We start from the raw sequence: 72,089 nt of genomic DNA, 5'->3' as shown, positions 1-72,089 counted from the left end.
TGCTTGATTTAACGAGCGTACATTGAAGAGGGAGAGGATCTACCACGATGGAGCTCAGTTAGTAAGCAAATCAGATGGGATATTCTATTATCTGGACCGAATTTGGATCCCTAAGCGGACCAATTTGCGAAAGATTATCATGAATGAAGCCCACCAGTCCCCATATTCTATTCATCCCGGTACCGATAAAATGTACCAGGATCTTCGTTACAAGTACTGGTGGCCGGGTATGAAACGTGATATCGCTCTTTACGTTGGAAGTTGCTTAAATTGCGCAAGAGTCAAGGCTGAACATCAAAGACCTTCTGGCTTACTCGAACAACCGCCGATACCTATATGGAAGTGGGAGAGTATAGCTATGGATTTCATAACGAAACTCCCGCCCACGCCATCAGGTCACGATAGTATTTGGGTTATAGTTGATCGTCTAACCAAATCAGCCCACTTTTTGCCAATACGAGAAGACTACAAGGTGGAACGACTAGCCCAAATCTACACCGACGAGATCATTTGTAATCATGGTACGCCTCGTGACATCATCTCTGACCGTGATGCTCGGTTTACTTCTCGGTTGTGGGAAACGTTTCAGGCGGCTCTTGGTACATCACTTAATCTGAGTACTGCATTCCATCCACAAACTGACGGACAGACTGAAAGAACGATCCGTACTCTTGAAGACATGCTCCGGGCGTGTGTCATAGATTTTGGTGGTAGTTGGAACAAACACCTGCCACTAGTCGAATTCTCGTACAATAACAGCTATCATGCCAGCATTCAAATGGCACCATTCGAGGCCTTATATGGTAGGAGATGTCGATCGCCTATTGTGTGGCACGAGATCGGTCATTCGCAACTAACCGGTCCCGAGGTTCTACAAGAAACGACTGACAAAATCCACCAGATTCGAGACAACTTGATAAAAGCTCGAAGTAGACAGAAAAGTTACGCCGATAGAAGACGCAAGCCCCTTGAATTTGACGTGGGCGACTACGTACTCCTAAAGGTATCCCCTTGGAAGGGTGTAGTCAGATTCGGCAAGAAAGGGAAACTAGCGCCTCGATATGTTGGACCTTTTAAGATTCTGGAAAGGATCGGAAAAGTCGCCTAAAGACTCAAACTACCGGAGGAACTCAGTAACGTCCACCCGACTTTCCATGTGTCTAACCTCCGAAAATGCCTTGCTGATCATGATCTAATCGTACCACTCGATGATCTTCAGGTCAACGAAACCTTACACTTCGTGGAAAAGCCTGTCGAAATTATGGATCGCCAAACCAAGCAACTCAGGTGCTCACGCATCCCTATCGTGAAAGTCCGATGGGAAGGCAAGCGAGGCGCGGAGTTCACTTGGGAACTCGAAAGCGACATGAAGGCCAAGTACCCGCAGTTGTTTAAATAGATCTGAAGCATCAAATTGGTAAAATGACTCACGGTGATGTGCAGCTTCGAGCCTAATTTCGGGACGAAATTCCCTAAACAAGGGGAGGCTGTAACACCCTGTGTTTTCGAATGTCAAAGTCAAAGTCCAAGTCAACTTTGACTTCTTTGACTGTTAATGTTTCTTTTTGCTTTTGTATTATGTGGAGTAAGTGTTGTCTAAAGAAAATGATCGAATGTTTAATCAATGCGACCGATTTACGACTGTGAATAATAGGAAGTAACAATGCGATAAAGTTAATCAATCAATAATCAAGTTAATCAAATCAATCAATCGAACTCGAGACTCGAACTATGCGAAACTGGTGTGGTAATACTTACGTGTGTGTGTGTGCCTTATGTGTTACTTGTGCATGTTTACTTTATGTTTTGTGTGGTATTCAATCGAATCAATCGAAACTCGGACCGAAACTCGTAAGGCAATCAAACTCAATCGAAACCGACATCGAAACGTGACTTATAGATGATTGTATGTTAGATATAGTAGTTGGGACTGAAAGTAATTTGACTAGGAACTCTATCGTATTCGTATCATCGTCTATCGAAATCGAAATATCGAAAACCGTCGCGAAACATTCGAAAAGGGTTGCTGATCGAACAGGAAGCATCCTGATCGAACAGGCCAGCCGATCGGCTAGCACTTTCCTGGCCGATCGAGCAGGCCATTCGATCGGAGATCCTGGCCGATCATTTGACACTTTCCTCTTTAGGAGGCCTATAATAAGCCCTGTCATTATCACCCTTTCTATTTTTGGAAAGCTCTGACCGAACCAGCCTTGTTCTTCACCTTTTCTCAAATTTCTCTCAACTCCGGTAAGTTTTCACTCTAATTCTTGTACGTTTTTGATCATTACATGATTCTACACCTTTTTATCTTTCAAAACTTGATTTCTAACCGTGAAATCACCAAGATCTAAGTGTTCTTGGGTGATGTCATCATGGTGTTCTTGAAGAACATCATACTTTGGCCTCATTCAACCATGAATAGCTTAGATCTGACCGATTTCCACATAAACAAACTAGGATTTGTAAGAATCTTAACATTTTCATGGAAGGATTTCCAACTTTTCTTCAACATTTTACACTCAAAACCTTAAAAACCGATAGAAACAGAGCTCGAACCAACTAACTAATCATTCTAACGGTTAAAAAGTTCAAGATTCGGATACTATCTACAAGGTTCACCGGCCGGACTTGGGTGATTCCTGTCCGAACCGGTGAAGCAAGTAAGAACCCACGTTCTATGGTTTAACTCGCTGTCAGAATACCTTAAAATCATGACAAATAATCAAATGGCCAAGTGTTAGACGAAAGGCCGACCAGGTCAGAATTGCTGGCCGAACGGCTAGGCTGTTCGAACGAACAGCCCAGCCGATCGAATATACCAGCCGATCGGCCGGGCCAGCCGATCGGCTAGCACATGGTTCCACACTTTTCGAATTTCATGAAGTATGCTATTGACGAAGTGATGTTCGATCGAATATGCTACTCAATTGGTAAACATTACTCTTCGGATCATGAGATACTATGATTCAACACTTAATCGATTTTGCAAATCGTTCGTAGTAAGGAGTGCCAGCCGATCGAACAGGCTGTTCGATCGAGTGACATCCAGCTGAGAACTACTTCTGAAGTTCCTAACCGATTGGCTAAGCCGGCCGATCGAACAGACCGTTCGATCGATCGACCTGAAAGGTAAGAACACTTCAGTGTTCTCAAATACTACAACGAAAACTTCAAAAGTTCAAACCATCATACACAAACACATCAGAGGAAGAAACAATCCACTCGAATGGTCCAGCCGATCGAGCCTATCGGCCGATCGAACAGGATTATTCAAACGGACTTTCAAGCCAAACGAATAGCCTGTTTAATCGAATCTGCTGTTCGATCGACCAGACTACTCGATCCATTTACACTTGTTTGCATTTCCGCGTTACTCATTGTGGTGCTATCGAACTATTCAGGCTAACCCTACTCTCAGCGCTCCCTTCAATCCATAACCAACCACTGTGAGTATACTCAAACCCTTTTTGCTTTAGCACTTTTGGGTGTTACATACGTTACTTATCAAAATCACAATCGAACACACTATTCAAACTATTTGAACGCTAACCGACTGCATGTATTACGTGACTAAATGTATGCTTGTTGTTATGTTTACACGTGGAATGCTGTCTACCTGCTTTAGCAACGTAGTACTATAGTTTGGACTCAGCACTCGTTCACACGGGGGTTGTTAAGGACAATTACTTGCATGGATTACGGTGGTAATCATGTATTGCGAACTGTCTCGGTCAGTCAACCCGCAGTCGTTGGTGTCGATAGGTCCATGTCGATAATTAACATGCATCATTTCCCTCTGTGTACGTGTTGGTTATGCGTAAACTATTCGAACTCTATATGCTATTATTAAACTTGTATGCTCACCTTTACATTTTATGTATTGACTTTATTTTAACGTATGTGACAGGTGTTTAAGGTATTTGCTTACTAGGGAAGTGAAGCTAGAATAAAGCCTTAGAGGCCCCCAACAAATAGTTGTCTGTCAGGAACAAGTAACTAGGGCATAGTTGTCTGTAGATTTTGTCAGGCTGGGTCTTTAGGAGCATTTGAACAATATTCATGTTTTGTATTAATTTAAATCTGAGTTGTCGGAACAGAATTACTTGACTAGTTGTTATCTGTAATAATTTATTATATTATTTGGGACACGGTATGGGACGTGTCATTTTAAACTGGATAGTAATGATAGTTGTTATGGAAACTACTGGACAATCTGTTTCGCTCAGTGCCGCGCCCCGATGATTCCGCCATCGGTTGGGGTGTGACAACCCACGCTTGAACCCACCATCCATATTCAAGCGTTCAAAGATCCCCAATGGTGCAATGCCATGGACTAAGAATTTAAGGCTCTTATACAAACCACACTTGGGATTAAGGATGAGCATTTGGTACCGGGTACCCGTACTGAACCGTACCGGGTATATTCGGTACCGGTACCCACTTTCCCCGTTTTTTGGTACCGGTACCGGTATTTACAGGTAAAACACTGGTAAATACTGGTACCGTACCGGTACCAAACCAGTGTATTCGGTACCGGTACCCATTTTCCCTCTTTTTCGGTGACGGTACCAGTTCGGTACCGAACGGGTACCGTGCTCATCCTTACTTGGGATCTTGTACCCGTCAACTCGCACACCCCAATTGATGGCAAGTGAGTGTTTCCCATCGCAATCCTAAACGTTCAATCTCCAAATACAAAGCTCATATCGTGGCAAAAGGCTTTCTTCAACAATATGGAAAAGACTACTTTGACATGTTTAGCCTGATTACAAAACCCCTCAGCATGCGAATAATTCACACCATTCTCTTGGTTGCTCTTTTCAACAATTGGTTGTTACGACAACTTGATGTTAACAATGCCTTTCTTCATGGTACACTTCAAGAAGATGTTTTCATGACTCAACCGTCGGGTTACGGCAATCCTCAATTCCCAAATCACTTATGCAAGCTCAAAATCTCACTCTATAGCCTAAAACAAGCCCTAGAGCTTGGTATATTGTACTAACAAACTTCTATTAATTGTTCGCGTTTCGAAAATCCCGAGCCTATGCCTCTCTCTTAAACTACGAATAACAAAAATGTTAGTGCATATTTTGTATGTCCGCCACTGTGCGAAAGTTAGATAGAGCGTGTATTGAATATTGTATAGATTAGTTTGAAAACGGACATGGTTTTGTAATGTAAATGTCACATTCGTGCGGATGGCCGATTCGCACGAATTGACCTTCAATTTGATGTTTATTTAAAGTTTAACGTCAAAACCTTCTAAAAATCCAAAATTCATGAGCGTAGGTGATTCAATCAACTATTAGATCGATTGAATTGGTACCGTAGCTCTGATACCAATTGAGATTCCAAGATCCGGCGGGTTTGACGGAGTTTTGGCGCCCCGAGATAACTAGTTCGGTAGAATATTATTGAGAAGAAAGGAGTAGAAGCACCGAACAGGTTAATGTAAACTGGTTTCTATTCAATGTTTGAAGTTATAGAACCACGAAACTAATTGGACAGAGTTTCCCCTCTAGGAACCAAAACTTGTCCAAATGAGAAAACCTCATCCCTATTTATAGGCATAGCCCATCCATGAATACATGTAAGGACGGATGGACATTAAATGCGGATAATCTATACAATATTCAACACACGCTCTATGTAGCATATTCGCACAGTGGCGGATATACAAAATATGCACCAACAAAAATGTTACATGCTACTTCATGGTTTATGTCGATGACATTGTGCTCACAAGCAACAACTCACAATTCCTTGATCATTTCATCGCAACCTTAAGCAAGAACTTTTCTGTTAAGGATCTTGGTATACTTCACCACTTCCTAGGTGTTGAAATAATTCATACACCTACTGGTCGTTTCTTGTCTCAACACCGACACATTGAGGACATTCTTACCCAATTACACATGGATGACACTAAAAATGTTACTACACCTCTCAATGCCACCGACCCATTATCCCCTAGCGATCCATCTCCCTCGGTTGATGCTACTCATTACCGTAAACTAGTTGGATCTCTCCAATACCTAGCCTTTACCTGTCCCAATATTTCCTTTTCCATCAACAAACTCTCCCATTTCATGCATTCCCCTCGCTAAGCTCATTGGCAAGCCCTTAAAAGGGTTCTTTGCTACCTAAAAGGAATTATCCATCATGGCTTCTTTCTTCACCGTAACTATCCTCTCACGCTCACTGCCCTTTCCGATTCTGATTGGGGTGGATCTAATGATGTTGGTCGGTCTACCATACGTACATCCTTTACCTTGGCAACATTGTCTCTTAGAAGTCTACACGACAAAAGTCGGTTTCATGCTCCTCTACTGAAGCCGAGTACAAGGCCTTAGCCAATGCATTTGCAGAACTCGTGTTGCGCAAGAATTCACTTAGAGAACCGGGTGTTACTTCTAATCATACGCCTACCTTATTTTGTGACAACACAGATGCCACATATCTTTGCACCAATCCAGTCTGCCATTCACGCATGAAGCACATTGCTCTTGACTACCACTTTGTTAGGGAACAAGTCTCAACGGGTCACTTAGGTGTCCTTCACATCAGCTTGCAAGATTAACCCGTCGATATGCTCACTAAACCATTATCACGGGCACCATATCTCCACAACCACTCCAAGATTGGAGCATCCAACGGATCCTCCATCTTGTGGGGTGTATTAGAGCCACCGACCAGTCAAGTCAAGAAATGGACAAGTCAACATAATCCTCACAAAAAGGAATGGATACATACTGTTAATATATTCAACCATAAAATTAGCTTACCATTTTAGAATCATTCATTACATCTGTAATCATTCATTTTCCTTTGTTGCATTTGCCATTAAAAAGGCACCATAAGGCCTGACAAATCGTGTTTAACAGATCTTTGACCACGCGAATAACAAAAGTATTAAATATAAATACAACTTGTTTAACTACTTTATATCCGATGTCTATAACACAGTTGTATGTTTTATGTACGAAAAAGAAGAAATGATGGATCCTAGCCTTCTAATTTTATTTTATTTAAAAAAAATAAAAAATTACGTAGTGTATTTTTCAGTAAACATGTCTAGTCGGGGCTTATACAGGTGACCGATTGCGAGTGACCATCTCCTTTATGTAATTATTCAAGTTTTTTAATGATTACAATACCTCTTATGGTAGTCTCGTAGTCTTTATATCATCCCTGAAAGCCTAAAATTATAGATCTTCTAGCTTGGTATATGATAGGGTTAAAACCTTGGGAAGAAAGAAAACTAAGAGATAGAGAGATATTTGACTCAAATTATGCTTGATTCCATTCCATACGTAACATCCAAATAAATAGATAAGAAACTTACATAAGACACCCCCAAACTAAACCCAAAATAACATCCTAATCCCTTGACTTAACAATAGTAATAAAACTAAAATAAATAAGATACGTAACAATACTCCCCCCTTAACCTACTTTTTGCCCTCAAAAAGTAAGCTCTTCAATTCAATCCTTAACCCTTGTCGTCTTGTTCAGTTTCCTCATCGCCTTCCACGTTAATCACAAAAAGTTGTTTCTTTTTGCACTTGTGTCCTGGAACGAACTTTTCAGTGCACCAAAAGCATTCTCCTTTTGACTTTTTTAACTCTAGTTCCTCACCTGACAAGCGCTTCGCGTTAATAGTTGCTGGTTTATAAGCTGGTGGCCCAGGGACTCCTGTTGGATCTGGAAGCAACGGAAGTTTTGAAGCGTTAACCGAAGGTGTTATTTTGACATCTTCGAGTTGCAGCCCATCCTCCACATCTTCACCTGAAAACCGAGGAAACTCAACCTTCCCGACCCGCATAGGCCGAGTACCCGTCCGTGATTCATCGCTAAACAGGCCCTTATCAGGGCCGCCTCCGCCGCCGCTGAAGCCGCCTCCGCCGTCGCTAAAATTGCCACTGCTTGAATGCTCCTTGAGTGCTCGTAAGATCTCTTCTTGTTGTTTCATCGACTGTTCTTGTTGTTTCAACATGGCGGCTAGGGTTTCTTGGAGATTTGAGATTGCCTTGCCATGTTCTTTGAGAGTGCTGTCAATTTCTTGATTGCGAGTGTTAGTCATGGTAATCGAAAGTAATTCCGACCGGAGATCGGAACGGCTCTGATACCCTTGATAGGGTTAAAACCTTGGGAAGAAAGAAAACTAAGAGATAGAGAGATATTTGACTCAAATTATGATTGATTCCATTCCATACGTAACATCCAAATAAATAGATAAAAAACTTACATAAGACACCCCCAAACTAAACCCAAAATAACATCCTAATCCCTTGACTTAACAATAGTAATAAAACTAAAATAAATAAGATACGTAACAGTATATGTTGGCGAACTGACTTTAAGTCCATGAGATTGTGTAAGACTTGCCATGTTGATAAAAAGAAATTGTTGGATTGACCATATTGCTCCCAATTTGACATAAACATAACACCTGCATCTTTCTTTTGTTTAATGATTAATCATTTCTAAATTATTATATCAGAAAAAATATTCAAATATCCCTTGTAACTGGTAACATAATAACAATTATAGTCTAGAACTTCTTATCATTTATCTTGAGTTGTATTATAAATATTTTTGTGTCATTTCTTCTTAATGTGTTTTATTTCTTCTCTTAATATCCTTAAACCTATTATAAAGCATTGAAGGATAAGAAGCTATATATATCCGAATGGAACTTAGGCCTTCATGAATTTTTAAAGTGGAACAAATCTTATACAGGATCCATAAAATTAAATTTTAATCTACAGACAGCTAAAACTTATAAGGCTATAAATTTACCAAGAAAAAGAATATTAAAAAGGCTTATTGGATTTTAATAATCCTAAGTTTCATCAGTTGGCCGATAATAATCCCAACTTTAAAAATTCCCTCTAATAATCACAACTTGTAAAAGTTTGGACGCCATTGATCCTTTTCAAACATAGGTGCACTTAAATCAATTAAGGAGTCTCTAGGTGTAATTGAATCTATTGAGGAGACAAAATTCTTATATGTTTGAAAATGATCAATTGCGGCCAAACTTTTACAAGTTGGGATTATTGAAAGAAATTTTTAAAGTTGAGATTATTATTGGCCAACTGGTGAAACTTAGTATTATTAAAATCCAATAACCCTATTAAAAAAAATACCTTTTTCATATTGCATGTCTAATAATTACGGTTATTCAAAATGATTGGCCTCAGGCCTCTATATCAAGGTGATATTATCAATGGGATTCGAAAGACTATGCCTTGCAATAATTCAATACATAACAGATATGTACAAAACAGATATAGTTCATTATTTGAAGTTTTATGCATAGTCTGTTAATCTTAATTCTATAATATTGGGTTATTTTGAATGGCTGTGTCCATGTAAATATTTATTATTTACTAATATTACACATCTGAATTTTAGTAATTTTGTACACTTAGATTAGGGTAAGATTATTCATGTAAAAAGATTGTTAATATGTTTTCGTTTTTATCTTGGTAATTTTTTATTTTATAGAAAAACAGTCAACAATTTTACTATTAATATGGAGCCGTTTATTGTACAAATTGCCTTAACATATGCGTGTGAGATGCAATATCAACATACAATTTTTTTTTGAATATGCGATTTCGGTTTTTTCTTCAGCAACATGCGATTTTTTTAACATGCGAATTTTTTTAACATGCGATCTTTAGTTTTTTACATACAAAATTTCCTTTCTGGGGTTATAACATGCGAACTTACCATAACGTACGTTAAGACATATTGTACGATACACTTTTTCTTATTAATATTGTATCCAAATTAGTTTTTAACGAAAAACAAATACATATGGTGCACCGAAGTCAATTCCGATTAGATTTAAATGCAGTATTTTTTGTGTTTCATGTTTAACAACCATAGAATGAACACTTTTATACATGGGGAGGTTAATTATGATTACAATTTGGCTTTTACCAATTGCATGTTAAACATTAGCTTCATATACAAAAATTGTTGCGGCAATAGTTCTGTCTTTCTAACGGTGGAAAAGGGCAGCTGCCCTCCGTTTTTTTTTTTTTTCATTTTTCAAGATAGTATAATTATAATTAAGCAGAGTGTTCATTAAAAGTGAATGTGATAAAGTACTTTTTAATGTTCTTTCTGGTATTTCCTTATTTTTCCAACCAATTTACGATTTTATCCCTGTTTTTAAATTACGATTTTGTCATCAGTATAAAATTATTTTTTTGCCACCAGTTCAAAATAAAATTATGCTTTTGCCTAAGCTAAAAATTACAATTTTGCCCTTAGTTCAAAATTACGCTTTTGCCCTCGATTCAAAATTACACTTCTGCACCGTTTAATTTTACAGTTTTACCATCAGTTTTTTTTTTCTCCGAGACAATGGTTGGCACTTCCCCATTGGTCTAATCAAATAACGATTTTGCCCCGCTTAAATTTACAGTTTTGCCATAGGTTTTATTCTTTTTTCTTCTCCCAACCAAATTACGATTCTGTCCTCAGCTCAAATTTATAGTTTTGTCATTTTTTCCCTGTCAAATTACGATTTTGCCCGCAGTTTAAAATTCGTTTTAGTGTTTTTTTCTGACAAAACTATGGTATGTTTTTTTTAATTGGTTGGCTCGATGTACTTTTTATTCGTGCTAACCGGTAGCTTCTCCATCGTTTTAGTTTTTTTTTAGCAAAAGTATGGTAGTGTTTTGTTTTAATTTGTTGACTCAATAAATTTTCTTTTTAGATCGTGTTATGAGTAGTATGTACAAGTAAGTGAAATACATACGTACATGTTATAAGAGAGAAATATTTGGCTTATTGTCCCGCAATGCGAACATCGCAGAACCTAGTTTGGTTACAAATTACAACTTGTATTAAACTATTTACGAAATGTCAATCACATATGGATGTATAATCTTATACAGTGGTTACATAGTGACAAGTTTGTTCCTTGTGGACTTAGAACTCCAATGGTCTCTCAACAACACAACAAAGATTGGAGGCTCTCATTGGACCATATATGTTCTACTTTAAAATATGGGTATGGCCATTACTACAGTGGATATAAATAACAAAAAAAATGTTTAAGATATACAAAGCTCATGTCATTGGCTAAAATAAGATACATATTTAATTGTTGTAGTCTTTTTCAGTCTTTTGTATATATATTGCATCTTTAATATTATATATATAGGTAGAGGATCCTGTAAAAAGTACTCAAAGTGTGAGAAGTGTATTATAACACTATATATAATACTATATAACACTATATAAATACTGTATAACAATATGTAACACCATATAATACCATATAACACTATGTAACACTATATATCATTATATAACAAATATAACACTATAGGTTGTCTGATAGCATGTCTATGATAGATGTATAGTGTTATATTGTTATATAATGATATATAGTGTTACATAGTGTTACATGGTATTATATGGTGTTACATATTGTTATACGGTGTTTATATGGTGTTATATAGTATTATATATAGTGTTATAATACACTTCTCACACTTTGAGAACTTTTTACATTATCCTTACCCTATATATATATATATATATATATATATATATATATATATATATATATATATATATATATATATATATATATATATATATATATATATATATATATAGGGGACCGCTAAATTGAGAATCACCTCCAGTTGTAAGAACCGTGAGAACTACAACGTACGGGGCAAGTTGGACCAATTTTTTTTTCATAAACGTAGATGCGTGTATTATAAACACATTTGTAAAAAAAGATTCAAAAAAAAATGTCGTGTGTGTAGTTTTGAGCACCACAAGTTTGTGTTTACGGGTACCGTAAATCTAACCGGAAAATTTACGGATACCGTAAACACAAACTTGTGGTGCTCAAAACTCCACACACGACATTTTTTTTGAATTTTTTTTTTACAAATGTGTTTATAATACATGCATCTACGTTTATGAAAAAAAAAATTTGGTCCACCTCGCCCCGGATCAAAAAGTTCTCACAGTTCTTACAACTCGAGGTGGTTCTTATTTTAGCGCAATTCTATATATATATATATATATATATATACATATATACATATATATATATAGGGAGCCGCTAAAATAAGAACCACTCTCAGTTGTAAGAACCACGAGAACCACTTTCAACCATTCAGAATATGCCAACAGAAAGGGTATATTGGTCATTTACACAAAACATCAAATCCCCCTCTCTCTCTTCCATTAATGATACCAGACATTTTAAATCTCTCCATAGTCTCTCTCTTCAAAACTTTATTATATCTCCTTATAAAACTCCATTAATGATACCAGACATTTTTAAATCTCTCCATATTCTCTCTCTTCAAATCCACCATCTCAATGAGAGAAAGATCAGAGAAGGAGATCGCAGAGCTCCGATCCGGTCAGCGACGTCAACAAAACATCTCATCTCTTTAAAATTCAACTACATCTCATATTTTTCATCTATCTCATCGGTGCCCCCTGTTTTCCGGCGACAACCACCAGCCAAACACCCCCCCCCCTCCGTCTATACAGTAATCGCCGGAGCTGTACGGTGGTGGGTACAAACCCCACGTGCAACTCCGGCCCCCCACAGACCCCACCTGCAACGGAAGACGGCGGTGGGTACAAACCCCACCTGCAACTTCGACGGCGACTGTGGCAATGGTGGAGAGAAAGGGGACGGCGACGGTGGTGGTGTGGAGGATTAACGGAGACGGTGGTGGTGGTGGTGGTGAGGATTGACGGATAAGCTAGTGGTAAGGTGTCTGCTTGTTTTTTGCTGGATTTGTTGATGTCTTTTGGGCTGATTTTGAAATTTTGTGGCTGATTTTGAAATTTTGTGGGTGTTCTTTTGGTGGGTGTTCTTGAATTTTTTGGGCTAATTTTGAAATTTTGTGGCAGTTGATAGGGTTTGATCTGTTAAAAAATGGCTTGCTGGTGCTTTTTTGAATCTTTAATGATAGGGTTTTGATTTTTTGGCAATTGATATGTGTTTCTCTCTCTATGAAAAATGGTGGGTGTTTGATCTGTGTTCTTGATTCTATGGTGATTTTGAACAGTAAACTATGTGGGTTTGATGTGTTGAATCTGATGGTTTTTTGATATGATCGATGGGGTGGCGATGATGCAAAAAAAAAAAAAAAAAAAAACTGTAGATTTTGATGACGATGGTGCGGCAAGGACGGCGGAGGGTAGGTTTTTGAACCTGCAACCCCACTTTGCAGCCTTTTTGATAATCGGAAAATCTGAGCCAAACCGCGTTTTTTTTTTCGAGAAACACTTTGTTTTGATGTTGTTGGTTTTTTTATATTTTTTTCCCTAGTCGATAACGATAACAATCTATCTGAGACATCTACCGAGTTTGCGTTTTCTGGGTGTGTTCGTGTTGCGTCAAAAAGTTTTTGTAAAAAAAATGTTAAATCGTAAACTTTTTAACGTAAAACGTAAACTTTTTTAACGTAAAACGTAAAAAGTTTAACGTAAAACGTAAAAACGTAAACTTTTTTAACGTAAAATACATGCATCTACGTTTTTGAAAAAAATATTGGTCCACCTCGCCCCGGATCAAGTAGTTCTCGCGGTTCTTACAACTCGAGGTGGTTCTGATTCTAGCGGCTCCCTATATATATATATATATATATATATATATATATATATATATATATATATAGTGTGATGTTTATTGGGGAATACTAAAAAAGTGGTGAACCGGGGAACACTCTTAACAATTTAACTTAACATGTTAAAATCAATTTTTTTTTTAATTTTTTTTCGATGCTTTTCTTTATATATAATATACTTTTAGAAGCATTTTTAATAAAAGAAAATCAAAAACTAAAAATACAAAAAACACAGTTAAAAAAGGCTTAAATTTTTTTAAACACTGAAAAAAATTTAAAAAAAATGATGTTAGACATGTTATGTTAATTTTATAAGATATATTTTTTAAATTATTTTTTAAACATTTTTTTATATTTTTTAGTTTTTATTTTTTTATTAAAAATGTTCTACATGTATTTTAAGTTTAATTTTTAAAAGTGTTCTCCGGTTTTCTACTTTTTTAGTGTTCCCTCAATGAACTCTCCTATATATATATATATATATATATATATATATATATATATATATATATATATATTATATATATATATATATATATATATATATATATATATATATATATAGGGTAATGCTAGATAAAAAACCCTAAAATTCTTAGAAAACTCTGGAAACCCAAATAGGAAGCCATTTTTACCCAACCTCCCGACATTTTTTTTTTTTGAAAAAAATTACACATGTAATATACATGTTTTAGAGTGTTTTGGGCCAAAAAAAAACAAAAAAGCGCCGAAGGGATTTTTTTAAAAAAAATAAACAAATTTCAGCTCCTAACACGTGTTAAGCAAAAAAGACATAATTTTCCTGAAATTCGCTGAAACTTTTTTTTTTTTTTAAAATATCCCTTCGGCACTTTTTTGATTTTTTTGGCCCAAAAGTCTTAAAAACATGTATATTACATGTGTTATTTTTTTCAAAAAAAAATGTCGGGAGCTTGGGTTTTCTAGGGTTTTTTATATATATAGGGTTTTCTATATAGCCCAACCCTATATATATATATATATATATATATATATATATATATATATATATATATATATATATATATATATATATATATATATATATATATATATATAGGGGAAGGTTCATTTGAGAAGAAAATTTAATTGAGAAGAAAAAGAACTAAGGGTAATTTTGTAAAACATTAAATAGTTTTTCACTTATCTCATTTATTATCATTTTTTACTAATTAATTAGTCATAAAGGCTATTATTGTCCACACTAACTTTTTTTGCCTACACACATCAAAAAGTTGTCCTACGTATTTTGAAATTCATCTTACACGTTGAAATTTATCTTAAACAACTCGTAATTTATCTTACACAACTTCTAATTTATCCTACACTTTAAATTATTTTATTTTATTTTTTGGAAAAAATATATATCTTGTAGATAAGTTACAAAAAATTTAATGTATTAGCTATTAAAGAGGAAGACTACAAATTAATGACCTATGTAGATTTACCAATGTACCCTTATAGTAACATTAAATACTTATATTAAATGAAGTAAAATAAAGCATTCTTATTGGTTGAAATTTGTTCTTTTTTCTTCTTACAAAAAATTTCTTCTCATTTGAACTCTCCACTATATATATATATACGCGTGTATTAGGAGTTAGCTATAATGTCTAAAACTTATAAAAAAGGAGTTAAATGCCATTTTAGTCTCTGTAGTTTGGGCCATTTTGCCACTTTAGTCGAAAGGTTTGAAACGTTGTCACTTTAGTCCAAATAGTTTTAAACGTTGTCATTTTAGTCCACTGGGTTAACTTCATCCCTTTATTCTGTTAACTAGAAGGGCATCTCGGTCATTGTATATGTAATTCTGTTAACTAGAAGGACAATTTGACCATGTAAAATGATCGAATTACCCTTCTAGCTAACATAAAAAATGGATGGAGTTAACTCAGTGGACTAAAATGGCAACGCCTGAAAATATTTGGACTAAAATGACAACATTTCAAACCTTTGGACTAAACTTGCAAAAGGGCTTGCACTAGAACAGGGAAATCGCTACTAAAGCACTTTCTCTCATGAATTGAAAGGGCACACCTAAACCACAGGGACTAAAATGACATTTAACTCTAAAAAAGTGTGTAAAGTCTATATAAACATTATGTTTTAAATTTTAGAGATTACGTTTTAGATTCTTTTGGCATGGTGTGAGTGAGTGTATATATATATTGGGTGAGTATCTATTGGGTGGGTATCTAGAGTGAACACTAGTGTATTTGTGAACTGATTGAACAAAACCTGCCCATTGATTTACATCATCAAATCGTGAAATATACTAGTGTATTTTCATCATCAAATCCTGATTAAATCCTGGTCATTGATTTACACTTGTGTATTGATAATCAACGGATAAGATTAGTTCACACAGTTCACTATCAAGGGTGGTTGTTCACAAATGAACCTAACGATATATATATATATATATATATATATATATATATATATATATAGGGAGCCGCTAAAATGAGAACCACCTCGAGTTGTAAGAACCGCGAGAACTACACCCCACGGAGCGTCGTTCGCCATGATATTTTTTACAAGTAGATGTGTGTATTATAAACACAGCCGTAAAAAATCATGGCGAACGGCGCTCCGTGGGGTGTAGTTTTTTACACCACAAGTTTGGTGAAAAAAAAAGAAAAAAAATTAAAAAACACCAAACTTGTGGTGTAAAAAACTACACCCCACGGAGCGCCGTTCGCCATGATTTTTTACGGCTGTGTTTATAATACACACATCAACTTGTAAAAAAAAATCATGGCGAACGGCGCTCCGTGGGGTGTAGTTCTCGCGGTTCTTACAACTCGGGGTGGTTCTCATTCTAGCAGCCCTATATATATATATATATATATATATATATATATATATATATATATATATATATATATATATATATATATATATATATATATATATATATATATATATATATATATATATAAGGGTGGGCTCTATAAGAAACCCCATCTTTTTTAAGAAACCTTGGAAACCCTAGATTCACCCTTGATTTGGTTTCACTTTAATAGATCAATGGCTCTCCTTTTTTGGTGTATATATTACATTTAAATTAATGCATAAAGGGCATTTTTGGTAGTAAAAAAGACTTTTTGAGCATTGGAAATCAAAAACCCATCTACCATGTTGTACTATCAAATCAAATAAGAGATTTCAAAATCATATCCCTCTTTCTCTCTCCCACTCTCTACTCACAATTATCACATTTCTTTCCTCCCCCACCCCACAAACGTGAAGAATAACAAGAAGAAGATGGCCTCATTTCAGAATTAAAATATCTACCTTCAAGATTTCATGAAATACTAATTCCAGATTCAGTTGCAGAAGACGATGGTGGTTGCAGATTAAAGCATGATTCAGTTGCAGAAGACGATGGTGGTTGCAGATCTGGTGGTTGGTGGAAGGTGGTGACTGGTTCATTCTGGGGTGTTGGTGATTGATAGCGGCGACAGTGGGTGGTTGTAGAAGGTAGTGGAGGGTGGGTGATTGGTGGCGCCGGAGTTCGGAACGTCGTCGGAGTCAAGATCTAGTAATGGTTAATGTTCTCTCTCTCTCTCCCTCTCTCTCTCTCTCTCTCTCTCTCTCTCCTCTCCTCTGTCTTCAATCAAGATCTAGTAATGGTTAATGTTCATGTATTTTAAATAAATCGAAAACTTTAGGATGAGATTTTGAACGGGATTTTTTGTTGGTTTGGTTGCTTGTTTGGGGATTTTGATCTTAACAATAATTGTTTTTTTTTTGTTGGTTTCCTTGCTGGTTTGGGCTTTTGATCTGAACAGTAAGTCTTTTTTTTTTGTTGGGTTGTTTGATTTACAGAAACAGACCCATAACATGTGTTAAGCACCTGTTAGAATGATATATAACGTGTGTTGATTTACAGAAACAAATCCATAAAGATATTCAATTGACAAGCTGGATGGATGTAGGCGACGTTAATACGGGGACATTGAATAAGTTAACTCTTTTGGGAAAGAAGTTTTTGTTCGTTTATAACATGTGTTAGTGGTTCATGTTGTAACAGATCCATAAAGAAGTTTTCATGCTGTAACAAGTTTTCGTTTGTTTCTAACATGTTTTGCACATTTTGGAATGTATAACATGTGTTAAGCCTCTGTTATAATCTTTTTATAACCTGACATGTATTCATGTATAAGCTAGTGGTTTACAAAACACCATGATGTGTATATACTGATCTAACATGTGTTACAATGTGTCTGTTCGGAACATGTAATTGATTAACATGTGACAAGGGTGAAAATAGTCGACGGGGGCGATGAGTTTAATGGTGAGCTTAGTTAATATCGTAATCTTGTTGTAACCCCACTTGTATACATATGATAACATGTAAGCATCCATTATAACCCAACTTGTATTCATGTATATCAAAAGTGGTAACCCGACTTGTATTCATGTGTTAGTGGTGAGCTTAGTTAATATCGTAGTATTGTTGTAACCCCACTTGTATACATATGATAACATGTGTTAAGCATCCATTATAATCTTGTTGTAACCCAACTTGTATTCATGTATATGAAAGTGGTTTGCAAAACACTATGATGTGCATATACTGACCGTAACACGTGTACAAGTTAATATGGAGCATACAAGTTAATACGGAACATACAAGTTAATATCGTAAAACCATTACCTGAGATAAAATGTGTTAAGACTCTGTTATAATCTTGGTTTAACTTAACATGGTGTCATGTATAAGCTAGTGGTTTCCAAAACACATGATGTGTATATACACACTGTAACATGTATTAAGCGACTGAAATATATAACGTGTGTTAAGCATCTATTATAACATGTGTTAAGACTTCCATAATGGATGCATAAACTCCAATGGTAACTTAATAACAACAGAGTAAACCTGATATAACGTGTGTTAAGCCTCTATTATAACATGTGTTAAGACTTCCAGAATGGATGCATAGACTTCAATAGTAACTGTAACAGCAGAGGTACAAATACGGGCGCCTCCAACAGAAAATGTGTTAAGTCTAGACCGTTTTAACATCGTGTACTAGAGAAAACAATAAGAGTCTCACATTACATATTACTAGTAAACGAAAATACATAGCACCATTGTTGTAAAAATCCCGACTAGTCTCCGAATAGTCCCCGATTAATCACTAATCGGTGGTTCACCGATTAACGACCGATTAATTGCTAGGCGGTCAATGACGATCCTATTCTGGCCAAATTTTGGCATACGTCGGCTATTTTTTGACCAAACCTTATAAATTTATGCCAATTACTTATAAACAATTGGTTAATAAGGTGTTAAAGCATGTCTACTTTAAAAACCACGTATAAAAATGGGTGTGCATATATATAATTAAAAATTACATGTAAATATCTCAATCCGACTAATCCCGATTAATCGCTAGTCGGTACTCCACCGCCCGACTAGCGCCTACTTCAATAGTAACTGTAACAGCAGAGGTACAAATACGGGTGCCTCCAACAGAAAATGTGCTAAGTCTAGACCGTTTTAACATCGTGTACTAGAGAAAACAATAAGAGTCTCACATTACATATTACTAGTAAACGAAAATACATAGCACTAAGAATGGATGCATAAACTCCAATGATTTGTATGCACACCCATTTTGTATATACATACTGTAACATGTGTTACGCGCCTGACATGTATAACGTGTGTTAAGACTTCCATAATGGATGCATAAACTCCAATAGTAACTTAATAACAACATAGTATACCTGATATAACGTGTGTTAAGCCTCTTTTATAACGTGTTTTAAGACTTCCAGAATGTGTTAAGTCCATACCGTTTTAACATCATGTACTAGATAAAACAATAAGAGTCTCACATTACATATTACTAGTAAACGAAAATACATAGCACTAAGAAAATGGTGGAGCTTCCTTAGACAGTCTGCCTTAGCTTTTCAGCGGCTACCCTTGCTTTATTGTTTGGGTCGGTCTTGAAACGGTTTGTAAAAATGTGGGTGTGCGTATGCTAGGAAGTTAAAAAAATGTGTTTTCATGTCACACGTAACAGGTGTTACGTTGTACATGGGTTTCATGTCACATGTAACACATGCATGTCCGAGAAGTTCAAACTATAACACGTGTGTAACATAAACATGGTCATGATCCTTGAGCATCTGATCCACGTTTAACGAAACCAACGGTCCCGAGAATTGGATCTTATTTCCCTTGTATCCATCACCGTCTAATAACAAAAAGATAAGATAACCGTTAAGTCGTTAACCAGACATAAATATTAACACATTCATAGCCCCAAACAACATCACAAAAACAGTTACTATCAGATCAAAAGCCCCAAACAAAGCAACCAAACCAACAAAAAACAATTACTATTCAGATCAAAAGCTCAAACAAGCAACCAAACCAAGCATAACTTTTTAACACAAAAATAAAAACCTGCAAATTGCATAAACATCCACCCCTTTTAAGAACCATTTTAACAAAAAAAAAATCATGTTTCATCTCTAAAACAACCATTACACAAAAACCTATTAACAACCAGGTTTTATGAATATTTTTTAATATTTTAAGTGTAAAAAATGGAGCCAGACGTTGAATATCATCTTATAAAGTCCATACCTATATCATTTTTAAATTCAATATTTTATTGGTTCAAATATTTAAGTGTAAAATAATAGAACCGTAAATTATAATCATCTTTCAAAAGTTCATACCTACATGCTCAAGTTATCAACTAACATGAACTCCACAAAATCAGAAAAATCCATACGAAATACCCAGAATCAAACATATATGAAAACATATGTTGCATAAAACTAAAAGAGTGTAAAAACTCACAAATATCAAGATCTGAAACAACATATACAAATCATATTTTATATAAACTAAAAAAGTGTAAAAAACTCACAAATATCCAGATCTGTAACAACATTATGAAACATGTGGACAAACGAAATCTAAACGGGAATGGAACAAGATCTGGAAGGGGTCTTCACGTGGATCTGACTTCATATATTAACATTTTCATCACAAAACCACGTTCTTCATCAGGGATTGATCGATCTGATTTTGTTCTTCATTTCGGTCTAAATTTGATTGGTAAAATGTTGGATTTCTTCATCAAGAAAAATGATACAAAAAACATGGATAAGAAAGTGAAATAAGAAAGAGAGAGTTTGATCTTTTTGATGCTTTACAAATGACAAATAGAGAGTTAGTGATCTGACAAGAGGAGACAAGTGAAAATATAAAAAGACCAATGTGTCCTCAAAAGCAAAAAAGAAATGAAGATGGCAGGGACACGTGGATAAATGTGGACCATGCATTGGGTTTGCAAAGTTTTCTAAAATTAAAGGGTTTTTCATATAACATTATCCTATATATATATATATATATGGTAAGGTTCATGCGAGAACCACCTTTATTGCGAGAACCAATGTGAACACAACAAAAAATAGCTAAAAAAACCTTACCCCCCCCCCCCCCCCCGCCACGCTAAATGCTAAAAACTACCCCCCCCCCCCAAAAAAAAAAAAACTAACCCCCCCCAAGCTAAAATGCTAAAAACTAAACCCCCAAAAACCTAAAAAATTAAAAAAAAAAAAATCAAAAGAACACACAAAAAAAATTTAATATTTTTTACATTAAAATCGCTACTTTTAGTAGCAAAATTTTTTATTTTAATTTGCTACTAAAAGTAGCGATTTTTGATAAAAAAATATTCAAAATTTTTTTTTTTTTGTGTTTTTTAGCTATTTTTAGGTATTTTTTGTTGTGATCACATTGGTTCTCGCGGTTCTCGCAATAAAGGGTGGTTCCTAACAGATCCTTCTCATATATATATATATATATATATATATATATATATATATATAGAGAGAGAGAGAGTGGGGATCCTACGGAAAGTGTGTTTTTCCTAAAAAGTGTAAAAAGTCATAAAACACAATAATTTCAAGCATAAAACACACCTAAAACTCACAAATAATAGAATGAATATTACTAAAACACCATATTCAAACTCTAATAGTCCATAAAAACTTCAAACACACCATCGTAGAACTATGAATATAAAACACACAATGCTAAACAACATAAAACACAATAATATTTGTCATTCCACAATCAGAGCCTTAACATCTAAAACACAACACAAAACCCACATATATGATGTTTTAGTAATCTTCATCATATTATTTGTGGGTTTTTGGTGTGTTTTATGGTTGACATTATGGTGTTTTATGACTTTTTACACTTTTTAGGAAATTTGGACTTTCTGGCCAACTCCTATCCTATATATATATATATATATATATATATATATATATATATATAAGTGGGTTGAGGAGAAAACGATTTAAAGTGTGAAAACGGTGAGAATTATTAGATCTTTGTGATTTGTGGCTAAGATGATGCGATGACATTTTTGTAAATAATAGGAACCTTAGAACTACCAGGAAGGGTAAAATTGGAAGATCCAAACAAGGATGCACATGCTAATCACATGCCATTTTTCCCCATCATATTTAAACGCCAATAACTTTTTATACGTGATTATTTTTCTAAAAAAATTGCACCATAAAACTCTGCGTTTTTTTTTATCTTTCTAACGAGTATACTATTGATATACATTTCGAAAAAAATGAACTGGGTTTTTTATGGCGTTTTTAACTTTGTATTTTTATTGCGTTTTCACCTAGTTTTATGGTGTTTTTCTGAACTAGTTGTTTTATGCGTTTTTCTGAATTGGGTGTTTCTATAGTGTTTTCAACTAGGTTTTTTATGGCGTTTTTCTAAACTTGGTGTTTTTATGGCGTTTTCAACTAATTTTTTCATAGTGTTTTTCAGAACTGGGTGTTTTTATTGCGTTTTCAACTGAATTTTTCATGGTGTTTTTCTAAACACGGTGTTTTATGGCGTTTTCAATTGGGTATTTTTCATGGCGTTTTTCTGAACTTGGTGTTTTATGGCGTTTTCACTGGTTATTTTTCATGGCGTTCTTCTGAACTTGTTGTTTTTATGGCGTTTTTATTGAACACCCAGTTCATGTCACTTTTTTTAGTTTAAGAGTATAGCAATAGTATACTCGTTGGAAAGATAATAAAACACTCGATTTTATGGTGTAATTAAAAAAAATAATCACGTATAGAAAAGTTACGAGAGTTTAAAAAAGATGGTGGAATATGCATGTGACTTGCATATGCATGGTCTTTGGCATATGAGTGGGATGTGGATAAGCTTTTGGACAATATTACCCTTAGCGTAAGTTAGCATCAACCCCATATGTCAACACCAAAATCATTCTCAGCGTTTTCACACTTCTAGTCGTTTTCTCTAGATCTTGCCCCTATATAATTTATCATGTCCGAGTACTCCATGCCTAGGACAATAGTGTGAGTTTCACTGGGAAACACTAAAAAAGTGAAGAACCGGAGAACACTCTTAACAATTTAACTTAACATGTTAAAAATGAATTTTTAAAATTTTTTTCAACGCTTTTCTTTATATATACTTTTAGAATCATTTTTTAATAAAAAATATAAAACAAAAAATATAAAAAAAACAGTTAAAAAAAGGTTTAATTTTTTTTACAAAAATGATTTTTTATTGGAATAGTTTCTACCCATTTTTATAAGGAAAAACACTGAAAAAAATTTTAAAAAAATGTTTTTTAACATATTAAGTTGATTTTATAAGATATAATTTTTTAAACTGTTTTTTAAATATATTTTTGTATATTTTTAGTTTATTAATTAAAAATGTTTCTACATGTATTTATAAGGAAAAACACTGAATTTTTTTTTTAAAAAAAAGTTGATTTTTAACATGTTAAGTTGAATTTTTAAAAGTGTTCTCATGTTCCCCACTTTTTAAGTGTTCCCTAATGAACTCTCCCCTGTATGTATATATTGTTAGGTTTATTTCATAACACCTAAAAGTTTAAGGACTGTTAGAACTCCTAACAACTAATCAATTTATTTAATTATATTATATTATATATTTAATACTATTTAAGGATAATTTTATCATATTATATTTATATATGTAATTTTTATATTACATATGTGTATTTTTTTATTACACATTCTAAACTTATACTTACATATATGTAATCATAAAATTACATATTTAATGATAATACTGATCTTAAGTATTATTAAATATATAAAATAATTAATTAAATTGATTAATAATATAACTTAGGATACTAAAATAAACGAGTTATTTAAATAAAGTATCGAACTATGTTTATAATATTATATTATAGACATTTTGGTGTACTATACGAGTAATTTTAAAGAAATGGCCTTTTGTTATTAAGTATATAGTTTTATATTTACTCAAGCCATATATACATGAGATTATAATGTAATTTTTATCCAATTAAGGACAGTCTAAACTAATTATTATGTGTCACTTGAACTTATTTTTAGGTTTCCTCTTTTTAGAGGGAAACGATTGTAGGTAATTAGATTTGCTAAATGTTGTTTAAAAACGTTGACTTAGTAAACTTCAAGTATATTTTAGATTCCTATGTTTATTTAATTTATTGTGACATAAATTTTGTTTGTACTTTTAATATAGAGATACACACTTAAAGTTCTATTCATTTAAATTTTGGAGTAAATTACAATCGGTGTCTTTTACGTTTGTATTAAATTACAATTAGTGTCTTTTAACTAAAGAAATTACAGATTTTGTCCTTTATATTGCCAGTTTTTATCATGTTATGTCTTTTAGCCCTAACCTAGTTAAGTTTTTTGATCAAGTCTTACCATATGCCTCTCACATGAGGGCAACATGGTTTTTTCATCTCAATTTAACATAAATTATATTTTTGTTTGGATTAATTGAAAATTTTAAATATTTTACTTTGATTTTATAATTTAAATTCCACACCATGCATTATATTTTTTTGTTTGGATTAACTAAAAAAAGGAACGCTTGTCACACCCCCAAAATCCATCTGCGGATAACACCCGCTTCGAGGGCGTGACTGACCAGGATCCAGCCACTAATTATACTGACTAATTAAATTGATAACAAAAGTGATGCTTACTAACCATAAGATTAGCAAATATCAAGTTCAGAGTTTAAGGTTTCAAGTTTAAACAGTAATAAGTAGCGGAAGCATAAGTAAGGTAGTTTAAACAAGGTTCATAAGGTAAGCATGATAAATGCCCAACACACGGGCAGACGACCACTACACATCCCAAGCAGCTGCTCCAGTCACTGGCCACCTGCAAAGCATGCAGTAAGGGGGTCAACAATAATGCTGAGTGAGTTCACTAGTTGTCCTGTTTTAATTACCAAAAAACTCGTTTCATCAGTTAATTTATCCGTTTATACATGCCATGGGGAGCTACCCCAAAAGTTAGCGACTAAACTGTTTTTCCAATACCGAACACTAGGTAACCGTTTGCGTTTCCGCAGGATGCCCCGATGTCAATGTTCTATCATCATTGACGGATGCCTGAGTACATTAGTTCACGACCGATCCCATACCATGGCACGGTGTGAGGCTGGTAAGACCTAAATAGCGCTATCAACTAATAACCCGTTCGCCTGGCACCGGCGACTAATCGGTATTATGTAGTAGGGACTTGAGTGATAGAGTTGCGTTTAGTGCCGTTGGTTGCATTCCGTATAAACAGTAATTAACTAAAAGGTTTCCCCAATGCAAGGGAAGATAAAGTAAGTTTGTTCCCAATAACTAGGGAAGGAATGTAGACGGTATCCCCTTTACAAGGGGATAGGGTTGTTTTAGTCTCGTGTCCCAAACCACCGGGACGCATGCTTTTAAGTTGTGAACTCACCTTGGGTTGCTCGGTATGATACGTTACTTGGTTAAGTATGTTGGTCACCACGTCCTAACATGGTTACCAAGTATGGGTCAAGTCGGGTACAAGTAAACACATAGCGAACACGTTTGGCAATATAGCAAACACGTATAACATGCGAATACACAAACAGTCGGGGTATTGGGCCTAAACAGTAACAGTTACACAAGCAGTCCAGTTAACAGATAATCCAACAAGTTCTTTGGCCCAATAACAGCCCAGTCGAGACAAAGGTGACTCGCAACCAAGGTTGCGACTCGCAACCGAGGTCTCGGTTCGTCACGTTTTGATTACGAGTCGCAATCAGAGATTACGACTCGCAACCAGCAGTTCCGACTCGCAACCGGACTTGATACGCGTTGATTACGACTCGCAACCGGGAGGTCTCGACAAATCCTGCTGTGGTCTCGAGTCGCAACCAAAGGTTCCGACTCGCAACCGTGATTACGTGCACATGAAGACCTTCTAGAACCTGTCACCTTGTACGAACCAATAGAAATGCATTTTCATGAAACAAATATGTACTATCCACTAATATTGCATAAACATGTTTGTTTGTCTAATTCTCATTTCAAACGGATCAAACATAGCATATTCAAACATTCATGCCATGTTCATCATATATTCATACGGTTCATACAATCCTTGATTCAAAACATAACTACAACCTATAACATGAGAATTATGAACAAGATTCTTATGACACCATCATTAAACACAATATTGCCCCATTTTATGATCATAAATCGGATGGTAACTATTATTATTATCAACATCCATCATTCAAATAACTAACACCTTCACAACATGAATCATCATTATTCAAACAACATTCAAATAACACTCATCATCATACAAACCCAAAAACTATGCATAAAATCCTCTAACCAAACCCTTATATTTTTCGGACAACATCAATGCACACTAACAAGTTATCAAGACAACATTTTATCATGAAAATCCTAAAATGACACATTATTCATGAATATACAAACCAACAACATTCTTTATCATTCAAACCAAAAAGAATACTAACCGGCTAGGCTTAAGGTGTGAGGATGAGCTTCTAAACGGGTGGGTGTGTGCGTTGATCCGAGATGGAAGGCCGAGTTCCTTGTTGCCGGTTGATCCGAGAGGGAGAAGGAGATGAGAGGAGGTGATCTTGGTTGCTAGAATTCTTAGGGTTTAGTGAAGGAGAAGGAGTGAGTGAGGGAGAGTGTTTGCAAGATGGTAAAAGGTGTGAAAGGTGGTCATCCATTCGGGTTATATAGGGTTTCGAGTGGGCTAGTGTGGGTTCCGGATTGGGTTTTCTCGATCACGAGGCCCAACCGGCCCAACAAATACTGTTCACTCGAGACTAAGCGGTCTCGAGTCTGGTCTCGGGTGTATTCAAGGTTCCGGCTCCTCTCACTTATATATACATACCCGCCTACATATATCTATATATATGTACGTACACATAACACGATATAACAAATAATTCATCGTTTTCATTTAATAAAATACGTACACGAAACGTTACATCAAGAAAGTTTCCCGGGAAAATCCGAAGTGTCACATTATCCCCAAGTTTTAGGAACTTTCGTCCCGAAAGTTAAGGCAGCCACTGTCAAGCTAGTGTAAGTGAAAGCGTTTCAACGGGGTGTCACAACGCTCGACTGAAAAAATAAAGGGGATAAAAAAGATTTATTTATTTCGAATTTTTAATACAAAATTGAGATGAAAAGACCATGTTGCCCTCATGTGAGAGGCACATAGTAAGACTTAACTAAAAAAACTTAACTATGTTAGGTCTAAAGGACATAACGTGTTAAAAACCGGTAACATAAAGGACAGAGCCTGTAATTTTTTTAGTTAAAGGACACCGGTTGTAATTTGATGCAAACGTAAAGGACACCGGTTGTAATTTACTCTAAATTTTGGCACTGAAAAAATTACTTTTTTTAAAGATTGTAATATTTTAAAAGGTAAATTACATTTTTCGTCCTTTATGTTTGTAGCGAGTTGCAATGGATGACCTTTAACTTTAATAATTACAGTCACAGTCCTTTATTTGCAAAACCTATTACACCTTAGGTCCTTTAATCCTAACCTTGTTAAAACTTTCAGTTAAGTAGGGTCATTACAATGGAAAAATAGTCATTTAATTATGTTACTCAACTTTTAAAAGAATAAATCAAAACTTCTCCCTTTCCGATGATGCTTCAGTTAGATCAATTCACTTAGATAAAAACCCACAATTGGGCCAATAAACCCTAACAATCTACACACCTAACAACCATGGCTCATCTCTAGCTGCTCGACCTTTATCCTCCAATTCATCATTATAATCTCCACAACCACTGCCTCCGATCTCGATCAACGAAGGTGGCGTAAACCTTCAAACCCTAACGAGATGAAGAAACAGAAATCAAAGATGAATTGTTATTGAAACCGAGATGAAGAAGCTGCAGGTGGATCTCAAACGTAGAATCCACGACCAGAAACTTGCTCGTGGGATTTTGCAGATGCCGGAGGATGATTGGCGAGAAGTCGGTGACAATTTCGAGCGGCCGTACGGCGAGGGTTATTCTTCGTCGAAGAGCGAAGATGATTTAGAAACATTTAGGGTTTATTTTAAGGGTTTGTTCAGTGAGGAGAGGGTTTGAATAAGGCTCAAAATTAAAAACCCTAACTCTGGTGATACCTCGTCTCCTGTGTGATAACTGCCCTATGTTTTAACAGTAAGCCCCTCTTCTTCTATCTCTGCTGATTCACTTCCTTCTTTTATCTGAATTATTATTTACCTTTCAATTTGATAACTTAAATCTTGATTTCTTCTTCTGAATGAACAAACGTCAATCTTGAATTGGGCAAGAGAAGCAGTGATTTTTTACTTTTGTACCTCAACAATTTCGTTTAATAATAGTTCAAAATGGAAAGGATGTGCAGATTCTAGAAAACTTAGAGATTAAGTGTTTCAGGTGATAAAAGGGAAGGGAGTGGTGGTGATTGACGGCCGATGGTGGTGGTAGATGGTGGGGCAGTGGTGATGGTTGTTTTACAGATGATGGTGGCTGACACGGGGGGGGGGGGGGGGGGTAGTGGTGGTTGTTTTAATTTAGAGACATTTTAAATAAAAGCATGAAATTACCAAAAATACCCTTAGCTGAATAGACTTAACTTAAATTTTTATCCTAGTTAGTGCTAAAGGACGAAATATGTAATGACTTTTCCAAATAAAGGATTGTGACTGTAATTATTGAAGTTAAAGGCTATCAATTGCAACCCGCTACAAACATAAAGGACGAAAAGTGTAATTTTTCCTATTTTAAATTTATGATTTGATTTGTAACTCTAAATATTATTTACATCAATTACTAGTTTATAAATCTTAAATTCTTATATAATGTAGTTATTATAACTTATTAAAGTATTATATATGTATAAGTATTTTAACAATGTAAATTTTTGAAATTCTATTCTATTCCTATATATATTGAATTTTCTTTATAAAATATTTCTAAAAAACGTGTATGCTATGTGAATTTTTATATAATGTAGTTATTATAACTTATTAAACTATTAAATATGTATATGTGTTTAAATAATATAAAATTTTTAAATTTTGTTCCTATATTCATTGAATTTTCTTTATTGTAATATTTCTAAAAAACCACTTATAATATGTGTAATTAATTAATATACGAGTTCTAACCAGTGGCGAAGCTCGGAAAAAAGTTCGGGGGGTCGGAAGGTAACGGACCTAAAAAAAATTTTCTATCGCGTAGTTTTAGGTGTATGTTCGGGTCGGACATCGGTGATTCTATTCGGGTCGAGTCAAACATTAATATCAAATAAAAAAGGTTCTCAAACATTAAAAAAGAAGTTATCATTTTATTCTTCCCCATAGCATAATAATAACAAAACAAGTTAACAAACCACCCTTAATTTCAAACTCTAATTTCTATCTAAATCAAATCACAATAAGATTAAATAAAATAAAATTAGACATAGTTACAGAAAGATTCAACAAGTTTAGGGCAAAAATCCGGACCAATTTCACCGCAAATTTCAACCTAAATCATATAAATTGCAGCTGTAAATTAAACCTAAAGATAAAAAAAACACATACATTTAACCTTATGAAGATTGAAGAAGTCGAACAAGAGTACAAGACCACAACAACGAGCAGCGTTTTGGCTTCTGTTCTCGAACAAGAAGCTGAAGTCGAACAATTCCGGAACCTGCGTCCCCCCCCCCACCTTCTACAGTTCTGACTTGTGGCTTCTGTTCTTCTGGTCGATGTCTCAAAGTAAACGAATTTGGTTTTTTTTTTTTGTAGGGTGGGTTTTTAAGTTGGTCTATATAATGATTTGATTTGGGTTATATAATATAGATTATAGTATTCTACCAAATATAATGATTTGGGCTAATTAAATATTTTATTTGGCTATATAATTGAAAAAAATATTAAAACCAGGGGTTCGAAACGTATATACCTAAAAAAATTTATAAAACGGGGGGTCAAAAACGTATATACCTACAAAATCCTATACGAAACGTACATATATAATACTACTGACCGAAAAGTTCGAAGGGTCGGACGCCCCTCCCAGCCCTTTAAATCCTGCGCCCCTGGTTCTAACCTTTATAATGTATTAACAAACACATGAAAATATAAATATAATTACCGTTGATTTATTCTTCTACAAGGTTATGTTCTTCATCATCTTTTTTGAACATGATTTAGATTTAAAATATTGTAAAAACAAGAACACGTATTAGTAATAATTAAAACTCTAATATGAAACAAATAAAAACAACGTATTAATTCGACATATAAAATGGAAAACAAATATCGACATAATTTTAAAAGTGATAACCACTTGTGGTTAAACTGTGTTGATCTATCCTCATACTGTAAATAAAAAACAAAGAAGTTGGGACCCTTTTTACGCTCATATTTGCTATATTAGTTTATTACTAGGAGTGTTTAACGTAAAATCACGTAAATAACTTTTTCGCTAATGTACTATTTCGAGTAAGCTTGAATTCTTCATGCATCGACATCACTCTGTACGTCACTATATATTAACTTCTAAAGTGGCAACTTGCATTTCTCTCCCATAAAATAGTAAAAAATGCAAATCAATATATAAATTAAATCATTAAGAAACCCCCCCCCCCCCCCCCCCCCCATCTCTCTCTCATGTCTTTATATTCCTTTGGATGTTCTCTCTTGTTGAGGGTTTCTATTGTGCTCTCCCTACATCTTCAACTTCACCAACAATTTCCTTCAGACCATGCGAGGAGAAGTGAGTCTCTCTCTCTCTCTATAAATATATTACGTTTGTATACACACATATATATACACTTCTCACACAAATTCATAACATGGAAATGTATATACACATATAACATGCACATGGAAGCTGACATTCTTATGTTGTGTTTTAAGGTTATGTGGCCAAGATTAGTAGCTAGTAAGCTACTCAGAAAAACATTAGGATCTAATAACTTTGTCGCGGACTTCCCCGGAAACACTTATTCTTTTCTTGATCTTCCAACATTGGATCTCGAACCTGTCCCGAGTCCTAAAATTCTCTTGACTGATTACCACGATACACAAAAGTTCAAGTAAGACGCCGGCACATACATACATACATACAAGTGAATTATGCAGTTGTCACAGTTTTTATCAAGTTATCGACTTAATACTTGATATGAGTCTAAAATGTCTAAAATTAACGTTCATATATATAACTAAAAGTTAATGCACCACACCTTTCTGAATTTTGTGTTCTTATAATTTGGTTTGAGTGAGAATTTCTTCGTTTATTAAGTTTGTGAATTATTTTAATATGAAGGGTCTTCGTTAGCACATGGAACGTTGGCGGTGTTGCACCTACCGACGATTTAAATATCGATGATTTATTAGATACAAGCAATACTACATGCGATATTTACGTACTTGGGTAATTAATCTTTTAGTAACTTAAATAACAAGTTTCTTTAATTAAAATATTCTCATGGTACTAAGAAAATATCTAACAACTGCATACTCCATGAATGTTTGATTTTAAGGTTTCAAGAAGTGGTTCCTCTAAGAGCTTCCAATGTTCTTGGATCAGATAAGAAGAAGATATCTATGAAATGGAACTCCTTGATTAGAAAAACTTTAAACAAGAAATCACACGACCGAAACAACAATAACAATAACTTGAGCGAGAAGCAACGTGTTACGAAAGGCAAGAAATCAAACACTGAGAGTAGCATGATTCAACCGGAGTTTCGATGTCTAATCAGCAAACAAATGGTTGGGATAATGATATCGGTATGGGTTCGCAGCGATCTTCATCCATTTTTTCGAAACCCTAATGTCTCTTGTGTAGGTTGTGGCATCATGGGATGCCTTGGCAACAAGGTAACTAATTGTCTTCAACTGGATACCAGTATAGATTTATGTATGACTAGTTTTAGATTCGAATATAACATGTATTCTAAACTCTTTGAAAATGGATATTCTTTGTTATTTCATATAAAGTTCTCGTACAAATAATTTTAACGTACTAAACGTACGAATTACATGAAAAAGGCAAAAAAAAAAAAAAACATGGTGACGTTTTCGTAACTATTTACTCGTATGATAATTATCAAAATTACAAGATCATTATAATCATGCACGTAGTATGGTTTTTCTTTTCATAAAAGATGGTAAACATGGTGAAATAACCATAGTGATTATGTTATCTACAGGGCTCGGTTTCAGTACGATTCCAGTTTCACGAGACAAGTTTTTGCTTCGTATGTGTTCACTTAGCGTCAGGAGGAAGAGAAGGAGATGAGAGAGTTAGAAACTCGAATGCCACCGAGATTTTCTCTAGAACAAGTTTTCCGACCGTTATGGGACCGTCACTTGATCTGCCCAAAACGATTCTAGACCACGAGTAAGTTTCTATTTCACTAGTAAATATTTCAAACCATTGGCGTCTTGCTTTCCACAAGAAAAAGCTATTAGGAATGGCAAATGCCACACAATTCGTCAAAACTAAGAATATAGCGTATTCATTGACGTTTAACTGAAAGAGATGGTTTGTTTGTAGGAAAAAAAACGAATATCATGTTTTGAAAAGTTAACAAGTTGCTTTCGGATATGATATTTTTTATATGTTTGCCAACTGCCAATCATATTTGCTTCTATACTTTAAACCAAGTTGTACGATTAATTTACCCAAAATTATCTTCCTATAATAAACTAAAAACCAAGTTGTACGATTAATTTACCCAAAATTATCTTCCTATAATAAACTAATAATATGAATGTGACATTAAAAATTCAACGAATAGTCGATTTTTTGAAGTTTTGATGTTTTTGTCTCGTCGTTATCGTTTGAAGTGGCAGATGAATATAAAACTACCTTTACAAGAACTACATAATGATCATTTCTTTATAATTATTCACACAAATAATCCAGAGGAAGAAACAAAAGTATCTTACTCAAAGGTTTGTGGTAAAAAGACAAAGGTTTATTTAGATTCTGTCTTCACTTCTTACTTTTTTTAAAGATTGCAAAATATATATTTGATTAACGACAACTTGGAATGGTTGTTTATAGATGATACATAAAATTAGATTAGAAACATGACTCGAAAACACTTTAACTTATAAATAAATTCTATAAAACGACCAAATACAATATTTTAATGAAAAGAATAACCAAAGTGATTAAATTGCTCAATAATGTAGGCTTAATTAGTTAGTTTATATTGCCTATAATATTTTTATAATGCCTATTAAGATTGTTTATAATGCCTATTAAGATTTTTTGTAAAGCCTAAAAATATTTCTTTATTAGTTTGACTTGTTTTAATAATGGTTAGTTTGAAATCCCATCTTCACACATATAGTTTTTAAAACCTTATATAATAATACCTGCAAGAAAAATTGTAGGTCCGTGTTTCGGGATCCAATCCGTGATTTTCATGATAATGTTCATAGATGGAAGAGATAAAAAGATGATAAACAAACAACTTTTGTATTAATCCGGTAGTAAACATTACAAGTCGGCCCGATTACATGGAAACCGAACTAATACCAAAGGAGTATACATTCGGGGAGAGATCAAGTGGTGATCTCTCCCAGACACACTGAAGCTCACAGGGAACTCACAAATGAGCTCCCCTTCTCTCTTGTGTTGCAAATGACCAAGTGTTGGTATTTATACCCAACACAGGTTGTATGGTCGAAGGATCTAACTGACTGATCGATAGATCATCTGTCGATCATCCAGCTATCGAAAGATACACATATACCTCGAAGGATCACATATCCTTCGAGGTCCATCCTTCGATGGATATCTTTCGAGCTCATCGAAGGATATACATAATCCTTCGATGCCTTATCCTTCGACACCAACATATACAACCGTAATTTGTCTAGCAAACACACACGGTCAACCGAATAACCCTCTCGTTTGACCACTTCAAACGAGCGGGTCTATACACGTTCGATAGACCGTTTCACTAACTATTACAAATTCAGCGTAAATTAATAACTAATCTATTCGACAAGCATCGGACACAAAATCTGCATCAACAAATTCCCCCTTGTCCGTTGCTGTCGAATGCTGAACATGCAACTGCAATCGATCTTCAGTCAAGTATTCATCTTCTCTGTGTTAACCAATTCCCCCTTGACCGATGATCCAGGTAAGTAGTATCTTGATGCTCCTTGTATAATGTTTCCCCCTTAAAGTACGCGTATCCGTGTTGAGTGTTGTGCAATTTCCTCAAGAGGCTCAATTGACCGATCTTCCGCTGATCTTCCAATACTCCAACCGGCATTTGATAAGGGTTCCATTCTTTAAAAGCTGCATCAAGTCTTGATCTTCAAGCATACTACATTGATAGAGATTTCTGGTGAACTGTCTTCTGTAAACCGACTTTGTGAAATCGACCAAGTAATGCACTTTAATCTTCAGCATCAACACTCAGGAAAGTCAGCTTGACCAAGTGTATCCCTTGCAAGCTCAACCAAACGGCACGCTTAGTTGAACTACATCCAGATCTCATTGTCTCGCCTTTGTGAAGTCGACCACGTAATGCACTACGAATCTTCAGCATCAGTACTCAGGAAGTCAGCTTGACCAAGTACATCGTTTGCAAACTCAACGAATTGAGTTACCCCCAGATCCCTGTAAAATCCCAAAGAAACATCAAACCCAAAACCGAATCCTGCAGGTCTTCAGCCTTGAACTATCAACTTTCATAAAGATTCCCCCAGGTCTTCAGTAAACAGCGCTTTGAAACAACTGTCGACTTTAGATACCTGTATGTTTCCGTGCAAAACCCTTCACGCTAGCTGGAGAATTAATTAAAATCCTCAAATATGTGTCTGTGCAAAACATTCCACGCAGAACCGTATGTATCACCAGAAAATCACAAACTCTACCACCTGTGATTGCGTTTAGAAATTTACCGAAGAAATTCAACAAATGAAAAAATTTTTATCCCCCCATTTCTTTGGTAAAATCTCTAAACCTTAACAGATTCTTTCCACTTCAAAGAAACTGTCGTCAAATGTTCACCAATTCCCTCCACTGAGCGGAACTGTCATCAATCTTCATTGAATGTTCTCGGTTCCGAAAATTCACGAACATGACTTTCTTCTTTGCATAATCTAGTTGAATAAGAACGTCCCCTGGTACCCCGTAGGATCTGAATTGTATCCCTCCAAAGAATTTGTGAACTCGTTAGGACCGGTATTGACATTCTAGGTTCATTCATTCGTTACCAAATGCGAGAATATGACAATAAACAAAAAGATTTCTTCGTTGCATATTCTAGTTGATAAAGAAATTTCGCCTAGTACCCCGTAGGATCCGACTTGTATCCCTCCAAAGACTTTGTGAACTCGTTAGGATCGGTATAGACGTTCCAGGTTCATACGTTCGTCTTCAAATGCGAGAATATGACAATAAACAAAATCCTTTCGAACATTTCCGAATAACCGGTAACAATCATAAATTTTGACGTGCGGAAGCGAACATATCGTGTTGTTTTTGGCCCATAATAGTCGCGTTACCATTTTTGCCATTGCATCGGTAACCGTGACTACCCCACATTTTTTCAAACATCAAGTTTTCATCATCTTCTGTTTTCATCATACCGCATCATCCCGCGCACTCCCGAATTCGTACGAATTTTTTTTTTTTTTTTTTTTTTTTTTTTTTTTTTTTGACGTTGAAATTTCGAAGCGCGGTTCAAATCATCTTCGCGAACACCCGACCCCACTCTGCATCAAAAACCTTTGTTCCAATGGATTTTTTTTTTTTTTTTTTGTCCAAAATTCACACCAAAAGGGGGCCCAATAGAGAAATCTAGCAAAATATAACTTTAGGCGCTAGATTTTCACTTTGATACACCTTGTGTGGACGCGACTCGGCTCGGTTCGACTCGGTTTTGACACGGTTAGGTCCGGCTCAAGCCCGACGTCACGACATTCCTCCGTCGTGCGCCCCAGAGTTCGACACGCGAAGCACGGAGCGCCACAAACCCATTCCCGTTTACACCTCACCATGACATCATTATTGTGATGTCATGGTGATGTCATAACCTTGGACTTATTGAAAGTTGGCAACAGAAAGCACATTTGTGTATCCTTCGAAATTTTTGAACATGACCTTTCGAAAACAAAATGATCTTTCAACACATTGGCTGTAATTGGGTTGTATGGGCGGCAATTATCAACCACCAAAGTGGGCGGTGCATTGATATTTGATCCACCCACAAGTTTGCAACCCTTTTTTTTTTTTTTTTTTAAAATCATCAGCCGACATCAACATGTGTAATCTCTTTTCCCAAAGTCAGCCGATAAACATCATCTTCATTTTGTCTTTATTTCCTTCTCTTTCTTCGATAAGACAACAAGCATCCACCAACTCAAATCAAAAACCCATGTGAGCATTAATTATCCCATCAATCCCAAGTCCCATTTGATCACCGCCCCACTACTTCATTTGGCCCAATCACATTGCTTCACTTTTCTCATCAAAAGTCAACAACCGCCCCTTTTTTTATTTATTTAAACATCCTTCGAAGTTGTTGGGGGTTTCGAGCACAGATCTTTCGGTCTCGAAAGATGATCCACAGATCAGTTTCTGTCTTTCGAACAGATATGATCTTTCGAGGTTGTGAGATAATCCTTCGAGAAAAGAATCTTTCGAAAGTTGTGAAATTGACTTTTCTGGCACATGTCAGATCTGGATCTGACACACATCAGCTGCTGTCATATCAGAACTGATTTTTCAAAAAGAACTTGACCCTTCGAAACAAAGAATGATCCTTCGAATCAATGAAGGATAACCCTTCGACTAAAGGACTGATCTCTCGAAAAAGCAACCTGATCTTTCGAAGTTCTTCATATCCTTCAAACTATGAAGATGTGAAGAACATTATGAACACAGAGACCTGGAAAAATTTGCAGATGCGATGAAACACTTTGTACACAATTTTTGATGAAGAAAACTTGAACTTTTAGGAGAAAAACATAAAACCCAACACCCGTTTTATCACAGATCTGAATATTCGGGTTCAGATCTGAGTTTTTCTCATTTTCACCATTTTTACATCTTGAACAAAAACCCACAAAAATCACAGATCTAGAGCACATGTGACTTAGTAAACGGTTAGTTTTACTAAATCGGGCACCATGGCTCTGATACCAATTGTAGGTCCGTGTTTCGGGATCCAATCCGTGATTTTCATGATAATGTTCATAGATGGAAGAGATAAAGAGATGATAAACAAACAACTTTTGTATTAATCCGGTAGTAAACATTACAAGTCGGCCCGATTACATGGAAACCGAACTAATACCAAAGGAGTATACATTCGGGGAGAGATCAAGTGGTGATCTCTCCCAGACACACTGAAGCTCACAGGGAACTCACAAATGAGCTCCCCTTCTCTCTTGTGTTGCAAATGACCAAGTGTTGGTATTTATACCCAACACAGGTTGTATGGTCGAAGGATCTAACTGACTGATCGATAGATCATCTGTCGATCATCCAGCTATCGAAAGATACACATATACCTCGAAGGATCACATATCCTTCGAGGTCCATCCTTCGATGGATATCTTTCGAGCTCATCGAAGGATATACATAATCCTTCGATGCCTTATCCTTCGACACCAACATATACAACCGTAATTTGTCTAGCAAACACACACGGTCAACCGAATAACCCTCTCGTTTGACCACTTCAAACGAGCGGGTCTATACACGTTCGATAGACCGTTTCACTAACTATTACAAATTCAGCGTAAATTAATAACTAATCTATTCGACAAGCATCGGACACAAAATCTGCATCAACAAAAATGCTTTGAAGCTTCACTTTTGATGGAAAGTATATAATATAAATAAGCCTTCAAAAGGGCTTTTTTCCCTCGATGGATTAGTTGTCGACAAAAAGCCGAAGCAAGCTTATGGTCAATTATTTTATTAGTCAATAACTCAATATTAATAACCGCCCCAAAGAGATGATTGATCGATTTGCTTGGTATCTTCAGCTTAAAAAATGTGTGTGATTAAATATTGTATCAATGTAATTACTTGATGATTAAGACACGTTCATTATTTAAAAAGAAGCAACAATTCATATCAACCAATGGCTTGTTTTTATCTAGAAACTTATTATTTAACAGTTGTTTTAATCTCATGAAACTTATGGTTATAATTTACTAATGATATGTTGAAAACTTCTATTAACTATGTAGAAAAATATATATTTTTTGTTTTACCAAATGGCGGTGCGTAATCTTATAATTTAGCATTGTTTACTCTTTTATGTTTTATCTATATATCTTTGTCAACACAACGTATACATGCTTATTTAGTTTTTGTATGATAACAGTCGTGTTGTCTTGCTGGGAGACCTAAATTATCGGATTTCATTGCCAGAGAGCGAAACACGATTACTAGTAAACCGAAAGGATTGGAATACACTACTTGAGAACGATCAGGTAACTTAAAAGCGGCATTATCTTGATCATAACACTATTTAATTAAACATAAATGGAGCGTAACGTTGAATCATACTTAACTTGAACATCTACGAGAACTCTATACAAAATTTGAATTTAAAACTTAATATGATTGAATTTGGATTGATTATGGTCTTTGATGACTTATAAAGCTTCGAATGGAACTCATGGATGGGCAAGCATTTGAAGCTTGGCATGAAGGAACTATCAGTTTTGCTCCTACTTACAAGTACCAACTTAATTGTGATGAATACTATGGTTGTGGTCATTTGGGTACCAAACCCAAAAAGAAACGTGCTCCTGCATGGTAATTTTTCTCTCTAAATTCATGCAAAACAATTACTGATTTACCTCTTTTTGGAGTTTGTTATTTTTTGTTGATAACCTCAACTCAACGATTATTACCGACATATTAACCCGATGGTGATTGGGTGATTTATTCGTCGGTGAAAGTCATCTTTATAGTAGTTATATTTACATTTCGAGTAGAATTTCAAGAAACTATTATGTCCACAGGTGTGATAGGATAATTTGGACGGGAGAGGGATCAAAGCAACTTCTTTACACAAGAAGCGAAACAAGATTGTCGGATCATAGACCCGTGAAAGCTTTATTTTCCATTGAAGTTAAAGTTTCACGAACAACGTATCGAAGTTTTTGTTTATCAGAGAGGTTTGGATGTCAACCCCGTGCGAGTTTAGATTTTCATTCTGATGATGAATACTCTGGCCTCTTAAGCTATCATATGAAGAGTAAAATGACCCCGTGAAAGTGATCACTGGAGATTATATCAAAAGGAGAAACTAAGGAAGCAAAAATACGTAAATAGAGAGTTTCAAGTTTCAAGTATAGTACTATTGTTGTTCATGCTAGTCGGACCAAAGAATACCAACGTCATTTTTCTTGGAGTGGATATATAATTATGTATATGTATGTAAGTACAAATGTTAGAGACAGTAAGACCTATATGTGTAACATAAAAGCTTTGAGGTTTGTTGTTTCTATCTGTCCATTAGTACTTTGATTCCAATATTATTGTAGTTGGCATGATATGAGAGGGTTCTTCAAAGGAAAATGATTTGTGTAATTAGTTTTTAAATACAACTTGGAAAATTACTAGAATAAACAAATTGACCTTCAAAGTTAATAAAATTGACATGACAATTTAGCCATTATCAAAATAAACAAAGACAAAAAGTGCTAATTAGGATCTGAGCTAAGACGGATAAGGCTTATCCTACACAAAAAAACTAATGGTGATGTACAATGGGGTCCTCAAAAAACCAATAAAAAGACATGTACGGATGAAAAAACGTAGGCAAAATAGCCGATATATGAAAAAATGTAGGCTAAAAACAAGAGACTGAATCCTATCATCGGCCATTTAGCCTACTACACTTTTGTCTATCTTGCCAAAGCTGAATATGCATGTCTGTTCCGTTGACTTTGAAGGTCAACTTGTCTATTCTAGTAATCTTTCCAATATGAAATAGTTGGTGCACCAAGTGACTATGACTGCCGCCAGCCAGGATCAGCCGATGCCCAATAATAAGCATTTTTAGGCCTAAATCGCCAGTCCTAAAGGTGCACACCCTTGTTAGCTTGGGCAAAGAAAGTTACATTTTCTTCGGAAATGATAAAGCAACTATATATAAGTATGGATGTAACTTAGGGACCATTAATCAGGGTTAACAATCATTGTCTCTCTCTATATATACAGTGGTTCATTAGAAAAAAAATACAATCATTGGTGTTGGTATGAAAGCCACAAAGACTATATATCATTTTCCTCTATAAACCCTTTCTTCTCTCTTTTTTTTATGGCAACAACTACATCTAAACAGCCTACACTTAGTCTCTCTAAAAGTTTTTCATATATTCTTCTTAAAATCTGATCACAGCAACATCGACCTCATTCACGCCTGTCGCCGCATGTTTGCTCATGTGCCACTACGGGAACTTCGATCTCCAAACATTGTGCGAGCCCTTGTCGACAGTTTTGTGGCTCCTCTAACAATATCTCTATCACATTGTCTTCATGGGGTAAAGCTAAGTTCAATAGGCTTTCAACCACTGCTAAACATTATGTGACATGCCCACGCACAACTCAGGTGCTGCCACTATGTTGGTTATCAGGCCAGTTTACAAACTCACGAAATCTGAAGTGAAATACAAACTTGCAGAAGATAAAATAACAATCCTCAAATATGCATATAGGAAATGTACGAACTTGCAGTAAAGAAAAGAAAAGGCAATTTGGAGGTGGCCATATGAGTTGGTGGACCAAAGAAAGCATGGAAGCAGGTAGCTTGTGATTAAATTGATGAAAGGAAGCATGTAAGAACCGATTAAAGCAAGAATGAGAAGATCTAGGCAAGAAAGATAACATGAAGAGCAAGAGAACGAATGCAACCGAGAGACAAGCAAGTAACAAAGAACCCACATCAAGATTATGGGGGTGAATGTTGGGTAATCTTGATGTTGCGGGTATCGGTCGGGTTTTTCTAATACTTATTTATATACTATTAATTTGGAACATTTGTATGTTTTTTCGGTTGTAATTTATACTAAATTAGTTGTACCTTAATTACTATTAATTTGGAAAATTTATTTTGGAAATTTGTATGCTTTTTTTGTTTGTAATTTGTGCTAAAGTGGTTGTACCTTACTTATAATATTAATTTGGAAAATTTGTACGCATGTTTGGTTGTAATTTTTACTGAAGTGGTTCTACCTTAATCAAATAATGGTTACATTACCATACCAAATTCAATATGTTTTGTATACATGTATGGTTGTAAATTATGCTTAAGTGATTGTACCCTAATTAAATAATGGTTTCATCATCTTACCATATTCAATCGGTTTGATTCATTCAAAGTTGTGTTGTCTTATTTGTAAATTATTATTATTATAATATAATTAATGTAGCCAAAATCTTGTATAAATATAATTTGCAACATATTGACGCAATGGTTGTTGTAATGTATGGATTATGGTTTGTATAGTGGTAATGATATGTATTATATATAGATTACGATGAACCTTTCAAACGGGAAAAAATAGATGCGGGTTCATCGTAACGCGCGAGTCCTAAATCAACTTAGTTATTTTATTCTATGTTTTACGTTTTGGTTTAATTTCTTCGCATTAACACGCCGCAACTTCAGGGTCGGTGGTCGCCGGTAGTAGTGTGGCATTAGTGCTCGCCCCCGCCGCAACGCGATGGTGCTCAATACTAGTTATTTTAGTATTAGATTTAGTTAATAATCGGTTTACTAGGTGGACTAAGTATTGAGTTGACCGAATCATGTGGATGTGAACGTTGGAAAGTGTAGCTTGCATTTAGGAGATAGTGGGGTATATTTGTTAGTATTTTTATGTGAACGTGGGTTATTACGGTGGTGTATTGCAGTGGCGGAGCTTGAGCAAAAGTTTTGAGGGGCGTAAAGTGATGGGACCCAAATTTTTTTTCCTATCGTTATGTTTCAGGTCGGGTCAGGTCGGGTCAGGTCGGCTATCGATTCGGGTCAAGTCAAATAATAATAGTTTCAAATAAAACTAAAAAATTTCATTCATTCAAAGGACCCGTTTTTAGACATAAAAATTTATGATTAAGTTTATTGTGTGGTGGGTAACATAGGGTTAAACAAATAAGAGTTAAAATATATTTACAAAACTACTCATCACTTATATACAAAGTGGTAACAAACTTTACTTTAATTTATATAATGTATAAGTATTTAGGAAAAATAATTGGGGGGGAGGCGATCCTATATAATTTTTAAAATTTCCAGACGAAAAATCAGAACCTATACACTTCTAACCAAAATATTGGGGTGGGCAGGTGGCAGTGCTTCCCCAGGCACCAACAAACCTTCGCACCTACTGTATTGCATGGCTATATATATGGCCTCATTAGTGAATATAGAATGTGTGGTTTGTTTTGGACGTATCATTGTTTTTTTTGTTCTTGCTATTTGCAAATCACAAAACATATTTCAAGTTCCATTCGTAAATATCAAAGTTGTTTCCAACGCACTACTCAACTCAGTTAACTCACAATTTCGTATTTTTCCCTGTTTTTTTCATATTCTGCATCTTAAACTATTTATTTAATAAATGATGATGGAATTTCTGTCAGCATTGCACATTTATCATCGAGAAAATCCTCAAAATAGGCAAGTTGACCAAAAAAAGTAACCAAAATAAACATGGTAAATGGACCAATTCCAAACTAGACATTTCAAATAAAGGGTCAATCAATTATCGACACAAACACACGCCGACTACGCAGGCTAAAGTTGGGCCCTTAGCTGAAAGGTATGGAGGAGGCAAGTCCTTCAAGGATGGGCCGCCACGTAGACCGCCACGTAAGCGGGTGTGAGGATGGGCCTAAAGGGGATGGACCTAGGGGTGGGGGATGAACCCTTTTGTATGTATGTATGTATGTATGTATGTATGTATGTATGTATGTATGTATGTATGTATGTATGTATGTATGTATGTATGTATGTATGTATGTATGTATGTATGTATGTATGTATGTATGTATGTATGTATGTATGTATGTATGTATGTATGTATGTATGTATGTATGTATGTATGTATGTATGTATGTATGTATGTATGTATGTATGTATGTATGTATGTATGTATGTATGCAGGGCCGTCTATGGCCATGTGCACAATGGGCCTGTGCACAGGGCCCAAACTAATATAGGGCCCAAAAATTTCTTTTTTTATATATATATTTAAAAAGAATTATGTATGTTTTTATAAAAAAAATTATTAGACCTGTGTTTAAATGTTACAGCGACTGTTTATTAAGTTTAAATGGGCCTGTGTTAATGAACTAGTCTTGGATCCACCAAGTCCATCAAACTCTCCATTTTTGAAATCAGAATCCAGTCTTGGATCCACCAAGTCCAGCAAACTTGCCTTTTTGTTTTAGAGAAACAGCCTTAAGAATGGAAGAAATATAATGATAATAAGATTGTGAGTTAACTGGGATTTGTGGGTAGGATAATATAAAACTGTAGTTTCAGTCAAAGCGCTTTTACCCAATCAACAAGACAAATAGATTCTTTAGTTGGCCGATATTTCATATTACTCCTTCCTGAAACGATTTCCAGTGCAAAAACCCCAAAACTATTAGGCTTGTGTTTAAGTGTTACAGGGCCTGTTTATTAAGTTTAAATGGGCCTGTGTTTGAATGAACTAGTGTATGGGTGTGTGCACAAGAAATGAATAAACCCAATTGAAATGGGTCTGCCTTAGTATAACAGATTAATAGGCTCAGGTTAATAAACAAACATATCTCAAATCAAACCCATTAGAGGGCGCTGGGCATTGTGTGAATGTGCGGGAAAAGAAGACCATCAGACGCTGTGTTCGCTGTGACGCTGTGTGACCAGGCCAGGCAATCATCATCATCGACGTAAAGGGTTTTGTTTAAGGGCGAAATTGACGGTTAACCAGGATATCATCATCATCATCATCGGTGCAGCAATTTTTTGGAACATCGAATCAAGGGTTTTGCGAATAGGGCCCAAAGTTTTATCTCGCACAGGGCCAAAAGAAATTTCTCATTTTCGAAGACGGCCCTGTATGTATGTATGTATGTATGTATGTATGTATGTATGTATGTATGTATGTATGTATGTATGTATGTATGTATGTATGTATGTATGTATGTATGTATGTATGTATGTATTATGTATGTATGTATGTATGTATGTATGTATGTATGTATGTATGTATGTATGTATGTATGTATGTATGTATGTATGTATGTATGTATGTATGTATGTATGTATGTATGTATGTATGTATGTATGTATGTATGTATGTATGTATGTATGTATGTATGTATGTATGTATGTATGTATGTATGTATGTATGTATGTATGTATGTATGTATGTATGTATGTATGTATGTATGTATGTATGTATGTATGTATGTATGTATGTTGTATGTATGTATGTATGTATGTATGTATGTATGTATGTATGTATGTATGTATGTATGTATGTATGTATGTATGTATGTATGTATGTATGTATGTATGTATGTATGTATGTATGTATGTATGTATGTATGTATGTATGTATGTTATGTATGTATGTATGTGTATGTATGTATGTATGTTAGGTTGTGTGAGGGGGTGAGGCCCGGCTTGGGCGAACGAAGAGGACGGGCGACGGAGCAAGGGGTGGCGGCAAGAGGACGGACCTGGGGACGAGCCCCATACCATCTGGTCTTACCGGAAAACATACGCAAGTACAATAGTATTAAAGTATATGTATGTGCAGTTTCTATATATAGTTACATAGTTGTATAGTTGCAGAGTTAGTTGAGGTTGTTGAGTTAGTTGTTACGATCAGCGGCAGACCCATGATTTTTTTTTTCAATGGGGTCTATTTTTTCGATGTTCAAACTTTTCACAACAAAACGTTAAAATTTTCGGGTCGATCCTTGTTCGAATCGAGTTAGAGCGAGGTTTGAATGAGATTTAAAAAAAAAACAGAAAAACGGGCTATACAAGTACTGAACCCATGACCTCTGGTTGGTAAAGAGGTGGGGTTTACCACTACACCAGTTTTCCTTTTTTTATATGGTGTCCACTTAATTGTATTTATGGGGTCCTTATAAAATTTAATATACCGGATCTATTATTTTTTTTTAACATTGGGGTCCGAGGACCCTGACCTGCTCCATGTGGATCCGCCCCTGATCCTATGGCGGTTAATTTTCCACACTACCTTTCACATGATATCAGAGCCACTCTCTGATCCTATGACGGTTAATTTTCCGGTAACAGTTAGATCTCTGATCATCTTCTCCGGCCAGATTTTGGCGACATCTTCTTCGTTAATCTTCATCTATTACATCTTCTCTAATCAAATATCATCAACATTCAGTGATAAACTCTAGTAATTCGACTAATCAACATGATTCGTCTTCTTTTGGACTTGTTGTAACACCCCGTGTTTCGAAAGTCAAAGTCAAAGTCAACATTAAAGTCAAAGGAAGAAAAGATTGCTAATTGCGATCTGTCACTCCTTGCTCAACTACTGTTTTGACTTCTTTGACTTGTAGATAATCTATTTATTTTATCCCACTAGTTGTATTATGTGGAGTACTTGTTAGCAATCGAGGTTTAATCGCTGTTCATCGCATGTTTTATCGCTTTACCGCTTATCGTATCGCAATCGCATTCGCAACTCGAGTTATGCGTTATGGATATTGTTTTACGTGTGTGTGCCTTTTATGTGATACTTGTGCATGTTTATTTATGTTGATGATGTGGTGATTAATCGAAACGCAATCGCAATCGAATCGCAAATGCTAAACGCAACTTACTTAGGATGATTGTATGTTAGATATAGTAGTTGGGATTAATTGATAATTCTATCGCATCGCAAAACTCAACGCACGAAACGAAACGCCAAAACCCAGTCATCGTAGCCACTCGATCGAGTGACCGCTCGATCGGATGGTTATCCGATTGGATTGCCACCCGATCGGACAGTCATCCGATCGGTAACCCACTCGATCCTATGCACTTTCCTTTTTGGGAAACCTTATAAATACCTCCAACTGTCACATCACTTGATGTGACAGCCTCTCACTCGACCCAGCCGCACTCTCAAGCTTCTTTCTCTCGATTTCTCGCGATTCTTGTAAATTTTCAACCTAAAATCTTGTACTTTCATGATTGTAGGTCCCCTTGATGTGTATGGATCTTCACAGAATCGTCTTTCCAATCAAGAGTACGGAATCCTCTTGATCAGAATAAGCAGAAAACAAGTAGAAGAACATAAACAGCAATTCAATCAAACCGGGTTTTATTGATTATCTATCAAGACTGATTACAATCAATCAAACCCTAACCACACACTCAATTTCGTCCAAGCTCTCACTCTCACGAAATTCTGTCTCTCAAAATTCTGTTTTGGCTGATTAACCTAAACCCTAATGTCTAACCTTGTTTATATAACACAAGGTTTACAAGTGGGCTAGGTTTACACTCTTGGGCTGCGAATTGGACAGGCCCAATTCGCCCCCCATCACCCAATCCTTTGGGTTTAGTTAGCCCAAACATTACAACTAACTATTACAAAGCTAAACCCGCTAACCGTTTATCGTTTAACTAATTACAAGATATCCAAAGACCAAATCCAAGCTGTTGTCACAAATATGCACCAACAAACTCCCCCTTGACAATAACTTCATAAAAACTTTTTCTTGAGTCAAAACTTTGTCTTCAGTCTTCTTGCAATCTTCAAGTAGTCTTGCACTGTCTTTGGTCTTTGGATAGCTTCAGCTTCAATAGCTTCTGTCAGCAACAGACTCCCCCTAAGCTGATGCATCCAATCACCAAATCTTCAACACGTTAGCACCTGAGTAAACTCCAGTTTAGCATTTGCACAGCAATCTTCAAACTCTTCAATCTTGTCTGCAATATAGAAAGGAGGTTCTACTATGCATCCAATCAAACTCTCATCTTCACACTTCACAGCAACTTCTCAGTAACAAACCACTTCAATCTGTATACTATAAAACAAACATCTCGAGAAACCATAAGAATTTTTCAACATAAGTGAAATAAATTATTATTTTTCAAGAGATTAGTTAAACTGTATAACAGATTAAGCTTTTTCAACTTATCACCAACACACAAACTTTTTGTTCAACACACAAGAACCTGTCTGATTTAAGATTTTGAACTCACTTTCTAACACCGTCTCCCCCTATTAGTAACAATTCCTCCAAGAATAACAGTTTTCCGTACATTAAGAATTTAAACAGGAAAAAACACTATTTTTGGATTTTTATATTTTCTGAAAGCAAGTAAATAAAAAAAACAATAAACACTCTATTTTTGTGAGAATCACTGGTAAGAAGATCATATCAGCACAATCAAACTGTTTCACACAATTAGATAATTCTTTATTTAATGTTTTAGTGAAAAGTAATTCAAGACGATTACCAGTATATTTGTCCACTTAAACAAAATGCATGAACATTTCAAGTACCATTACCATATGATACATTAAGGTAATTTTATTTTCTGAAATACGAGCATGTCCCACTTCAGGATATACCCCCACGATCAAGGTATGCACAAAGATTCATCGTAGTAGGTGAGTATACTGAATTCATCCTTTAAGATATCCTGACTGTGTCTAGGTCTGCATTTAGACTGTTTTATCATGTTTTGATTTCGTAACCATGAACACCCAAATAAATACAAATCAAATCCTGGAAATATAAACAGCACACTCTATCATGCAAGTATCTTCCCTACCACATATTTCACAAGTCCAATCCTGAGTTCTGAAATCTTAACTGGGAATAGGTTGAGAAGAGAACAGAATAGATCTTTAGTAGAGATGGTATAATATACAAATCAAATGAGATTTTCTCAGTTTGATATAGGTTTCTTGGGTTTCTTTTGGGCACTTGAGGGCCTCTTTCGGGTGTATTAGATCTATAGCGCGACAACGTACAGCTAGGTCAGCATGTATCTGGATGCAGCAGAAGCTGTCGTTGCCTAGCACCTCCAGGTCAGCATATATCTGGATGCAGCAGAGGAGGTACACGACTTTTTTTCAGAGAAGATTTCAGAATCAGATCAAAATTGTGTGTATCGGGAAATATACAGACATTCAAATAGAAATGAGCTAGTTCCAAGTGACTATCTTTCCTGGGGTCATGTACAATTTTAGTTTTAACAGACAGATAGCCAAGATATCCCTAGATAAAACAATAGTATAAAGACCCAAAACTTCAGATTTTGGCAATCTATCAACACAAGAATTAAGGTCATTAAACCATACACCACTGATGTGTTCCCCACTCATATTCAGTTCATTTAAGTTTATATCACATTGGTAAGTTGATTATTTCATGCTTTTGCCTACTAGTACATCGTATAATGAAGCTGCTATCACACTTAAGCAATTTTGATTCAATTTCAGTGTGACAGTCTAACTTGCCAATGTACTATCACTTCTTCTTTTTCACACAGTGAAATCTCATTTTTCATTTTTCAATTTTTTTTTTATGTTTTTGATTTTTCAATTTTTTTGTATTTTTGATTTTTTTTAGAAAAAGCAGTAAACTATTTACAAAATTCTTATGAAAAACTAGTTATTCAGGATTCCTCATCCCGTTGAGTTCGACTAAATGTTCAAAGCGAGCCCTGTTAAATGCTTTAGTATAAAGATCTGCCAGGTTATCCTCTGTGTCGACTCGATGTAATTCAATTAGTCTCTTTTCAGCACAATCCCGTATAAAATGATGACGTATGTCAATATGTTTTGTGCGATTGTGATTCACGGGATTATTAGTTATTGAAATAGTGGCATTATTGTCTATCATAATAGGAGTACGAGTGAAATCTAAACCGTAATCGCGCATCTGCTGTTGAATCCAGAGAACCTGAGAGCAGCAGCTTCCAGCAGCAATATATTCAGCTTCACACGTAGAGGTAGACACACAGGATTGCTTCTTGCATTGCCAAGACACGATCCTGCCTCCTAAGAACTAACAACCACCTGTTGTAGACTTTCTGTTTGACTTGCATCCTCCAAAGTCTGAGTCAGTGTAAGCAACAAACGTCAAATCACTATCAGCTGGATACCACAACCCAAGTTTAGGTTTCCCCTTCAAGTAACGAAGAATCCGCTTCACTGCTTTCATGTGTGACTCTTTAGGATTCGCCTGATATCTGGCACACAAGCATACGGCAAACATGATGTCAGGTCTTGAAGCAGTCAAGTACATCAGAGAACCAATCATTGCCCTGTATTGAGTAGGATCAACGTCTTCAGTACTTTCATGATCTGGGCCAAGATTGTGATTTTCACATATGGGTGTGTTGGAAGTAGTGCAATCATTCATTTTGAACCGACTCAAAATGTCATACACATACTTTGTTTGATGAATAAACATCCCATCCGCCTTCTGTTCAACTTGTAATCCCAGAAAGTAAGACAGCTCACCCATAGCACTCATTTCGAACTTGCTCTTCATCACCTGCTCGAACTCTTTACACATGCTTTCATCAGATGACCCAAAGATGATGTCATCCACGTACACCTGTACCAGCAGAAAATCTTCCTTCTTCCTCTTGATGAACAGTGTACTGTCAATCTGACCTCTTTCAAAACCATTCTTTATCAGATGTGTAGACAGTGTCTCGTACCACGCCCTGGGAGCTTGATGTAACCCATACAAAGCCTTATCAAGTTTGTACACTCGATCTGGATAATCTGGATCAACGAACCCATCTGGTTGTGAGACATACACCACTTCTTGGACTTTCCCGTAAAGAAACGCACTCTTCACGTCTAGTTGGTAAACTTTGAAGCCCTTGAAAGTTGCGAAAGCCAGAAACAAACGAATTGCCTCCAACCTTGCCACTGGTGCAAACACCTCATTGTAATCTATCCCTTCTTGCTGATTGAAACCTTTGACCACCAATCGAGCCTTGTTTCGCGTGACTATACCTCTTTCATCTTTCTTGCACCTAAATACCTATTTAGTGCCAATCTCTCTTTCACCTTTAGGAAGATCAACCAACTCCCAAACTTTCAACTTAGCAAACTTGGCCAATTCCTCTTGCATAGCTTCAACCCATGAATTGTCTTTAAGAGCCATATGAATGTTATTCGGCTCCTCTTGGGAAATAAAGCAACTATACAAGCACTCGTTCACAATCCCAGTCTTCTCAGTCGACACAAATAAACCAGTATTCGCTGCTATGCTTCTTCTCGTCTGAACACCTGCAGTAGGATCTCCAAGTATCATGTCAACTGGATGATCCCTATTTGCTCGTGTAGTTGCAACAGCATCGACTACTAGATTGTCACCCAGGTTTGATCCAACCTCCCCCTAAATATTCTGATTTGCAAACGGATTAATGAAATCCTCCCCCTGATTGGGTTCGGGTTCACCATCACTTGAATCAGTATCAGCAGCATCTTGGGAAGTTTCCGGAGCATCTGTCATATCAACATTCGATCTAGGCATGAACTCGCCTTCATCGTCTCCATTTATCACTGTTTGAATCAGCTGAGACTCATCTGCATTGGAAAACTCAGGAATATTAAATGATTTAAAAACACTTTCATAATCATATAATATAGCTGGTCCACTCGTTGACTGTTGAGGTTTGTAAGAAGTAATTTCAACATTAAACACAACCTCAATTTTACCAGTTTTTAGATTAAAAACCCTTTTATTTGGTGCGCCATGTACGTAACCTAGAAAGTAGCCCTCGTCAGCCACCTCACCGAATTTTTGTTTATCTTTATTTCGCACAATGGTGAAGGGTAATCCAAATGGTTCAAAGCCTTCTAAGTTTGGTTTCTTGTTAAACATTAATTCATGACAAGTTTTGTTAAAACGTTTAACAGTCAAAACTTTGTTTAGGACATAGCAAGCTGTATTCACAGCTTCTCCCCAGAAAAGAACTGGTAGCTTAGAATCTGAAAGCATTGTCCTAGCGGCTTCAATCAACGTCCTGTTTTTCCTCTCAGCAACTCCATTTTGTTGAGGCGTATAAGGAGCAGAATATTGATGTTCAATTCCCTTGCGAAGACAGTAGAGATCCAGAATACGATTCTTGAACTCCGTGCCATTATCACTCCTTATCCTCTTGATCTTTGCATCATGGACGTTTTCCAATTTTGTAAAAAGATCTATCAACATCTCTGCTGTCTCATCTTTTGTACCTAAAAAGAAAACCCATGAATAACGTGAGTAATCATCAGTGACAACTAAACAATAGTACTTTCCACCTATGCTCCTCACGTTCACTGGACCGAATAAATCCATGTGAAGTAATTCGTAAGGGGCATCTATGGAATTTACTGTTTTTGATTTGTGAGGTTTCTTGTGTTGTTTTCCCTTTTGACATGGAAGACATTTGTCTTCCACTTGAAACCTCCGCAGTGGAACCCCTTTCACTAGCTCATTTTTAACAAGGTAATTCATTTTTCGATAGTGAATATGGGCCATGCGTCTGTGCCACAACATCGATTCAGCTTCAGATGCTTTTGATAGTAAACACGCCACCACTGCAGTTGGATCCTTAGCACCCATGTCCATGACATAAGTGTCATTTCTCCTTGGCGCTCGCATCACTATCCAATCGTCCGGTATCTCCAAACCTGGTTTCAACACTAATGCTTCATTCTTGGTGAAATGGACCGAGTGACCCTTGTCGCAGACTTGTGACACGCTCATGAGATTGTGTTTAAGCTGCTCCACATAGTTCACTTTGTCCAGTGTGATCTTCCCATTGGTCACCTTTCCTCGTCATGTAATTCTACCACCTTTCGCACCCGCAAAATTCACATGTCCTCCATCATAATCTTCAAATTCAGTCAACAACCTCGCATCCCCCGTCATGTGCCTGGAGCAGCCACTATCAACATACCACAAGTTGATAATCCTCCTTAGCAGCTCCTGCACACACCAACCAAGAAATTAGTTAGATTGGGGGACCCAAGCCTTAATGGTCTTGGGTCGTCCAAATTCACCAACCACCGGAACATCCATCCAATATCCATTACTCCTAACTGGAGTCTTGGATCTTAGACCTGTTGGAATTTGATTTTGATTTCCACTAGGTCTTTGGTCCTGAGGGTTCCTATGTGTGTTTGGACTATTTGACCTTTGAAAATTTTGATTTTGATTCCATGAAGCATTATTGTTGTAATTTCTAAAGCCATTGTTATAAAAATTTCGACCACCATTATTTTGGTATCGATTTTGATATTGACCTTGACTTCTGAAATTATTTGTATTTTGATTGTTCATTCTTGGTGAACTGCTTCTAGGTCTCTCAAATCTGCTTGGTGGAGATCTAGGCTGAAATCTAGGTTGATTTCTTTGAAAACGAGGAACTTGTGGAGTTCCTGTTTCAGCCTTATCCACACCAACAGCAACTGTCTCTGGTTGCTTAGGAGCAGATTTCTTTGGAGAGTTGGACTCTCTCTCCTGCTTATCACCACTTTTCTCTGGTGACTTCTCTCTCTTCCTCTCATTCACTTGTGCTTCATTCTTTTTGTTAGGACAGCAGCTAGCTACATGTCCTTTGGTGTGACATTTGAAGCACGACATCCTCTTCGAAGACTTCTTATCTGAAGCCTTTAAACTAGATTCAGGCTTTGATGATGATGCTTTAGAAGAATCTGGTTCAGTTTGCTTAGTTTCAGAATTTTCTTTGTTCTTGTTTTTAGCAAACTCTACATTAGATTCATTTTCAATAACAGCTGTTTCGTTTTTCATGTCACTTCCTTGAACAAAATTAATCTGTTTAATAACAGTTGGATTCTTATTCTTAGGATGTGAAGTTTTCTTTTTCAAAGCTGGTTTGCTGTTATCATTCTTCTTAGCATCATCACACGACTCACCACCTCGACTTGCTGTGGAACTACTTGGTGCTGTTGACATAAACTTTGTTAGCTAATCTTCATCAGGTAGGAATGAATAATCATGACTAAGAGGAGGTGGGACTTCATTAAAGCCTTGGAATCCCACACTAGTCTTGTCATTACTCTTCTTTAACCCACCCATCATATGTTTCATAACAAAAGTAGAATCCCAGAATTGACCCAATTTCTTTTCAAGTTCAACAATTCTGAGTTGAGCATCTGACAACTCTTTGTTTTTATCAGAAATCTCTTTTGTTTTCTCAGCCATCATGTCATGAGCTAAGTCTATGACTTGAAGTTTTTCATTTAATTTGCAGGTTACGGCTTCAATTTCACTTTCATAACCTTTTATTTTCTTCAAGTATGACGTTTCATTTCTTTTAGCAAAAAAGTTTGATTCTTTAATGTTAGACATCTCGCTTACCAAACTTTTGTTTTGTGCAGACAACCTGTCAACCTCGCCCTGTAATTCACGACATTTTAAACACACAGAATTAGATTTTACCTCTCCTGTTTGTTTGTCAAGGTTGGCCATGAGAGCTGCAAGCTGAGCTTCCAATTGTTTATACTTAGCATCCTTTTCCTCAGCTACTCTTTCATGTTCAGACTTTTGTTTTTCATCTTCAGCACCTGTTGTCTGATCAACCTTCTTTTCTTCAGCTTTATTCTCTACCTTCACCTCAGCATCCACTTTCACTTCAGCATCATCTACTTTAGCTTCACCATCATCGATTGGAGTAATCTCTGCCATGAATGCTTGAGTGACATTTCCATCATTTTCTAAATGAATGCTCCAATCATATGAACCCTCTCTTGCAGTAGAGATCAATGCCTTTGAGCTAGAGTTGTTTGATGCATTCCTGTTGTTTGAACTCTGACTTGAATTTTCTTGCTTTTGTTTCTGACATTCCCTAGCAAAATGCCCATAACTTTGACAATTAAAGCACCTTACTTTGGTCTTGTCGAAACCAACACTTCTTCCCACAAACTTCCTTCCTGTTCTGTTCATGAACCTTTTCACACGCCTAGAAATCATGGCCATCTGCCATTGCAAATCCATCTCCTCAAGATCATCAGGGTCAATCTGATCATAGTCTTCATCTAAAGTAGCAGGATCAGATATCTTTCCCTGAATGTAGTTTTCATAAGAAGCCACAAACGAAGCAAGTAGAGCCAGATGCTCTTCAGCAGACTTCACACTCATTGGCATTGACTTAGCACTACTACTCTGCTTAGAAGCTGACGATTTCTTTACTCCTGATGATCCTCCTGAAGCAGCAACAAAACACACATCACCATCCTGATTCACCATAACCTGCTCATTTTCACATGACAAAAACGCAGTAGCAGAGTCGCTAGAAGCGTTGTGAGATAAAGAAGATGTAAGCCCATTGTAAACCGCCGGATCTTGAACCTGATCATATCCTGTATCTTTCTTCTTCTTCATGCTGAGCTCATAAGCTCTCAACTTTCCTACCACCTCTTCAAGCTCTTTTGTTTCATAATCTGCTTCACCCTTGATCAGAAGAGTGTAGATATCCCACTTAGTAGGCAAAGCATCAAGCAGCTTGTCATTCTTCTCTACGTCAGAATAGCAATCGATCTCATAATTGTCCATTTCTGACATCAGATGGTAGTAACGAGTGATGACGTCTTCAAGTGACTCATGCTTCATGTACTTGAAAACAGCAAACTGCTTCTTCAGTAGATCAATCTTGTTCTTCTTGACATCAGCATTTCCAGCGTATCTTTTCTCCAAAGCATCCCACATATCCTTTGAGTTAGTGTACTTCTTGAAGGTATGTTTGATGCTATCAGGTAACGACATTTTGATTGCAGCCAAGGCTCTCTTTTCAGCCTCATACATCTTTTTATCGTTATCTTGCATGTTCACATATTCTGTTCTACGTGGTCTGCCCTCAAAGTCGTGTGTAGGATTCACGTACCCATCTTCGATGCATATCCACATGCGCGTATCCTGATATTCAATGAAGGACTGAAAACGATCCTTCCATGTCAAATAGTTTTCCACCTTCATCATCTTAGGTGGTTTGTTTGTAGTACCAACCTCATGTTCCATCTTCAACAGCTCGTTCAAAGTAGACATGTTCGACATTTTAAACGTAACAGACTGAGAAAACCGTACAAAATTATCCGAAAAACAGTGATTACCAAATTACACCGTTAGAATCGTCTCGAAAAGACGAGTCCAATGATATATAAGAATTTGGGATTTTCCAGAGTCATCACACGAGTTCAACGGTGCAAACGGTTCTGTCAAACGAGCTACGGATCAAATTCTATTTGCAAAACACTGAAAATTTTCCGACGCTTGCCAATGGAAATTCCACCCCTTAACTTCTCTACTAATTTCGCTAGTTTCAAGGTTAATTTCGCTGGGTCTGTGTTAATTTCGCTGGGTTTAAGTTTTGCCTTAATTTCGTAGATCTAGTTCACAAGTTCGCAGGTCAAATCCGCTGGTCAACTTCGCTCCAAATTCTCCAAATTCGCTGGTCAAATTCGCTATTTCGATGACCAGTAAATTCACCGAAACCGAGATAATTTCGCTGTGGAAAATTATTCAGTTACCAAAGTCGCCTTTGGATTTAAGTTCGCCGATAACCGAGTTATTTCGTCCCAAATTCGCCGTGTGTTAATTTCGCTGGTCAGTCAGCAAAATTAATCAAATTCGCTGGTTATCTTTGGAAACTTGATCTGTTCGAAATTCTGAAGATTCTCCAACACAAACCTGCAAAATCAAACAAGCAAAGCAGCAAAGTTTTTACTAAAATCTTCAAGAAATTCAGCCAAAATTCTTCAAAACTATCAACCAAAAACAGTCCTCCAAACCCTAAAACCTGCAAAACAACAATCAAACAAACCAGAATATCAAAACAGCCAACAAAATTCGAAAATCAGAATCAAACACCCAAAAATTTTCGAAAATTTTAAAACCCTAATTTTCAGGTTCCACCAATTTCGAAAATCCTTCTGCCAAGCACAATTCTGAACCGAGCAATCAAGAGCCTAATGCTCTGATACCAATTGTAGGTCCCCTTGATGTGTATGGATCTTCACAGAATCGTCTTTCCAATCAAGAGTGCGGAATCCTCTTGATCAGAATAAGCAGAAAACAAGTAGAAGAACAGAAACATCAATTCAATCAAACCGGGTTTTATTGATTATCTATCAAGACTGATTACAATCAATCAAACCCTAACCACACACTCAATTTCGTCCAAGCTCTCACTCTCACGAAATTCTGTCTCTCAAAATTTTGTTTTGGCTGATTAACCTAAACCCTAATGTCTAACCTTGTTTATATAACACAAGGTTTACAAGTGGGCTAGGTTTACACTCTTGGGCTGCGAATTGGACAGGCCCAATTCGCCCCCCATCACCCAATCCTTTGGGTTTAGTTAGCCCAAACATTACAACTAACTATTACAAAGCTTAACCCGCTAACCGTTTATCGTTTAACTAATTACAAGATATCCAAAGACCAAATCCAAGCTGTTGTCACAAATATGCACCAACAATGATCTATACGCACTTCTTTATCTTTCTATCTTTTGAATCTTAACTTTTAACCGTTAAATCACTAGATTTAAGGTGTTCTAGGATGATGTCATCATGGGGTTCTTATGAACTTCATGTTTTGGCTTCAATCCACCGAGAACAACTTAGATCTGAACGACTTCCACATGTATAAACAAAAAGCTTGCATAGATCTGAACATATTTATGATGAAAAGGATTGAAAGATGGTTTTCTAACTTTCTTTCAACTCTTTTACACTCAATGCACTCAAAACCGATGGAATCGGAGCTTGTTCTGATCTTCTACTCCTTCTTAGTCTTGTGTCGGTTCAAGATCTGTGTTCTGTCAACGAGACAACCGACCTCGGGTTAAACATGAACCACCGTCTCGATCAGTTGACCGACCGGACTAGGGTGATTCCTGTCCGATCGGATCACCTGAGTATTGATGAAGTTCTGTTGTTTGGCACGTGGTCATACCGTCTCAAGAAAACCGCAAAACTATCAAAACGACCAAGTATCAAAGACGACCAGGCCGCCGGGACGGATTGTCGTCCGATCGGATTGCCATCCGATCGGACAGCCGTCCGATCGGCTTGCACTTGGTTTCAAACACTTCAACTTTTGTTTCAACTTTTCAAAGTTATGAACGTCAAACGGATTGCCGTCCGATCGGATAGCCATCCGATCGAACGACCATCCGACCATGTGACGTTGGACTTCAACACTTAAACAATTTTCAACAAGTTCAATACATGATCAGTGATGAACGGGTTGCCACCCGATCGGATTGTTATCCGATCGAGTGACAAACTGCTGTGAACTTGTTCTCACTAGGTGTCCTACTAATCAGATCGTCACCCGATCGTACCGCCGTCCGATTGATCGACCTGAAGGGTAGAGATACTTCTCTGTTTTCAAAATACTACAACGAAAACTTCAAAAGACAAACCATCATACACAAACACATCCTCACCAAACGAGATGAGAATCCAATCGTATGGCCATCTGATCGGATGACCATCCTCTTGATCAGAATAAGCAGAAAACAAGTAGAAGAACAGAAACAGCAATTCAATCAAACCGGGTTTTATTGATTATCTATCAAGACTGATTACAATCAATCAAACCCTAACCACACACTCAATTTCGTCCAAGCTCTCACTCTCACGAAATTCTGTCTCTCAAAATTTTGTTTTGGCTGATTAACCTAAACCCTAATGTCTAACCTTGTTTATATAACACAAGGTTTACAAGTGGGCTAGGTTTACACTCTTGGGCTGCGAATTGGACAGGCCCACTTCGCCCCCCATCACCCAATCCTTTGGGTTTAGTTAGCCTAAACATTACAACTAACTATTACAAAGCTAAACCCGCTAACCGTTTATCGTTTAACTAATTACAAGATATCAAAAGACCAAATCCAAGCTGTTGTCACAAATATGCACCAACAATGATCTATACGCACTTCTTTATCTTTCTATCTTTTGAATCTTAACTTTTAACCGTGAAATCACTAGATTTAAGGTGTTCTAGGATGATGTCATCATGGGGTTCTTATGAACTTCATGTTTTGGCTTCAATCCACCGAGAACAACTTAGATCTGAACGACTTCCACATGTATAAACAAAAAGCTTGCATAGATCTGAACATATTTATGATGAAAAGGATTGAAAGATGGTTTTCTAACTTTCTTTCAACTCTTTTACACTCAATGCACTCAAAACCGATGGAATCGGAGCTTGTTCTGATCTTCTACTCCTTCTTAGTGTTGTGTCGGTTCAAGATCTGTGTTCTGTCAACGAGACAACCGACCTCGAGTTAAACATGAACCACCGTCTCGATCAGTTGACCGACCGGACTAGGGTGATTCCTGTCTGATCGGATCACCTGAGTATTGATGAAGTTCTGTTGTTTGGCACGTGGTCATACCGTCTCAAGAAAACCGCAAAACTATCAAAACGACCAAGTATCAAAGACGATCAGGCCGCCGGGACGGATTGCCGTCCGATCGGATTGTCGTCCGATCGGATTGCCATCCGATCGGACAGCCGTCCGATCGGCTTGCACTTGGTTTCAAACACTTCAACTTTTGTTTCAACTTTTCAAAGTTATGAACGTTGAACGGATTGCCGTCCGATCGGATAGCCGTCCGATCGAACGACCATCCGACCATGTGACGTTGGACTTCAACACTTAAACAATTTTCAACAAGTTCAATACATGATCAGTGATGAACGGGTTGCCACCCGATCGGATTGTTATCCGATCGAGTGACAAACTGCTGTGAACTTGTTCTCACTAGGTGTCCTACTAATCGGATCGTCACCCGATCGTACCGCCGTCCGATTGATCGACCTGAAGGGTAGAGATACTTCTCTGTTTTCAAAATACTACAACGAAAACTTCAAAAGACAAACCATCATACACAAACACATCTCACCAAACGAGATGAGAATCCAATCGTATGGCCATCCGATCGGATGACCATCCGAACGGATTGTCATCCGATCGACTGGCCATCCGATCGGATTGCCATCGGATCGGATTACCATCCGACCCTTGGTATTGTTGCACCGTTTTACACGCCGCTTATCGTTTATGCTATCATTAACTGTTCAGGCTAATCTCTCTCAGCGCTCCCTTCAATCCAAGAGCGTGTTTACTTGCTAAACACAATCTGTGAGTATACTCGATCCCTTTTTGCTTTACGCACTTTTGGGTGTTACATACGTTATCTATATTCAAATCACAATCGACACACAACCCAAACACTATTTATACGCTAATCGCTATTGCATGTTATACGTGACTCGATGAATGCTTGTTTGTTATGTTTACACATTGATTGCTGTCTACTTGCCTTAGCAACGATAGTACTATAGTTTGGACTCAGCACCTGTCGTGGACAGGGGTTGTTAAGGATATTACTTCACGTGTTCGCAGTGGTGAACATGTGTTGCGCACTCGTTACTCGCATTCAAATCGCAGTCATTGGTATTGATAGAATCTTTGTCGATAACTTACACGCTTCACATTATACGTTGTACGTGCTGGTTATGCGTAAACGATTTCGAACTCTATTTATGCTATTATCAAACTTGTATGCTCACCTTTACACTATGTGTATTGACCTTTATTTTAACGTATGTGACAGGTGTTTAAGATGCTAGCTGCTAGGATGCTTGCTGTGTGGAACCAAGTTAGGAAGAGTCTAGAAACAAACAAACAATTTATTTATATTTGAAATCTGAGTTGTTGGAACAATTTAATTGTCTGTAAGATGCAATGTCTGTAATTAACTGCTTTGCTGAGTATGTTATGGTATGGGTCTTGACTTAAATATTTGGTAAAATTAGTTGTTATGGATTTCTCCTGGACAATCTATTTCGCTCAGTGTCGTGCCCCGATGACTCCGCCATTGGTTGGGGTATGACAGGTTGGTATCAGAGTCATAACTATAGGGAATTAGGCAAGACTTGACCTAGTCTGGGCCGATGTCTTAAAACGACCTAGTCTATAGTCTAAGTACCAACAAACCGACTTATGCATACCCTTAGGGGTTTTTTATGAGCTTACTTGCTATATCTCGCTATTCTCGCTTGCACTACACTATCACTGTACTTTAATTTTCGAAAATGAACAAATGATCAGGTCGATATGAGGTGTGAAAACCGCAAACTCTCGACTGAATCGCTTGCTCGACCTGCATTTTTATTTATAAACACGAGAATTTGCGTTGAATCAGGAATGAAATCCGTACTTTAACGCAAATTTTCTTCTCTATCTTATCCAAACAGGAATGAAGTTGTTAAGATAGGGGTGAAACCCGAACCTTAACGACTTGTTCCGCTCTCTATTTTTGTTTTACAAAAACTCTCACCAAAGACTCGACGGACTCCAACGACTTGAAGTCACACTGTGACTGGAAGGATGCGTGCCATTCGCCCAAATCGAGGCGAGAGCACAGTCCCGAAAGTTAAAGTGTGTACCGAAAGTCCTTGTGAATAGTCAAACCACCAAGGCTCGGTAGACGTGTTTCAACGAAAGCCTAAGACACTCTATTATTCGATTTCAATCTCACAATCGTTGATTTTATGTGTTTCGATTCTAAGCCGCAACTGCTGACTCTGATATTTGTCGTTTTATGTGAATTTTTATGTGGTTTATGTAGTTTTATCTGTTATGTGTTTCGATTTTTCGTGATTTATTCGCTTTACGCTTCGCTTTGATCGACCCATACGATCCGCACTACACATCTATCTCAATACGCTAACGATCGTTACTACTGGGGGATTACTGGACGCTATACTGCTCGCTTATGCTATACTACTCGCTGTGAACTCGCTAATCGCAATCGCTATTCTCGAACGAGCGCGGACTTTGAATGATAGGTTTCTGTATTCTGACTGCTTCTATGTGCTCTATGTGTCTTACGTGCTTACGTGTTCTGTGATTATATGCCTATGTGATTATTTGTTTAAGTGACAATACGTGTTCCTGAGCTTTAGTAGTATTAGGCGTGTGAGGTGAGATTCGATTTTATTGTGTTTGAGTCCTGTGGCGATGTCTGTTGCAGACAATATCGTCATCTGGATCCCTTCACTCTCGAACTGCTCGCCCAAACCAGAAGGACAAATGCCTTGCTGCTCTCGTCGCTAAGCAGATAGAGAAAGTCATTCCTCAGATCGTTAGCGACCTGCACGAGAATACCAGCAAGTCTTCTGAAGAGTCCAGGACAGATTCGCCAAAGTCTGTTTTTAGCTTCAAGCAGTTCAAAGCTTGCGGTCCGAAAGAATTTACTGGCGAAGATGGCCTATGGCCTTGTTCCAATGGTTTGATTCGATCAAGTTCACCCTGCGCCAGAGTGGCTGTCCTGATAATCTCCGCACTCTAAACGCCACTGGCGTCATCCAGTCCCGCGCCTTAGACTGGTGGACGGCCGAGAGAAACAAACGCGGAAATGATGCAACTTATGGTTTGACGTGGGATGAGTTGAAGAACATCATGATGGAAGAGTTCTGCCCTCCCCATGAGCGCCAAAAGTTGGAGGACGAATTTTGGCATATCAAGCAGAAGGATGGTGACAATGCTGCTTTGACTGCTCGCTTCAAGCAGCTAAGCATAATCTGTCCTGATCAAGTTAAGACGCTCGATGTGACGATCAAGAAGTATATCCGAGCTCTGCCGGATTGTGTCGCAGACTTTGTGCAAGCTTCAAAATCAGCAACAATCGAGGAAACTTACCTGCTTGCCGCTGAGATCAACGACAAGCGAGTCAAGTCTGGTTTCTGGGATAAAGCTTCTAAGAACCTGCATCAAGCTACAACTGCTGCAACCACGGAAACTGCCGCCGCTCCGCAATCGTCAAAGTTCTCTCGTCGTAAGAGGAAGAACAGCAATTCCAGCAACAAGAACTGTGCTGTCACTACCACTGCCCCACGTCAAGCTGTACCAGCTCAGCAGCAACCTCAACACCGACCAGCTGCCGCACCAGTTACCCAAGCACCGCCTGCAAATCGTGCTTACACTGGTCCTCACCCTGCCTGCCTGACTTGTACTTATCATCACCCGGTGGGAATCGCCTGTCGATACTGCGTGCATTGCAACATGTACGACCACTTCACCGCCAACTGCCGTACAGGTCCTCGTCAAGCTACAGCTCCAGCTACTGCTCAACAAGCTCTACTTCACGCCCCTCAAGGCCAACAAACGGCTCCTGCGCCCGCGATCCATGCTAGAGCTTGCTTCGCGTGTGGTGATCCCAACCACTTCGCGAACATGTGCCCGAACAGGGTGGTGAAACAAGAGCCCCAACAGCAGCAGCCCCAGCAACAACAACAGCAGCAACAGCAGCAGCAACAACAGCAAGCAGCTCGCGCCCGAACATTCAACATCAATGCGCATTAGGCTCAGGCTAACAACAACGTGGTCAATGGTACGTTCCTTATGAATGGTATATATGCTTCGTGTTTGTTTGATACTGGAGCCGATAACGGTTTTGTGTCATTTGAATTCGAAAAGATCCTTAATCGTAAGCGCTCCCATCTCCCCTCGTCATTCGATGTCGAAGTTGCCACCGGAAGAACTGTCGCTGTCAATTCTGTTCTTCGTGATTGTACTCTCGAACTCAACAATCACGTCTTTCCTATTGACCTTATTCCGATGCAGCTCGGTAGTTTTGACGTCATAGTAGGCATGGACTTTCTTCGTGAAAATCATGCTGAAGTTGTTTGCTTCGATAAGATGATTCGATTCTCGCTTGCTAATGGTGATCAACTTTGTGTGTATGGCGAAACTCCTTCGAAGGGTCTCAAGCTCATGTCATGTGTCCAAGCTAGCAAGTATCTCTGCAAGGAATACAGAGCTTTCTTGTCTAACATTCTAGTAGCAGAGAAGGAAAAGAAAGGTAATCCTGGAGTGAACGACTAGGCTGCCAATCGAGCGAACCACTCTTTCCACGTTGGGAAACCCTATTAATGCCCCTGTCACCATCATAACTTACCACTTTTGGTACTCTCCTGTCCGACCAGCGCTCCAACCTTACTTTTTCTCCGATTTCTCTCAATTCCGGTAAGATCTCAACCTAAATCTTGTACATCTTTCATCTACACCTGATTCTACACCTTTCTATCTTTTAAATCTTAACTTTTAACCGTGAAATCACAAGATTTGAGGTGTTCTAGGATGATGTCATCATGGTGTTCTTGGGAACTTCATGTTTTAGCCTCAATCCACAAAGAACAACTAAGATCTAAACGATTTCCACATAAACATACAAAGATTTTTCATAGATCTGAACATATTCACGGTAAAAAGGATTGAAAGATGGTTTTCCAACTTTCTTTCAACTCTTTTACACTCAATGCACTCAAAACCGATGGAATCGGAGCTTGTTCTAACCATTTACTACTTCTTGTTGATGTGTTGGTTCAATTTCTGGATTCTATCCACGAGACCACCGATTTCGGGTTAACCAAGAACAACCGTCTTGAACCGGTTAACTGGTTGAACTTGGGTGATTCCTGTTCAATCGGCTCGCTAGGGTTAAGATGAGGTTCTGTTGATTTACACGTTATCACACCGTCTCGATAAAACGACAAACTATCAAAACAACCAAGTGTAAGACGAACGGAACGACCAGGACGGAATGCCGTCCAATCTGACTGCCGTCCGATCGGATTGTCATCCGAACGGGTTGTCACCCGATCAACTTGCACCTTGGCCCCATATTTAACTTTTATTTTCAAAACGTTGAAGGATGAACATTGAACGAAGGGCTGAACGATCGGATTACCACCCGATCGGACTACCACTCAACCATGTAATGATCAGACTTCAACACTTAAACAATTTTCAATATCTTCAATATCAGTGGATTGCCACCCGATCGGACTACTATCTGACCGAATGGCAAACTGCGGTGAACTTGTTCTCACTAAAGTGTCCAACCACTCGGGTTATCGTCTGATCGACCGACCGACCGTCCTGAAAGGCAGAGATACTTCTATGTTTTCAAAATACTACAAAAAAAACTTCAAAAGTCAATCCATCATACACAAACACATCCTTCCTAAAGGAAGAAACAATCCACTCGAAAGGCCACCCGATCGGATGACCATCCGAGCGGCCTGTCACTCGCACGATCAGCTGTCCGATCGGACTACCAAAAGATCGAACTGTTGTCCGACCCACTCGCACTCTTTATCATTTTACGCGTCGCTTATCGTTATGCTATCATTATGATCAGGCTAACCCTACTCTCTAGTGCTCCCTTCAATCCATCAAACGTTGTGAGTATACTCAATCCCTTTTTGCTTTACGCAGTTTTGGGTGTTACACACGTTACTTATTCTAAATCACATCAAACACACTACGCAATACTTTTAACGCTAACCGTTACCGCATGTTATACGTGACTTAATGAATGCTTGTTGGTTATGTTTACACATGGAATGTTGTCTACCTGCCTTAGCAACGATAGTACTATAGTTTGGACTCAGCACCTGTTCACTCAGGGGTTGTTAAGGACAATTAGTTACATGGCTCACAGTGGTGAGTGTGTATCGCGAACTGCCTTGGGCAGTCAACCCGCAGTCATTGGTATCGATAGGTTCATGTTGATAACTAACATGCCTCATTTCACACTGTGTACGTGCTGGTTATGCGTAATCGATTTTCAACTCTATTATATCTATTAAACTTGTATGCTCACCTTTACACTATGTGTATTAACTTTTACTTTAAGGTATGTGACAGGTGCTTAGGATGCTTATTTGCATACTTTGCTGTGAAATCGAGGCTAGGAAAGACCTAGGTCAACAATAAACAATTGTCTGTAATAAAAATCTGAGTTGTCGGAACAGAACAATTTGACTAGATCTTTTCTGTAATAATTGTATTATCATTTATGACATGGTATGGGACGTGTTGCTTTAAATATTTGGTAAATATAGTTGTTATGGAAACTTCTGGACAATCTGTTTCGCTCAGTGCCGCGCCCCGATGATTCCGCCATCGGTTGGGGTGTGACAGATTGGTATCAGAGCCATATCTATAGGGAATTAGGCAAGACTCGACCTAGTCTGGGCCGATGTCTTAGAAACGACCTAGTCTATAGTTAGGTACCAACAGACCGACTTGTGCATATCCAGTATAGGTATTGTACGAGTTTCTTGCCATTCTCGCTATTCTTGCGCACGCTACACCATCACTGCACCCTATTACTTCAAAATGAACTGGTAATTAGGTCGAGATTAGGTATGAAAGCCGCAAACTCTCGACTAAATTGCTTGTTCGACCCGCATTTTATCTATAAACACGAGAATTTGCGTTGAATCAGGAGTGAAATCCATACTTTGACGCAGATCTTCTTCTCCATTTTATTAAAACAGGAACAAAGTTGTTAAGTTAGGGGTGAAACCCGAACCTTGATGACTTGTTCTGACCTCTATTTTTGTTTTTACAAACTCTCACCAAAGTCTCGACGGACTCCAATGACTTGAAGTCGCACTGTAACTGAAAGGAAGCGTGCCAATCGCCCAGATTCGAGGCGAGAGCACAGTCCCGAAGGCCAAAGGTGTGTACGAAAAGTCCTTGTGAATAGTAGAATCACTTTGGTTAGTCGATGTCTGATAGCCGCAGACAATCTATTTCTCGATTTTCATGTGTTTCGATTTTGAGTTCGCTACTGCCGACTCTGATATTTCGTCATTTTATATGGATTTATGTGTTTTATGTGATTTTACCTGTTGATATGTTACGATTTTTGGTGATTTATTTGCTTTTCGCACTTTGCTTTGATCGACACGCACGATTCGCACTGCACCTCTATCTCAAAACGTTAACAAATCGCTACCATTCGTGGAACGACTTTACGCCATGTTTGCTATACTATTACACGTTTATACTATACTACTCGCTATGTTATTCGCGATCGCTATCCTTGAACGCTCGCATACTTTGAATGATAGAATGTTGTATTAGGAGGCAGTCAGAATGCTCTATGTGCTTCTAGGTGCTCCATATGCTTCCCGTGATTACGTGCGTATGTGTTTCGTGCTTCTGTGCTCTACGTGATTTTGTGCTAATGTGCTTCTGTGATTATGTGCCTATGTGATTATGTGGTTAAGTAATCATACGTGTTCCTGAGCTTTAGTAGTATTAGGCTTGTGAGGTGAGATTCGATTATGTTGTGTTGAGTCCTATGGCGAGCAAATGGCAAAGGTCGTACCCCAAGTCGTCAGTGAACTGTACGAAAACATGAGCAAATCGTCTGAGGAATCTAGAGCTGAAACTCCCAAAGCTGCTTTCAGCTTCAAACAGTTCAAGGCATGTGGACCGTAAGAGTTCACCGGAGAAGAAGGCCCTACGGCTTTGTTTCAATGATTCGACTCGATCGAAGTCACCCTGCAACAGAGCGAATGTCCTGATAATTTCCGCACACTGAATGCGACTGGCGTCTTCCAGTCCCGCGCTCTAGAATGGTGGACCGACGAAAGAAACAAGCGCGGAAATGATGCAGCCTATGGTCTATCATGGGAAGACTTGAAGAACGTCATGCTCGATGAGTTCTGTCCTCCCCATGAGCGCCAAAAGCTGGAGGACGAGTTCTGGCACATCAAACAGAAAGATGGTGACAACGCTGCCCTCACTGCTCGCTTCAAGCAGCTCAGCATTATCTGTCCCGATCAAGTGAAGACTACCGACATGGCGATCAAGAAGTATATCCTCGCTCTGCCGGATTGTGTTGCCGATTTTGTGCAAGCTTCCAAACCAGCAACGATCGAAGAAACTTACTTGCTTTCCGCTGAAATCAACGACAAGCGGGTAAAAGCTGGTTACTGGGATAAAGCTTCAAAGAACCTGCACCAAGCTACCGCCGCACCAACCGCCGACACCACCATCACCACATCGCAGTCATCCAAGTCCTCTCGCCGCAAGAAGAGGAACAACAACAACAGCTCCAGCAACAAGAACTGTGTTGTCACTACCGTTGCTCCACTTCAAGTGGTACCAGCTCAGCAACAACAATGTCGATCAGCTCCGGCTCCAATCACCTATGCGCCGCTTGCAAAGCGTGCATACACAGGTCCCCACCCTACCTGCCCAACATGCACTTATCATCACCCGGTGGGTCTGGCTTACCGTTTTTGCGCTCACTGCAATATGTACGGCCACTTCACTGCCAACTGTCGTACTGGTCCCCACCAACCACCAGCTCAAGCAACTGCTCATCAAGCTCTGCTCCCAGCCCCACAAGGCCAACCAGCAGCTCAGGCACCCGCGGTCAACGCCAGAGTCTGCTTCGCATGTGGTGATCCCAACCACTTTGTGAACATGTGCCCGAACAGGGTTGTGAAACAAGAGCCCCAGCAGCAGAAGAAGCTGATGTGTGTAAAATGCAACATATAAAACACATCAATTAAGGCATAAAACTAACCCTTTTTAAGTACTAATGTTGGAAAAAGAGTGTTTTTGTCTTCCTTTTGTATTTTCAGGATGAAATGAGCTCAAAATCGCAAAAGAAGCAAAAAGACCACTAATTCTACCATAAATACAAGAAAAGGAACAAAAGAAGACTGCCCGGACCCTCAACGGCACCTCCCAAAGCAAAAAGGAAGAAACAGAGTCTGAACACGCCCCGTATCCAGCGAACACGGGGGCGTGCCCAGGAAGCAGCAGAAAAGACAAACCAGTAGAAGCTTCCATTGCCCACCACGGGGCCGTGTCCAGCGAGCACGGGGGCGTGGTGAAAGTACAGCAGGCGCATTAATTGTAATTCGCAATTACAATTAATGAGGAGAGAGAGTGTCAGGCGGGCACGGGGCCGTGTCCAGCGGACACGGGGCCGTGTCCAGCCTTCTGTTCAGCCTATAAATAGAGGAGCTTGGCTTCATTCTCTCTCATCCCTTGGCACACCACCTCTCTCACACTTCATCCACCACCCACCACCACCATAACACCATCATCCACCACCATCATCCATTGTCCATCATAGAGTGTGTGAGTCGTCTCGGGATCCAAGATTGATCGTAAGAGTTCTTGACAATCAAGGCCATGTTTGCCTAAGTCTCTTACATCACTTGGTGAAGACAAGTGTTTAGTATAATACTTTTTATTTTTAATCTTTTGCACTTTTTATTTGGTTTTGTATTAATGACTTTAATAACTAGCTACTTATGTTGAAGGTGATCTTTCTTTATCGTTTGTCCGTGGTGTCTTGGCGTTATTTTACTGTCTATATAAAATAAAAGATTTTCACCATTCATATCTCCACGGTCTATATGGAGGTATGTTGGCTACCTGGTCGGGGGTTAAGGGAACGGTTTGGTAAGGGTCTTGCCCTTGTTCAGCGTTTAGAGGTCCTGCTTGGGACCTGGGTCAAATTTAGTAGGATCTCCTTCAATGCCCATAGGTATTGGATGGCGGGGATCCAAACTCTTTGACCCCCTCATAAGTTAACTACTATTAATACTATAACCCGGCTATTTAGGACTGTATCCCTGCTGACTCAGACTACTTAGCCGAGGGTAACGTCACCGCCAAAAGCGGGGCCTACCATAATTTGCATTAATAACTTAATTCATTATCTTTCAATAATCCGACCCTTTAGGATTGTATCCTTGCTGACTCAAACTACTGGGTTGAGGGTAACGTCGCCTTCAAAAGAGGGGCCTACTACAATAACTAAGATAATCTCTTAAACAAGTGCAAAAGTGCGAAAATAATCAAAGGTTATACTAATACACGTGTCGGATCCAAGTGATTCATCTTGTCTATCTGTTTTTATTTTATTTTTATTTCAGCATTTAGTTAGTTTTTATTTTTCTTAGTTTAAAACATTTTTCTAACTTTTTGATTTGATTAGACGTTGAGGATAAACCGGTATTAAAAGCTCTTGTGTCCTTGGACGACCTCGGTATCTTACCAACACTATACTACGTCCACGATGGGTGCACTTGCCCATATGTGTGTTTAGTGTTAGTGAGTATCGTGTTTTATAAATTTAAAACTTGGCTAAAAGTGTAAAAAGGGCTTAAATATACATAAAAATTATATACACACTGACACGCATCAAGTTTTTGGCGCCGTTGCCGGGGACACAAGGATTTTAAGAAAGTTAGGAATCAACGGCCTAATCATATTTTTATTTTTCTTTAATTTTTTAGGATTTTTTCTTAGATTTTTAGCTTCTGCAGAGCTCAACACGGGGCCGTGCCTGCTGAACACGCCCCGTGCTCAATCATTGGAACTGGCAATCCTGTTTTAAGTCAGACAGTAGGCTGAACACGGGGCCGTGTCCACTCAACACGCCCCCGTGCCCAAGATTCAGTTACTGAAAACAGAACCGTTAGATCCCGGCGGTTGGTAATTTCTGACACAAACATGAGTGATAGTAATTCTTTTTACTTTCGGCACTCTTATGGTTTGTGGTGTCGAATATGTGGAGGCGAACATGAGGAATTAAAATGTTTTTTCCTCACTTATAGGCCCCACTATATAGACCCACCGATTCCTTGTAACCTTAAGAGGGGCGAAAGTAAAAATAAGCACTATTTCTCCCTCGAATGCGCCCAGCCAGATATTCTAGGAGAAATGCTCCTTGACGAGCTATTTCAACTAGAAGAACTACTTCTTAATTGGTCAAAAGAACTTAGGAAGGATTTTTTAGATCCATCCCAAGATGATGACCATGAGGAAATGTTGGAACCGCATTCCGACAACCTCGTTGCTCCCGAAAATACCTGCTTACCTAGAAAAGACGCGGACGATAGTCGTCCCTGTGTCGATTGTGCCGTGAAGGACTCCCCATCGACTTCGTTCGATGCATACATAGACCTGAGCGATTCGGCATACACCTTCTTTAACGAGAGCCCGGGAAAGGGTTGGACTTGTCCACCTAGAATGAAAATAGGAATTACCCTCACCGACAACCTCTTGCGTTCTCGCCTTAGTATAGGACAATTAAGGTATCTTAGGCACTATGGGGTTGTTCCAACAAGTCAAGAGCCACCCGATATAGATTAGCTCCTTAGTAAAGACAAAACTTCATAAGACAGCTTTCCGACACGGGGCCGTGCCCGGCCAACACGCCCCCGTGTCTACCAAAAGATTCCCCTCTGATCAGAACGTCAGAATACGGACAAACTGTGTCAGAATTTCATCTGCACACGGGGCCGTGTCCAGCGGACACGGGGCCGTGTCCAGCAGGCTGTCGTTTTCTATAAATGCAGCCAAAAATCCTGCACATTTGGACCAACTTGGGGACAGAGATTTGAAGGAATCTTCTCTCAAACAATCCTAGGTAAGTCTAAAAGAAGTTTCCAACAACCCATCTTGTCCTTTCCTCTTCTAGACATTTCCTTCTTCTTCATCTTTCTTCAAGAACTACCATGAAAAGCTTGAATTTTCAATCTTTATGGTAGGGAACAATGAGTTTTGATCATAGAATCTTGGTAAAAACATGTTATGTAACACTGTTTAAAGTTATTTACTGTCAAAAAGCTTGCATAAACTCAGAAAATAACTTAAAAACCCAAGATTCCTTGCTCAAAAATTCTGCAGAAAGATGAACACGGGGCCGTGCTCAATGAGCACGGGGCCGTGTCCAGAAACTGTTTCGTCATATAAACTGCTTTTGGTTTATTTTTCGTAGAATGGCGAGTGAAAACAGCGAAACATCATCCGTTCATTCCTCAAACAGCCGAAGGGGAAGGAGGCCTTCCGTTGAAGCTACACTTGTGCACTACGTGATAGCGCTAAGGGAAGCTCTCGACGAAATGACGTCAGTAGAGGAGGTCCTCATTGACCGTATTAACGATCTTACAATGGGACTTGAAAGCAGCTTCCAAGAGATTAACCTTTTGCACCAAAGGTTAAACATTTTGGTAGCACCCCCTATGGAACCAGTCCTTCCACAACAAGACTGGAACTTGGCACTCGGTATTAACAACCCTACCGGGTGGGGAGACTTTCCCGCAGAACCTCCTATGGAAAACCCACAAGAAGTTCCAGCGGAAGTTGAAACTCCTCAAACCAATGCAAGCGAGCCCTCTTTTCTCCTTCCAAGGGAGGTAGAGGAGTGGCTTGCCGACATATGAGGAGAACCGCACCCGAAAGGAGGAGTTCTACAAAGCCTTATCTAACCAAGACTAGTATCTTCTTGGAAATTTTGCTAAATTAAAATAAAACGTAGGGCTAGAACTCCATAAGTTTAATATCTATGTAATTTTTATCTTTATGTAATGTCTTTCTATGATTTGCAATGATATGATGGTTTTTATGATTGATGGTTATTCTGAGAATAAAACACACTCATGGTGGTAATGGATGAAAAAGGGAACGAGAAAAATGGAACCATGCACGAAGAACAGAGCAACCCGACAAAAATCTCCATCACAGAAGGCTCAACACGGGCCGTGCCCAACCAACACGGCCCCGTGCTGAGCCCCTGCAGAAAAATCACCCAGTTCAGGTAACTGGACACGGGCCGTGTTCAGCGGACACGCCCCGTGTCCAGGCTTCTGTTTCAATTCTGTAATTTTTGTTACTGGCACTTGACCACGGGGCCGTGCCCGGTGAACACGGGGCCGTGTCCAGGATGCCAGTAACATAAATCTTTGCTTTTTAACATACTTTTATACATTCTAATCAACCAAAAATATTATTTTTGGACACATTGAGGACAATGTGTAATTTAAGTGTGGGGGGGATGCTAAAACCTTGAAATTTTGCAAAATCCTAAACACAAGCCTTACACAAAACTCTATTGGAACCGCTAAACACCCCAAATTTTTGCAAAAACTTTTTCATTTTTTTTATTTACTTGTCTTAGTTTAAGTTGGGAATAACAAGTTCTAAAAAGGTTATATTTTTACAAGTTTACAACCGATAGCGTCGTGATAAATAGAACCAACATAAGAAAATTATGAAACGGTATAACAAGTCTAATTAAAAAATTCGATTATATATGCTTGGTCACATTAAAAACCCATTCCCACAAAAGTGAGTTTTGAGCCTTTATTGAGCATAAAAATACACATATTTAGATTAAATGCTCATTTTTCGTTT

The 72,089-nt window shown here is 37.6% G+C and overlaps 1 protein-coding gene across 1 annotated transcript; it reads left to right on the top strand.

The window, feature by feature from the left end:
- The first annotated feature begins 30,661 nt into the window (after nucleotides 1–30,661).
- LOC110921864 (type IV inositol polyphosphate 5-phosphatase 9) lies at nucleotides 30,662–39,598 on the top strand. The gene is made up of 8 exons (XM_022166186.2): nucleotides 30,662–30,790; nucleotides 30,934–31,112; nucleotides 31,343–31,450; nucleotides 31,560–31,899; nucleotides 32,232–32,422; nucleotides 38,394–38,502; nucleotides 38,676–38,830; nucleotides 39,040–39,598. The coding sequence occupies exons 1-8, from the start codon at nucleotides 30,779–30,781 to the stop codon at nucleotides 39,290–39,292; spliced, it is 1,347 nt and encodes a 448-aa protein (XP_022021878.1). The 5' UTR covers nucleotides 30,662–30,778; the 3' UTR covers nucleotides 39,293–39,598.
- The last annotated feature ends 32,491 nt before the right edge of the window (nucleotides 39,599–72,089 follow it).

This window comes from Helianthus annuus, chromosome 17 (assembly GCF_002127325.2).
Source record: "Helianthus annuus cultivar XRQ/B chromosome 17, HanXRQr2.0-SUNRISE, whole genome shotgun sequence".
Classification (NCBI taxonomy): domain Eukaryota; kingdom Viridiplantae; phylum Streptophyta; class Magnoliopsida; order Asterales; family Asteraceae; genus Helianthus; species Helianthus annuus.
Note: the sequence above shows the minus strand (reverse complement) of the source record. Positions and strands in the feature narration are given on the sequence as shown.

Excerpts from the sequence above, each read along its gene's own strand:
- LOC110921864 (XM_022166186.2), top strand. Across the intron at positions 32,423-38,393 it reads AAAACGATTCTAGACCACGA|TCGTGTTGTCTTGCTGGGAG; the intron begins GTAAGTTTCTAT and ends GTATGATAACAG. Across the intron at positions 38,831-39,039 it reads AAGAAACGTGCTCCTGCATG|GTGTGATAGGATAATTTGGA; the intron begins GTAATTTTTCTC and ends TTATGTCCACAG.